The 72,089-nt window shown below is 48.6% G+C and overlaps 1 protein-coding gene across 1 annotated transcript; it reads right to left on the minus strand.

The window, feature by feature from the left end:
• Window positions 1-1,055: 1,055 nt before the first annotated feature.
• Window positions 1,056-29,715, minus strand: LOC144488210 (sorbin and SH3 domain-containing protein 1-like; the record flags this gene model as incomplete). The annotated part of the gene is made up of 4 exons (XM_078206237.1): window positions 29,537-29,715; window positions 15,879-15,934; window positions 10,389-10,457; window positions 1,056-1,176 (listed from the first exon to the last, which is right to left on the minus strand). Coding segments are annotated over exons 1-4 (278 nt in total), but the record flags the coding sequence as incomplete, so codon positions are not given.
• Between the last annotated feature and the right edge of the window lie 42,374 nt (window positions 29,716-72,089).

Consider the following 72,089-nt stretch of genomic DNA (forward strand, 5'->3'; position numbering starts at 1 on the left):
AAGATATCTTATACTGATTGGAGACACCAAGGTATCGCAGGATGTGGGATACTGAAATGTCTCAGTTTCATGCAGGGGTCTAAGGGTTGATGTGTGCTGGTCTGATCAGGTACAGCTCTACGATGGCACTAACCAAACATCACTAATCGCTGGGTTAGAGAGAGAGGGGAAATCAGCCAGGGTTCCTGATCTCTGTCACTGTCCAGTGGTCCCTGGGTTAGAGAGAGAGAGGGAGAGAGAGAGCGGGGGAGAGAGAGAGGGGAAATCAGCCAGGGTTCCTGCTCCTGATTACTGTCCAGTGATCCCTCGGTTAGAGAGAGGGGAAATCAGCCAGGGTTCCTGATTTCCGTCACTGTCCAGTGGTCCCTGGGTTAGAGAGAGAGGGGAAATCAGCCAGGGTTCCTGATCTCTGTCACTGTCCAGTGGTCCCTGGGTTAGAGAGAGAGAGGGAGAGAGAGAGCGGGGGAGAGAGAGAGGGGAAATCAGCCAGGTTTCCTGCTCCTGATTACTGTCCAGTGGTCCCTGGGTTAGAGAGAGAGGGGAAATCAGCCAGGGTTCCTGATCTCTGTCACTGTCCAGTGGTCCCTGGGTTAGGGAGGGAGAGGGAGAGGGAGAGAGGGAGAAAGAGAGGGAGAGAGAGAGGGAGAGGGGAAATCAGCCAGGGTTCCTGCTCCTGATCACTCTCCAGTGGTCCCTGGGTTAGACAGAGAGAGAGAGAGAGGGAGAGAGGGAGAGAGGGGGAGAGAGAGGGAGAGAGAGGGAGAGAGAGGGAGAGAGAGGGAGAGAGAGGGAGAGAGAGGGGAGAGAGAGGGAGGGGAAATCAGCCAGGGTTCCTGATCTCCGTCACTGTCCAGTGGTCTCTGGGTTAGAGAGAGAGAGTGAGAGAGAGTGAGGATCACAGTGCGCTAACCCCATTTGCCTGGTGTGATAAATAGCTCGCAACATTCACCATCAGCTAAGGGGGAGGGGGGGGGGGGGGGGGTGGGGGTGGAAGGCAATTGAGCCCGAGGGGGGAACGAAACTCCTGTTTTATATAAATAAAAGCAAATCCTTACTGGTTGACTGTTGGTGTAGCTGGTTTGGAGATGTGTCGGTGTCCTGAGGTTCCCACACTCCCCGCGGTTATCCGCATCGTCACCGAGCCCTTACCCACGCTGATCTTTGATGGATCGGTTTCTGGAAGGTCAGACAGGTGTAGGAATTAGAAACCGCTCACAATTCACTTCATTCGGATTTACTATCTCGCCAACGCGACGGCAGATTTACCACCAGGAACTCTGTTGGAAACGGGGGTTCTTTCACGACCCACCTTTCAGTCGTGGTGACTGAACCACCTTCTCCCAGAATGGTCCTCTGCTGGAAGGAGGGCTTACAGAGGTCGACGATAAACATTCCAGTGTCAAAGGTCAAATCTCCGAGGCCTGGGAATGAGTGAATGTATACTGCCTTGCATGTTAGCTGTTTGCCATTCCCACTTTCAATCCCGTCTTCCTTGCCCTCGCATACCAGGTGGGCATCACGCCCAGGAGAAGGCCACTCTTCTAGAATCCTTGCAGTGAACCTCAGAACCCAGCACCTGCCAATCCAGCATTCCTCCTCCTCCAGTAACACACAAATATTGTGACCCTCACTCCCTTCCCACGTGCTAACCCAGCTCCATCATGCAGCTGATCAAGTTAACATAGAAACATAGAATCCCTACAGTGCAGAAGGAGGCCATTCGGCCCATCGAGTCTGCACTGACCACAATCCCACCCAGGCCCTACCCCCACATATTTACCTGCTAATCCCTCTAACCTACGCATCTCAGGACTCTAAGGGTCAATTTTTAACCTGGCCAATCAACCTAACCCGCACATCTTTGGACTGTGGGAGGAAACCGGAGCACCCGGAGGAAACCCACGCAGACACAAGGAGAATGTGCAAACTCCACACAGACAGTGACCCGAGCCGGGAATCGAACCCAGGCCCCTGGAGCTGTGAAGCAGCAGTGCTAACCACTGTGCTCCCGTGCCGCCTAGAAGTTAGAATAGAATAGAATCCCCACGGTGCAGAAAGAGGCCATTTGGCCCATCGAGTCTGCACCAACTCTCCGAAAGAATACCTTACCAAGCCCACACCCTATCTCCACAACCCCTCACACTTGCATACAGAAACAGAGAGAATAGGAGGAGGCCATTCAGCCCTTTGAGCCTGCTCCACCATTCATGATGATCACAGCTGATCATCCAACTCAATGGCCTGTCCCCGTCTTCACTCCACATCCTTTGATTCTTTTTGCATCAAGTGCTATTTCTAACCGCTTTCTGAAAACATTCAGTGTTTTGGCCTCAATTACTTTCTGGGCTAAGCGAATTCCACAGACTCACCGCTCGCTGGGTGAAGAAATTAATCCTCACCGCTGTCCTGAACAGTGACCAATCCACCTAACCCGCACATCATTGGAGTGCGGGAGGAAACTGGAGTGTCCGGAGGAAACCCACGCAGACACAGGGAGAACTCCACACAGACAGGCATCCGAGGCCAGAATCGAACCCGGGTCCCTGGCGCTGTGAGGCAGCAGTGCTAACCACTGTGCCGCCGTGCTGTAACTTTTCACGGTCAGTGGCACAATGTGACCTCCTCGCATCACGCTGCCCCCTTTCCACTTCCAGCTGGCACTGTCTGTGCAGTCCTGGATAGTCAAGGAGCTGAGAGATTTGTCGGTTAACAGTTGGAGACCCCTCAGCTTCAGACAGGCGGCAACCACCGTCCCCTCACCAGCTGTACTGGAACCTGTTTTATACCCGTTTTAAACTCGGACCACAGAAAGCATTTTAGAAAGGCCTGGAACCCTCCTTGCTGGCTCAGAGAGTGATCCATTGGAAACCAGGTCCTACTGTCTATAATTAATCGCCCCGACCTCCACACACCTCACAATTAACCAACATCTAAAGGCAGTGGCTCGCACTGAGGGAGGCCTGGAGATTCTTCACACTTCTCCATGAGTTGAGTTTGAGAGGCAGCAAGGAACAGCGAGGTCACCAACAACAGGGCAATGAACAGTGGCACCCACAAACAACATATTGACCACATTACAAGCTTCAAAAAGTTAACTATATAGATGGTTAGTAAATGTGTCAAGTAGCCATGAATACAATGGAAATGAGGGCTAAGTTGCAGAAATGGAAGGCCAGCGGTGCATTTACTAACAGATGTGTCCATTGCTCAACCCGGTGTGTTCAGAACATATCAAGTCTGGCTCAGCCTCGTCGGTCACCCTAGACCGTTCTTCCTCCCCCAACAATCCCCAAATATCTGGGCAGCACAGTGGTTAGCGCTGCTGCCTCACAGCGTCAGGGACCCGGGTTCGATTCCCGGCTTGGGTCACTGGCTGTGCGGAGTTTGCACGTTCTCCCCGTGTCTGCGTGGGTTTCCTCCCACAATCCAAAGATGTGTAGGTTAGGTTGATTGGCCATGCTAAATTGAATTTAGTGTCAGCGGATTAGCAGGGTAAATAAGCGGGGTTACGGGAATAGGGCCTGGGTGGGATTGTGGTCAGGGCTGACTCGATGGGCCAAATGGCCTCCTTCTGCACTGTAGGGATTCTATCTGTGCTCAGCTTTTTCAGGGAGTGTCTCCCGTGAGGACATGAATCCAATGAGTGCTGGTGGGTTATGTGAGCACCAGGGCCAAGTGTAAACTGACACATTTCCATAAACTTGCCAGCGGATAGAGGATTAGGAGCAGGAGCCTCGGCTGATTGCCCCTGACCCTCTCGCCCACCTCCCCCGCCTCCCCCCCCCAAACCCTCTTACCCACCTCCCTCACTTCGCCTTCTCGCCCACCTTCCGCAACCCCCCACACCCCAGTCACACCCTTCTTAATGCCAACAGGACTGAGATCAAAGGCCAAACACCAACTCCCAGCAGCCCGTTCAGCTAGATAAGCACAGACGGACCCGAGCACCTCCCCAGCACGGGTGAGTAACCGACTTTTCTTTCTCCACCTATCTATCAAGATTGCAAAGCTTGACTGTGTTGTTTGAATCACCCCGAATCGGTTGGGCATGTACACATCACTTTCAATCTGATCCATTTTACCAGGCCGGATCAGGCAACTAAAAGCCAGGTTTTCAAACCAAAATGGGGCCCAAGAAAAAGGCTGCAAGGTCAAACTGAAAACCAGGAAAGCGGATGGCCTTAGGGATGAAATTCCGGCCCTTCCACGAAATGGAGGGATCGTTAAAGGAATGGGAAAGCACCCGGCTTCAAACGATGGAGGTGAGAAGCAGCCTCGGGAAGGAGAGGATTATTTCCGAGGGAGGCTGAGGTGCAGTCCCTCCGGTTAGTGTACCTGTTGCCAGCAATGTGTCGGGATAACTTTTCACTCTCTTCACGGGGTGAATTTTCACCGAGGAGACGGCACGCGGGGTGGGCGAGGCCGCCTTTGCTGCAAATACAAAAATGAACAACTTCTCGTCCACCAGGTCACGGCACCAAAGACATAACCCCCCCCCCCCCACTCCTCCCCCACTCCCCCTACCCTCTCCAACCTCCCCTCCACCCCACTCCCCCTACCCTCTCCAACCGCCCCCCCACTCCCCCTACCCTCTCCAACCTCCCCTCCCACCCCACTCCCCCTACCCTCTCCAACCTCCCCTCCCACCCACTCCCCCTACCCTCTCCAACCTCCCCTCCCACCCCAGCAGTGACATCAAACTGCAAAGTGTGGTCAAGCACAGATATAAAGAAAGGCAACGAGGAGGCAAAGTGGAAAAGAAAATAAGATGCAAGAGGCGTTCCAATCAAATCACAGGGGTGAAAGCTTTCCTCAGCCATTGCCCCAGAGGTAATCTAGATACTCGCATGGAGTGTGTTCACCAGGCGAGGTATTGGATCGTTGGCCCTCTTGAGCAAGGGTTATAGAATGAAATTAGTTGAGACACAGAAACCCTACAGTGCAGAAGCGGACCATTCAGCCAGTCATTTCTGCACCTACTCATCTTATCCACAGCCTTGCAGGAGGAGAGTAGAGGAGTCGGGGGAAGTGATGGCCAAGTGGCACTATCACTATCAATCGAGAAACTCAGCTAAACTCAATCCAAAAATGTGCGGGTTACGCTGATTGGCCATGCTAAATTGACCCTAGTGTCAGGGGGGTTAGCAGGGTGAATATGTCAGGTTACAGGAATAGGGCCTGGGTGGGATTGTGGTCAGTGCAGACTCGATGGGCCGAATGGCCTCCTTCTGCACTGTAGGGATTCTATGATAATATTCTGGGTGCTCGGGTTCAAATCCCGCAGATGGTGGAATTTGAATTCTATTTTAAAAATCTGGAATTAAGAATCTACTGATGACCATGAAACCATTGTCAGAAAAAGCTCATCCGGCTCACAAATGGAAATTTGTCGTCATTACCCGGTCTGGCCTACATGTAACACCAGAACCACAGCAATGCAGTTGACACTCAACTGCCCTCAGGCAATCAGGGATGGGCAATAAATGCTGGCCAGCCAGCGACGCCCATGTCCCCATGAATTATTTTTTTAAATGGTCACAATGGCATGAAGGCGGCCATTTAGTTCATCTGGGTCCATGCCAACTTTCTGTAGAGTAATTCAGTCTGTCCCATCCCCCTACTCTGCTCCCATTGTCCATAGAACTAGAATTGATGAAAATTACAGTCTGGAAATGAAGGGAATGAAATCCTGATGCACACAAACCCTAGCACACAAACTCCAGGTCAATCTCTAATCAAAGGACCGTCCAACTATCGCTCCAGCCGCCAAAAGTCCTCCAAGGTGATTCTTAGACCCCAACACCTGGGGGATTCAGGAGAGAAAGCTCAGGCACTCACTCAGCAGGACGTTCAAATCAAACCTTTACTCGGATTAGACCACAGACTAACAGGGATACACCACTTTGCTGCTGTGTCGCCGCCAGAAGATGTTCAGTAATTTAGTAGCAAGTTACACTGCCCAAATCGATATACACCCCACCGCGAGTTACATTCGCGGACAGCAGGGAGAATGAAGAACTGGCGCATATTAGACAGAACACGGAATTATCGCGCGTACTGCCTTGCTAAACAAACTAAGGGAAAATATCAGGAACACTGGCAACACGGTGGTTAGAACTGCTGCCTCACAGTGCCAGGGACCCGGTTCAATTCCCGGCTTGGGTCACTGTCCTTATGGAGTCTGCACACGCCCCCCCCCCCCCCCCCCCCCACCTCTGCGTGGGTTTCCTCTGGTTTCCTCCCGCAGTCCAAAAGACGTGCTGGTTAGGTGCACTGGCCATGCTAAATTCTCCCTCAGTGTACCCAAACAGGCAGTGTGGCGATTAGGGGGATGTTCACAGTAACTTCATTGAAGTGTTAATGTATGCCTACTCATGACACTAATAAACTTTTTTTAAAAACTGGTTAGTTGCATCAGCAAATAACATCTTGAAAGGGTTCAAACATTTTCTCAAAATTGGAATAATTTAGTTCCTTTAAATTGGCTGTAAATTGGGAGAGGGGAGTGTGCAGCGGGACCTGGGTGTCCTTGTGCACCAGTCACTGAAGGTAAGCATGCAGGTGCAGCAGGCGGTAAAGAAGGCAAATGGTATGTTGGCCTTCACTGCGAGAGGTTTCGAGTACAGGAGCAGGGATGTGTTGTTGCAATTATACAGGGCCTTGGTGAGGCCACACCGAGAGTATTGTGTGCAGTTTTGGTCTCCTTTTCTGAGGAAGGATGTTCTTGCTCTCGAGGGAGTGCAGCGAAGGTTTACCAGGCTGATTCCGGGGATGGCGGGACTGATGTATGAGGAGAGATTGACTAGGTTAGGATTGTTTTCACTAGAGTTCAGACGAATGATGAAGGATCTCATGGAGACTTATAAAATTCGAACAGGACTAGACAGGGTCGATGCAGGGAGGATGTTCCCGATGGTCGAGGGAGTCCAGAAGCAGGAGTCACAGTCTGAGGATTCAAGGTAGACCATTTAGGACGGAGGTGAGGAGACATTTCTTCACCCAAAGAATGGTGAGCCTGTGGAATTCATTACCACAGGAAGTAGTTGATGCCAAAACATTGAATGTATTCAAGAGGCGGCTGGATATAGCACTTGGGGTGAATGGGATTAAAGGTTATGGGGAAAAAGCAGGATTAGGTTATTGAGTTGGATGATCAGCCATGATCGTAATGAATGGCGGAGCAGGCTCGAAGGGCCGAATGGCCTCTTCCTGCTCCTATCTTCTATGTTTCTATGTTTAAAGGACTCAGACTGTGGGAGGGCAATGGCCTGCGAATCCTTCCTTTATATTTTAACGCATGGTGCCTTGGGTGCAACTGTACACAATTATCTTTAAAGCGACAATCTCTGAGCGAGCTGTGCACTACCTCACTGGCTCCTGTGCGTGCGCACACACTTTGGGGGATTGTAGGAAAGAGGTCAAATATGGTGACTGCAAGGCAACCACCAATTAGCACATAGTGAGGCCCCACACAACACCAATCAGATCAATGACAAGATAGTCTTCTTGAAAGAGGATTATGGAGGTGAATATCAGGAGGACACCCTTGCTCTTCTGCAGATGGTGCCATGGGATCTTCCACATCCACCAGGAAGACTAGATAAGGGCCTCAGTTTAACATTGAAAAGACGGCGCCGTCAGCAGTGTAGCACTCCCTCAGAGGTGCACCGGAGTTTTAGCGTGGATTGTACACGCAAGTCTTTGGGAGGATGGTTCGAATCCAGGAACTTGAACTCAGAAACTGAGGTGTAAGCACCCAGACACACTGGCTAACAGTCTCGGCCTGCTTTAAGTTCACAGCAGCAAGACGGGAATGAGGGGCTGGATAACAGACAAAACTCACCTCAATCAAAGTCAGCAGGCGACAGAAAAGATCAGGAGTAAAATAGCAACACTTCTTTACAAATGCTATCAAGGGATGTGGGCCAGCATTTACTGCTCATTCCTGGCTGCCCCTTGAGGAGGTGGTGGTGAGCCGCCATCTTGAACCACTGCAGTCCATGAGGTGTAGGTACACCCATGATGCAGTTAGAGGAGGAGGTTCAGGATTTTGGCCCAGCGACAGTGAAGGAAATGGCCGACATTTTTCCAAGTCAGGATGGTGAGAGGCTTGGAGGGGAACCTGCAGGTGGTGGGGGTTGTTCCCACATATCTGCTGCCCTTGTCCTTCTAGATGGAAGTGCTCATGGGTTTGGAAGGTGCTGTCTAAGGAACCTTGGTGAGTTGCTGCAGTGCATCTTGTAGATGGTACACACGGTTGCCACAGTATGTCGGTGGTGGAGGGATTGAATATTTAAGTTGATGGACAGGAACTGCTCAAGCAAAATCTGTGTCTTGGATGGGGTCAAGCTTCGATGGACTCGGGAGGTGCGTTACTCCCGTAGAAGGAGTGCCATTGCCTGACCCTCATCAACATGGCGAACTTCTGGAACATTGGAACAGGTGCCTTCAAACCAAATTCAACTCCACATTCCCTCACCCAAGTCTCACTTCTGCTCAGACGGATCAGCCTGGGACCATTAACCTACCTCACCTCTGAAGAAACAATCCAATGGACTTTTGATTCTGGGCTCATGTTAAAAACCATAACTTGCTTGTTTTTATCATGGCCTGGCCCTGTACTCCTTTCTTTCCTCTTCTATCGCACATGTGGACTTTCCCAAATCCCTATCCCGTGTTTTGTGGGTGTGAAAATAAAACAAACCCTTTAATTTTGTTTCATCTTGAGTTTGCTGTGCAGATTATTCACAGAGGATTGGATCAGTCCACATTTAAGGGTTGGGGAAAGTATGTTGCCACTTATAGAAAGAGGAAAATTAAAAATCACCTTCTGTTTATGGACAGGCAGTGAAGGGATGGAATTATTGCTGTTTAATATCATCCCCTCACAACGGGAACATCAGGATCCGGAGTTTGGAATTGGAAGCAAGCAAGGAGAACAAGTTTCTTTTCTTTTCATTCCCTCATGGGTGAAGAGGGGCAGGAACGCTGCTCTAGGCCCCAGAAGGAAATCTCGAGCCTCTCCCGTCCCGACTAATCCCTCTCCCAAGCACTGACCACAGTGAGGAGGCATGCGACATTCCAATTAGGAGGAGGAGGCCACTCGGCCCCTCGAGCCTGCTCTGCTGTTCAATACGATCGTGGCTGATCTGATTGTAACCTCAACCCCACATTCCTGCCGACCCCCCGATAACCTTTCACCTCTTTGTTAATCAAGTATCTATCCAGCTCTGCCTTAAAAATATTCAAAGACTCTGCTTCCACTGCCTTTTGAGGAAGAGGGTTCCAGGGACTCATCATCCTCTGAGAGAAAACAATTCTCCTCAGCTCTCTGTCTTAATTGAGCGAACCCTTACTTTTAAACTGTGACTCCCCTCCACACACAGTGCTAGATTTTCCCAGAAGAGGAAACATCTTCTCCACATCCGCCCTGTTATAGAACATAGAAAAACTACAGCACAAACAGGCCCTTCGGCCCACAAGTTGCGCCGGTCATGTCCCTACCTACCTAGGCCTATATATAGGCTTACCTATAACCCTCAATCCTATTAAGTCCCATGTACTCATCCAGAAGTCTCTTAAAAGACCCCATCGAGTTTGCCTCCACCACCACTGACGGCAGCCGATTCCACTCACCCACCACCCCTCAGGATCCTATGGGCAGAATTTTCCAGCCTCGCTCACCCTGAAACCGGAAAATCCCGCCCGAGGTCAACTGACCTTTCCATGGTCCACCCCTCGCCAGCTCCGAATCCCGTGACGGGCGGAACGGGAAAATTCATCCCTTTGAGTTTCAATCAAGTTGCCTCGAGTGGATACAAAGACAACTCACCCATTTCAGGTATTAGTCAGGTAAACCTTCTCTGAGCTGTTTCCAATGCATTTACATCCTTCCTTAAATAAGGAGACCAATACTGTACACAATACTCCAGATGTGGTCTCAGCAATGCCCTGTGCAACTGAAGCATAACCTCCCTACTTTTGTACTCAATTCCCCTCACAGTAAACAGTAGCATTCTATTAGCTTTGCTAATTACTCGCTGCATCTATATACCAGCCTTCTGGTCAGGAACTGGCATTTGCAACCCCATTCCTACACAGGGATTTGTATTGCGAGGGATGTCCCCTCTCCATCCACCTTTGTCCCCGCTTTCACCCAAGCTCAAAGCTGCTCGTGAAGGTGCCAGACTGGCACCAAGGGTGCCGATTGCCAGCCAGAGCTGACAGAGAGAACATCTGGCGATGGGTCAAGAGAGAGAAACAGAAACTTTTGAACGACAGGCAATAACGTGAGTGAGATACAAGGGCTTGAGGGGTGAAGTGTGTCCGGCCCGTCGCTGCCAGGAATGTGTCTTTCGAAAAGGAGGAAATCTAGAAACAGCCAATACCTCGATCGTGCTGCTCCTGGTTTGCTGGAAGCCCGTTCACGACCGTCGGCGAGACGGTGACTTCAGCCTCTGAAAGGAAGGGCAAAATGAAACAGCAACAGTTAGATTGATAAGCAGCGTCGGGACATGACATTACTCAGACTGAACACAGAGCAATAAGTGGGAAAGTAGACCTTGGGAGCAGTGAACTATAGCAAGCAGCACTAAATCAGTTTCCTCCAATCATTCGGCCAATTAACTATTCCTTTTCTGTTTCTCTTCCCTCTTATTCTTGGTGCATTGCAACTTCAATGGCAGCACGGTGGCACAGTGATTAGCACTGCTGCCTCACAGCGCCAGGGACCCGATTCCGGGTTTGATTCCAGCCTTGGGGTGACTGTCTATGCGGAGTTTGCACATTCTCCCTGTGTCTGTGTGGGTTTCCTCTGGATGCTCCGGTTTCCTCCCACAGTGCAAAGATGTGTAGTTTTGGTGAATTGGCCATGCTAAATTGCCCATTAGTCTCCAAAGATGTGTAGGTTAGTTGGATCAGCCATGATAAATATGCAGTGATACAGGGATAGGGCGTGGGAGGGGGCCTGAGTAAAATACTCTTGTCAGAGAGTCAGTACAGATACGATGGGCTGAATGGTCTCCTTCTGCACTGTAAGGATTCTATGATTCACTGCTTCCTGATCAACTGAACCCAATATTCTTCATGTAGTGAGCTAGCTATTCGATTGTCGAGTCACAATGCAATGGCACTCTGTCCATTGGGGTCAGTGGCAAAGGAACCAGACGGGGAGATGAGTCACAGACACGTCGGGTCATTATTGCAGAGGAGACGGCCATTCGGCACACCAACCTCCAGACCGGCTCTCTGTAGAACTCCCTACACGATTCCTGTAGCCCGGCAAGTTGATTTCCCTTCAATGCTCATCCAATTGCTTTTTAAAGTCATTGCCCATCTCCGCTCTCTGTGTCAGCGAGTTCCCAGGTCAATACAACATCACTGCATACAATGGAATTCCTCACAAGCCCATCGATCCCAACCCACAACCGTAAACCCGTGTCCCCTAGTCCCCTTTACACAGTACGCTGCTACAACCTGTCACCCGAGTGTGTGATGGAGGCAGATTCCACAGTAACTTTCAAAAAGATGATCAGATATAGACTTTCACCTACTCTCAGAACCTTCACAGTGGAGGAGGCCGCCAATCGACCCATTACGAAGTAACATTGGTGCAGCCAATGGTCCAAAGATGTGTGGGTTAGGTTGATTGGCCAGGTTTAAAAAAATTGCCCGAGATGCATAGGTTAGAGGGATTAGCAGGTAAATATGTGGGGGTAGGGCCTGGGTGGGATCGTGGTCGGTGCAGACTCGATGGGCCGAATGGCCTCCTTCTGCACTGTAGGGTTTCTATGATGAGCACTATGGAGAAAGGGCAAGGGAGTTGACTTAACTGGATAGCTCAAAAGGGCTGGCAGAGGCACAATGGGCCTAATGGCCTCCCTTGATGTTGCATCATTCCTTTAAATTGAAACCAACAGGAATTGTGGGATCTGACAATAAAGGTAACACAACTGAACTAATAATCCATGATCTCTTTGAATGGTGTAGCAGGCTCAAAGGGCCAAGTGGCCTACTCCTGTTCCTGGATATGTTTGCGAAAGGACAGGAACCCAGAGGGTGAAAGCATCAGCATTCAACAGGAAACATAAAGCTATCCAACAATTCCAAATGGATCGATTCTCATCGTTATTGGAGTAGATGCCAGCACTGGGCACCCCAACCACACATTGACCAATTGCCCAACTCCTGATATGGATGATCTCGGATTACGGTCCCTGTGAAAATATACCACATCGGACCACTGCATAAATGGAAGCACCGCCAAGGCCAAAAGACCCCTTTCACGAGTTGCACTGTGCTCCTTGTGTCCTCTAGTACACGAAAGCAGACTATCCTCACGCGCTGGGGAGGGAGAGTCAGTCAAGGAGGGGGTCAGTCTTGGAGGGAGTCCGGGGGTTCACAAGAATGATTCCAGGAATGAAGGGTTTGTCACATGAAGAGTGGTTGAGGAGTCTGGGTCTATTCTCAATGATATTTAGAAGGATGAGGGGAGATCTAATTGAAACTTACAGAATACTGAGAGGCCTGGATAGAGTGGACGTGGGGAGGATGTTTCCACTAGTGGGAGAGACTAGAACTTGAGGGCACAACCTCGGAGTGAAGGGGCACTCCTTTAAAACTGAGATGAGGAGGAATTTCTTCAGCCAGAGGGTGGTGAATCTGTGAAACTTATTGTCATAGAAGGCTGTGGAGGGCAGATCATCGAGTGTCTTTAAGAGAGATAGATAGGTTCTTGATTAATAAGGGGATCAGGGGTTATGGGGAAAAGGCAGGAGAATGGGGTTGAGAAAAATATCAGCTATGATTGAATGGCGGAGCAGACCCGATGGGCCAAATGGCCTCATTCTGCTCCTATATCATATGGTCGAAGCAAATTAGTCAATATGGTAATGTCAAAAGTGGATTTAAATTGGACGCACTGGGGCACCAATGTGGGCCAGTGAGCAAAAGAACCCTGGGCAAGTGCAGATCGAATACAGGGTTGGATACGGGCAACAGAACAATGAAGGGAAGATGGGCGGGTAGGAAGGTATGGAGTCTGCGGCAAGAACGGAAATGGCAACTTCAATCCTTCAAGTCCGCTCTCGTTTTCCAATATGGGAGTGCGAATCATGGAATCAACTGGAACATTCTAGTCCCGTCTCTGAACCACACTCAAGCCCAGTGCAGCGAAATCCTGGCAAACTTGTGAGCAAAACAATAAAAGTACGAGTTTTAAATTGATTCCGATTCACAAGGGCTGCCTCTGTCCTCAAACAAGTTGCTTCACATAAATCTTCTGTCATCACCTGTTCCAAGTGGGAGGAGAGGGGAAGGGGGCAGGGGCTGGAGGGGTGAGGTATGTTATGTAACACTAGCTGAAGCAGGGGCTGAGTGCACAGCAAGTTCACATCTGCTTGAACCAACTGTGACCTCCCCTCACGTAGCACAGGCATTCGCAACTGACACAGACAAGTTATTGCCATCAGTCATTCAATCCGTCTCTTACACCCCATTTTCAATTACAGGACTTGTTGAGTTCTCTTTAGCCCTGTCCTTCCTGAACCTTGTCATAATTAAGTGCCTTGTGTCAGATCAATCTGCAATTTTGTCAGCCGGCCAAACATATACTGAGAGAAAGGACTTTAAGATTAGATGGCTACCACAAATCACCAGACCTCTGGTGTCGTCAGTGACCAGATTCTGGAAGGTTCCGATGTGGACTTCCAAATCAAATTTTCATAAAATCCCTACAGCTACACAAGGAGGCCATTCAGCCCATTGAGCCAGTACTGACAACAATCCCTACCCTATCCCCGTAACCCCATGTATTTACCCTGCTAATCCCCTTGATACCAAGGTGGAAATTTAGCATAGCCAATCCACCTAACCTGCACATACTTGGGCTGTTGGAGGACAGTAAGAAGTCTCACAACACCAGGTTAAAGTCCAACAGGTTTATTTGGTAGCAAATACCATAAGCTTTCGGAGCAATGCTCCTTCGTCAGATGGAGTGGTCTCTGTTCTCAAACAGGGCACAGACACAGAAATCAAATTACAGAATACTGATTAGAATGCAAATCTCTACAGCCAGCCAGGTCTTAAATGCACAGACAATGTGGGTGGAGGGAGCATTCAACACAGGTTAAAGAGATGTGTATTGTCTCCAGACAGAACAGCTAGTGAAATTGTGCAAGTCCAGGAGTCAAGCTGTGGGGGTTACTGATAATGTGACATAAATCCAACATCCCGGTTTAGACCGTCCTCGGAGCCAGAGCACCCGGAGGAAACCCACGCAGATATGAGGAGAACGTCTGTGTGGTGTTTGCACAGTCCCCAAGGCCGGAATTGAACCTGGGTCCCTAGCGCTGTGAGGCAGCAGTGCTAACCACTGTGCCACCATGCTGCCTGCAATTTGAACTGAGAGAGAGCCAACTGGCTAAAAATGGAAGGCCACATTCCAGGTTGAAGGTGAGAAACAAACTAATCACATCAGGGGGAAGCAGAAAGAGAGGGGAATTTCCTATAATTCAGAAACCCATCAAAACCCGTCACTGTCTAAGAAAGAGACGATAAAATGCAAAGTGTTGGATGTTGAAGCAATGGCTGCCACAGACAGACCCACTCAAAAACCCTCGGGAATACACAATGGGTGAAGTATTTCAAGCCAAGATGCAGCCACTGCAGGGGAGATTGCAAGAATATTTTCAGCTAAGGAATTTGGCTAAAGGTTGGGCTCCCTCTTTTTGGAATAAACGTTACCCGTTACCGGTTCAAAATCCAACCTTACTAGAAATCTCCGAGCGAACCGAGATTTTGTTAAAATTGGAACAAAACTAGTAAACCCAAATTGGCTGCAGTGTTTGAAAATCTACACCTCCAGGACAGTCAGAGGGCAGGCAACCACATATTCTTTCAACTTATTTTAGTGGGCGGAGATTCTGCCTCTGCTCTTGAGAGACAACTCATTTATGTTACACCCGTGATCCTGGATTACGTTGAGGAATTGACGGGATTGGAGGGCAGATGACCAATCACTGATGAATAATAGGTGTGGCATTGGGGGAGGTGTGCGCCAGTGCCCCTGGTGCCACGGCAGGTCACTGAGACACACCATCCCACACAGTGGGATCCCTGCTCAGTGCTACATTCAGAGCCACTTCAGCAGGTCAGTACTCGGTCAGACTGGTCCCAGCTTTCCTGGACTGTAAAGGTGGGGAGAGATTGGCCTGCTCACTAACCCCATGACTGCCGCTGCTCAGTGTATCTGAGCAGATAGTGGACAAAGAGATGGAGATTGATGCCTTCCAAAGTTCAATAGGCTGCCGCACCCAGCATGACTTCTAACAACACATTTTGGCTTGCATTACACAAAACATTTGCCAAATAAAAAACCTGTGTCTGGTGAAAGATCTCAAATGTCAACTTTCGAAGCGGCCCGGTGGTTAGCTGCCATCACAGCGCCAGGGACCCAGGTTCGATTCCCGACTTGGGTGACCGTCTGTGTGGAGTTTGCACATTTTCCCTGTGTCTGTGTGGGTTTCCTTTGAGTGCTCCGGTTTCCCCTCTCAGCCCGAAAGACGTGCTGGTTAGGGTGCATTGGCCATGCCAAATTCTCCCTCAGTGTATCCAAACAGGTGTGGCGACTCGGGTTATTTTCACAGTAACTTCATTGCAGTGTTAATGTCAGCCGACTTGTGACTAATAAATAAAACTTTAAACCTTCAATCTCCACTGAAGCTGCCCGAAAACTTTCAGCACCTCCTGATTTTAATTTCACAAAAGGTGGCATCTCCAGCTTGTGTGCGGGGGGGGGGGGGGGGGGGGGGAAGGAAGAGAGAGAGAGAGAGAGAGATTGGGGCAGCAATTCCCATCCATGAACTGAACTGTGCGCTTACCTGAACTCATGGTGATATTGGAACTTGTCTTGTGCACTTCAAGACCTTCCATGTCTCTGCAATGTAAAGAAAGCAGCCATCAGCCCAATCTGCCCAGCGTCCAACATGACCTCCAACACTCTAAAAATCCTCCAGAGACCGCTCAGAGGTGATGCCTGGCACTCTGCGTGCTTCAATCTTATCAGGCCCCAAACAAAGTTCTATTTATGCATTCACGTGCTCCAGATCTCTTTAACTCTTTCACAGCCAATGGAACATTGCTGAAGCTAAGTCACTATCGCTTAACACAGGGAAACAAATCTGTAACCAGCAATATCACAGCAATGGGTTAAATGACCATAAGACACGGGAGCAGAATTAGGCCACTCGGCCCATCGAGTCTGCTCCGCCATTCAATCATGGCTGATATTTTTCTCATCCCCATTCTCCTGCCTTTTCCCCATAACCCCTTATTAATCAAGAACCTATCTATCTCTGTCTTAAAGACACTCAATGACCCGGCCTCCACAGCCTTCTGCAGCAAAAAGAGTTACACAGATTCACCACTCTCTGGCTTAAAGAAATTCCTTCTCATCTCAGTTTTAAAGGATCGTCCCTTTAGCCTGAGGTTGTGCCCTCTGGTTCTAGTTTTTCCCACTAGTGGAAACATCCTCTCCACGTCCACTCTATCCAGGCCTCGCAGTATCCTGTAAGTTTCAATAAGATCCCCCCTCTTCCTTTTAAACTCCAACAAGTACAGACCCAGAGTCCTCAACCATTCCTCATAGGACAAGCTCTTCATTCCAGGGATCATTCTTGTGAACCTCCTCTGGATCCTTTCCAAGGCATATCCTGACCACTGCTTTGACGAACATTGACCAAGACATTGGAAAAAAAAGATCCCCCCCACTTCTCATCTTGTCTCAAATTGGGTCTTTTACCTATATCTTATTTATGATTCTTAATGATTCCTTTACACATATATTTTACACATAAAGCAGACACATATTACATCTCATACCCTCCTGCTCCCTAACTACACACAAAAGCCAGACTAAAGTGTGAGCTCAAGTCTGGAACCCACAACTTTCAACTCAGCGTGCAGCCCACTGAAGGATCGCAGCAGGGTGACACCAAAACCCAGAATCTGCAGAAGACCATTCAGCCCATCGGGTCTACACTGAAAGAGCACTCTACAATCCCACTCCCCGACCTTATCCCCGTAACCTTGCACATTCTCTTTTCTCAGCTAGCAATCCAAATCCCTTTTGAACACCTCGATCAAACCCGCCTCTACCACCCTCTCGGGAAGCTCATTCCAGACTCCAGCCACCCACAGGGGAAAAAACTATTTCCTCACATCACTTTCATAGAATCCCTACAATGCAGAAGGAGGCCATTTGGCCCATCGAGCCTGCACCGACCACAATCCCACCCGGGTTCTATCCCCATAACCCCACGTATTAATAAATGCTGGCCAGCCAGCAACACCCATGTCCCAAGAATGATTTTTTTTTTAAATTACCCTGATAATCCCCCTGACACTAAGAGGCAATTGAGCATGCCCAATCAACCTGGGAGGAAACCGGAGCACCCAGAGGAAACCCACGCAGACATGAGGAGAATGTGCAACTCCACGCAGACAGTGACCCAAGCTGGGGAATGAACCTGGGACCCTGGTGCTGCTAGTGAGCAGTGCTAACCACTGTGCCACCCACTTTCTACTCCTTTTGCCCATTACTTGGAATCTGTGCCCTCTACGTCTTGAAGCTCTCTTGAGAGGGAACAGTTCTTTGCTATTTAACCTGTCCACACCCCTCGGGATCTTAAATACCTCTATCCAATCTTCCATCAGCCTTCTTCACAGTGGCACTGCTGCTTCACAGCGCCAGGGACCCGGGCTCGATTCCCAGCTTGGGTCATTGTCTGCACGTTCCCCCCGTATCTGCATGGGTTTTCTCCGGGTGCTCTGGTTTCCTCCCACAGTCCAAAAGACATGCTGATTAGGTGCATTGGCCATGCTAAATTCTCCCTCAGTGTACCTGAACAAGCGCCACAGAGTGTGGCGACTAGGGGATTTCCACAGTAACTTCATTGCAGTGTTAATGTAAGCCTACTTGTGACACTAGTAAATAAGTAAATGACTTCTCTCCAAGGAAAACAGTCCCAACCTCTCCAATCCTATATTTCTTCATCCCTCGAGTTGGGGACAAGAGGGAGACATTCTTTAGAAACAGAGGGATCTTGCCCAGAAACAGCGACAGGAGCAGAAACCACAGCAGCTTTTTAACGAGATGGTGTTAGGAACTCTCAGGATTTGGGAAAAGGCCAGTTGGGTGATGGGGAGAGAGGGGAAGACGGCTCTGTCCGAGATCGGCACAGTATTGAGCAAATCCTCTGCTGAGCCATCAAATTGTACAATTCTGGAAACTATTTAGACTCTGCTACTGTATCTGCATGCAGCAGATGGAATACACAATAAAATTCAGGCTCTGCTTCAATAAGCGATATTTGCCAAAACTGACAGGAGCTCCTGCATTTAATACTTTATGATGTGGAGTCTTTATACTTTATCCCAGCACTGAAATACATAACAGGTGTCCCTTCACTTCTCTCTCTCTCTCTCTCACACACACACAGAGAGCATTGAGCTCTCAAAACAGACCTCCCAGCCTCTACGCCGGGAGGCTCAGGTGTCACTTGGGAGAATATTTTTAAAGCCAAACAGCAAATCTAATTGGCTCCAAGGGGTCTGCAGGTTGACATGTTTTTGGCTGCAGCCCCAGCCTCTGTTTATCACTCAATTAAGGCAGAGATTGAGTGGGCCATACACACAGGTCACAGTGAATAACTTCCCGCAGCAGCCAATGGAAGGAAAACACTATCAAACGTTGCAGCAACAACACAAGGGGGGGGGGGGGGGGCATTCAGCCCCTCCCGCTCCATTTTCAAGTTTGCTGATGACACCACCGTAGTGGGTCGGATCTCAAACAATGCCGAGACAGAGTACAGGAAAGAGGCAGAGAATCTGGTGAACTGGTGTGACAACAATAATCACTCCCTCAAGTTCAATAAGACGAAGGAGATTGTCATCGACTTCAGGAAGTGTAGTGGAGAACATGCCCCTGTCTACATCAATGGGGACAAAGTAGAAGTGGTCGAGAGCTTCAAGTTTTTAGGTGTCCAGATCACCAACAACCTGTCCTGGTCCCCCCCGCCCATTCCGACACTATAGTTAAGAAAGCCCCACCAACGCCTCTACTTTCTCAGGAGACTAAGGAAATTTGGCACGTCAGCTACAACTCTCACCAACTTTTACAGATGCACCATAGAAAGCATTCTTTCTGGTTGCATCACAGCATGGTGTGGCTCCTGCTCTGCCCAAGACTGCATGAATGAAGCCCAATCCATCACGCAAACCAGCCTTCCATCCATTGACTCTGTCTACACTTCCCGCTGCCTCGACAAAGCAGCCAGCATAATTAAGGACCCCATGCACCCCGGACATTCTCTCTTCCACCTTCTTCCATCGGGAAAAAGATATAAAAGTCTGAGGTCACGTACCGACCGACTCAAAAACAGCTTCTTCCCTGCTGCTGTCAGACTTTTGAATGACCTAGCTCGTATTAAGCTGATCTTTCTCTACACCCTAGCTATGACTGTAACACTACATTCTACACCCTCTCCTTTCCTGCTCTATGTACGGTATGCTTTGTATAGCGTACAAGAAACAATGCTTTTCACTGTATCTTTATACATGTGACAAGAATAAATCAAATCAAGTCTCCGCAGCCGGTCCGTATCTGAACTCCCATTTGCCAGCCATTGATCCATAACCCTTGCTACCTTTATGTAACCTATATCAATCTTACTTGTCACCTAGGCACCCAGCCTCAACAGCTTTTCCAAGGAGAGATTTCCAGATTTCCATTTTCTTGTGTGTGCGAAGAGGTGCTTCCTCACATTACTCCAGAATAGTCTAAGTTTAAGGTCTTGTCCCTTCGCCCCTGGGTTCCTTGAAACCGAAGAAAGTCTTTCTGTCTCTGACTACCCTGCCCGATCTTTTAAACACCTCAATTAGATCACCATAATCAAGGGATTGGAAACCTAATCTATGCAATTTGTAGAGTCATAGAGATATACAGCACGGAAACAGACCATTCGGCCCAACTCATCCATGCTGACCAGGTTTCCTAAACTGAACTAGTCCCATTTGCCTGTGTTTAGCCCATATCCCTCTAAACCTTTCCCATCCATGAACCTGTCCAAATCCCTTTTTAATGTTGTAATTGTAGCCGCCTCTACCACCTCTTCTGGCAGCTCATTCCATACACGCACCACCCCGTGTGTGAAAAAGTTGCCCCTCAGGTCCCTTTTAAACCTTTCCCCTCTCACCTTAAACCTATGCCCTCTAGTTTTGGACTCCCCCTACCCTGGGGAAAAGACCTTGGCTATTCACCTTATCTATGTCCCTCAGGATTTTATAAACCTGTACTGATATTTTAACCCTTTCAGCCAGTATCATTCGCGTGAATCCTTGCTGCAACCCCTCCGCCGTCAATGCATCCTTCCCAAGGTGCAGTGCCCGGAACTGAAATCAGAATTCCAGAGCTCTGTCCAACTGGAGCATAAACTTCCATTTGTGTGTGTTCCAGCCCTCTTCACACACAGGAATCATTCCATTATTATTTGCAAATGCTTTTTGGACTGAGTTGCCACCTCGTAATGATTCCTGTACAGGGACGCTGGGACAAGAACAGAGGATGCTGGAAAAAGTCAGCAGACCTGCCAACAGCCATCAGGAGAGAAACAGAGTTAACATTCCGGGTCTATAGACTCTTTGTCAAAACATATTTAAAGGCAATTGGCAAAAGGATCAGTGCAGAGACGGGAAGAAAGTTTCACACCTCAAGGTGTTATTTATTATCTAGGATGTTCTACATTAAACGAGGGTGGAAGCAGATTTATACAATTCATAGAATCGAATCCCTACAGTGCAGAAGGAGGCCATTCAGCCCATCGAGTCTGCACTGACTCTCCAACGGAATGTCTTACCCATGACCTCTCCCCGTAACCCCACGTATTTACCCTGCTAATTCCCCTAACCTACACATCTTTGGACACTAAGGAGCAATTTAGCATGGCCAATCCCCCAACCGACACATTTTTGGAGTGAGGGGGGAAACCGGAGCATCCGGAAGGAACCTATGCAGACACGGGAAGACCTCAACAGAGACAGTCACCCAAGGCCGGAATTGAATTTCTTCTTGAAATCACACAACATTTTGGCCTCAACTACTTTCTGTGGGAGTGAATTTCACACATTCACCACCCTCTGGGTGAAGAAATTTCTCCTCACCTCAGTTCTAAAAGGTTTATCCCTTATCCTCAAACTATGACCCCTAGTTCTGGACACCCCCCACCATCGGGAACATTCTTTCTGAATCTACCCTGTCTAACCCTATTAGAATTTTATTAATTTCCATGAGATTCTCTCTCACTCTTCTAAACTCCAGTGAATATAATCCTAACTGACTTAGTTTCTCCTCATTTGACAGACCTGCCATCTCAGGAATCAGCCTGGTAAACCTTCACTGTACTCCCTCTATAGCAAGGACATCCTTCCTCAGATAAGGACACCAAAACTGCACACAATACTCTAGGTGTGGCCTCACCAACACCCTATACAATTGCAGTAAAGCATATTTAATCCAGCACTCAAATCCTCTCGCTATGAAGGCCAACATACCATTTGCCTTCTTTACTGCCTGCTGTACCTGCGCGCTTACTTTCAGCGACTGGTGCACGAGGACATCAAGGTGTCGTTGAGTATCCACCTCTCTCAATTTACACCCATCAAGTAATTATCTCTCTTCCTATTATTGCTACCAAAGTGGATAACCTCACATTTATCCACATTATACTGGATATACTTCTCCAATCTATCTGAAGTCCCTCAGCCCCGAAACCATTCTCACGGATCTTTTCTGTATCCTCTCTAAAACCGTCACCATCTTCCCAGTCAATATCTTCTCAATTACAACTGTTAATAACATTGTTAAGGTTCAGAGAAACAGCCATTGGGTGTTTGAGCACTTAACTAGGGGATAGCTGGGACACTGGGTATGGGAGGAAACTGAACAAGTCAATAAACTCTCTCAATAAAGGAAAGCTTTGTGTCTTGGACCAGCTTAGATCCTGTTAACACTTCCAAAGGTGCAGTGCCCACAACTGGACACAAAACTCTCTCTTTTCCTCTTCCGACTCAACATCATATACCAACCCACCCAACCTGTCAGATACAAGTTTCTTTATTCCTCTATCCAGGTGCTTTATAAATACAATGGAAAGCTCTAGTTGTATGACAGATCCCTGGTTGATATCTAAGAAAACAAATGAGCTTAAATAAAGCAGGATTCCAGGTATCACTAAATATTTCACACTCAAAGGGTCATCACTGCTGTAAGATGCAGCAGCCAGTATTGTGTATGATGTAGCAATTCCCCCACGAACAGCAATGTAATAATGATCAGATATTGTGCCCATTGAGCAATACTCATTGGTTGGGACACCAAGTAGAACTTGTGCTTTTCTGCAAATAGTGGCTGTGGGGTCTGTTACATCCCTCTGAGATAATGTTTCATCCAAAACCAACTTCCAACATCGCAGGACAACCTCGAGCGGCTGCAAGGAGAGTTACCATCTCCAACAATACAGGGCTCCCTCGACAGGCTACACAGAGAGTATTCCCATATCCAACAGTGCAGAGGGATTGCACTGAGAATGTTAGCACAGATTATGCGCCCTCGTCTGAGAGTGGGAGACTGAATCCATGACTTTCTGACTCAAGCTGAGAGTGCACTCTGGGCAGTGACCCACACTCAATAGTCATTGACTACGAAGCAATTTGCCATAAATGGAATTACATTCCGAACCAAGACTGGTGCTGTAGGATTACTGTATCAATTCAAGCTGAAACATAACCAATACATAATCTACTGGTAGTGTCAAATCACCATTAACAGAGTAGCTACAATGGAGTCCCTGAAAATCAAGAGCCTGTTAATTGCCACAATTTAGCACCATGCAGAGAGAATAGGTACGATATCGAAGACCATCCACGACCTGTTGAAACGCTAACCCATTGAGTGTGGATCTGAACCCCAGTGAGAGTCAGTGTGTGTGGAACTCATAACCCAGTGAGAGTCAGTGTGTATGGGACCCATACCCCAGTGAGAGTCAGTGTGTTTGGGACCCCGTACCCCAGTGAGAGTCAGAATGTGTGGGACCCGTGCCCCAGTGAGAGTCAGTGTGTGTGTGGGACCCGTGCCCCAGTGAGAGTCAGTGTGTGTGGAACCCGTACCCCAGTGAGAGTCAGTGTGTGTGGAACCCGTACCCCAGTGAGAGTCAGTGTGTGTGGGACCCGTACCCCAGTGAGAGTCACTGTGTGTGGGACCCGTGCCCCAGTGAGAGTCAGTGTGTGTGTGGGACCCGTGCCCCAGTGAGAGTCAGTGTGTGTGGAACCCGTACCCCAGTGAGAGTCAGTGTGTGTGGAACCCGTACCCCAGTGAGAGTCAGTGTGTGTGGGACCCGCACCCCAGTGAGAGTCAGAGTGGTCCATTACACTTGAGCTTCTGTTAAAATGTGGGAGCTCACGTGCAGCACACTTGACCGGCAGTTCTCCCAGTGCATCATGCTCTTATGACAACTCCTTAAAAGGTGTGGAAAAATAGTTGCAGATTTAAACTCCAAGAGCAAACCATGATTCTGTGAAGAATGTAGATAAGTTGGCTTTGCGCACTGCCGGACTGAGCCGTGAGAGATAGTCCAAGTGTTCAAAGATTCTCTGGAATGGAGATGTGTCACATGTGACGTCATGTCATCAATATAATCCCCAAACTAATCCAGCCCTCATTGCTCCATTTGGTCATAGAATATTCCAGAAACATGATGGGGAGGGGGGAATAAAAAGTTAGGAGAGAATTACTTCAGAGGCGAATGAAAGGAAATTGTAAACAGTCCCAAAAATGTTTCTCAAACTGAGGTAAAGAACAACTCTCCAAGTACAAATCAGGCAGAGTCACAGAATCCCTGGCTGGTTACTGTCACACACAGAACCACTCCATTTAGTTCAGTGTTAATCTGAATGTGATCTTCTGTCCCTGTTCAGTGAGGGAGCAGAGTGCCGCAATGTACAACGAGGGATTGCTTCAAAGGAAAGCTCACAATTCAAACAGAGTATGTATTTAAACTGATAGGAGCACAAGCCAATTAAACACTAAACGCTTCCATCTCAGGCGGCACAGTGGTTAGCACTGCTGCCTCACAGCACCAGGGATCGGAGTTCGATTCCCGGCTTGGGTCACCGTCTGTGTGGATTCGGCACATTCTCCCCGTGTCTGCGTGGGTTTCCTCCCAAAGTCTGAAAGATGTGCTAAATTCTCCCTCGGTGTACCCAAACAGGCACTGGAGTGTGGCCACGAGGAGATTTTCATTGCAGTGTTAATGTAAGCCTACTTGTGACTAATTAATAAACTAAAACCTTGAAACAGGATTGTGGCAAATATATATATTCTCGCAATGATGCAGTGAGTGCAGACTCTCTCCCCGATACAGATCCTTAAATTATTTTGGTGTTCTTTTACGCTGTTGTCATTGAGATCAAAAGCCGCCACAGCTCAGGGGGAGCCCAACTCCCCCCCTCCCCACCCAGAGTTCACGGAGACCCCTTTCTGCTCACAGTTCATGCCCACACCCTCTGGTGGCTCTTCCCCTCGCATCTCACTGGACCCCTGGACTCTCTCTGCTCTCCCCCCAGCCCGCGTGGGTTGTCCTGGGAGCTGTTTCTGACTGGACGCCTTTGAGTGACAGTAAACAGTTTGAGACGGGAATAGTAATAATTTCCCAATAACGAGCTAAGTGTCACCACCAGGCTCGTCAGCAGACGAGCAGAGGGCAATCGGCACGTCCAGAAATAGCCTGCCCGCTGCTCACACCGACATCAAGACTCACATTCCCCGCATTCCATGCCGAAGGAATGAAAACAAGCATTCTAAATTATCCCAGAGAGGCTCCTCATGAACCCTTCACTCGGCCGAGGGTAAACCGTGGAACGAGAGAGGAAAAACAAACTCATAACATCCCACTACTCCACCATGGGCTCACTGATCTCCCAACAGGACATTCCGTATAAATGTTCCTCGATCCTCGAATGGCAACAAGGAATGAATCATAGAATCCCTACAGTGCAGATGGAGGCCATTCGACCCATCGAGTCTGCACCGACCACAATCCATCCAGGCCCTATTCCCGTAACCCCACATATGTACCCTGCTGATCCCGCGGACACGAAGGACATTTTAGCACGGCCAATCAACCTAACCCTCACATCTTTGGACTGTGAGAGGAAACCGGAGCACCCGGAGGAAACCCACGCAGACACGGGGAGAATGTGCAAACTCCACACAGACAGTGACCCAAGCCGGGAATCGAACCCGGGGTCCCTGGCGCTGTGAGGCAGCAGTGCTAACCACTGTGCTACCCCAGGAAGAGGCCAGATCCTTTCGTTCCTCCCAATCTCTTAACCAGAGGCTTGTGCACTCCACAAGAAGTACTCTCCCACCCTATCCTTCAGCCCTATGTAGAGTGGAGAGGATGCAAGCTTCTCCACTCTTGTGGGGGGTGGGGGCAGGGATTAACGTTGGGGAACTGGCTCTGCATTTCCCCACCCCTCACTATTGGCTATTCCACACAGGAACCTAAACAGAGAGCAACAGAGAGCTTATAGCCCTGCTCAATACAGCGAACCTGGTTACCCTCTTTCGGACAGCCACAGACAAGTATTTTTCAGCAGGATGGGGGGGTAGAAGAACACACCAGCTTGTTCCTGAGCTCTGCCTTGCATTACTCTAGAGGATTTCTTCACAGTCTCCTCCCCCCCGCAAAGCAGCTTCCAACCACAAGAAGTGTCATCACTGCTTTCAATGCAGGAAATTCAGGAGGCACATTGCACACAGCAAGATCCCACAGGCAGCCCAGTCACAGTCATAGAGCCAAACAGCACAGAAAGAGGCCCTTTGGCCCATCGTGCCTGTGACGGCCATCGAACACCTATCTATTCTAATCCCATTTTCCAGCACTTGGTCCGTAGCCTTGTATGCTATGGCCTTTCAAGTGCTCATCGAAACGTGCCCAGGAGCGCACTCTCCTGGCGATATTGGGATACTGCAGGGGGAAGCAGTGGCATTTTCACTGGACTAGTAATTCAGAGACCCAGGGTAATGTTCTGGGGACCCGGGTTCGAATCCCACCACAGCAGATGGTGAAATTTGAATTCAATGAAAGAAAATCAGGATTTATCTAAAGATTGACGTTAAAAACCCATCTGATTCACTAACCACCTGGTAAGGATCATAGAGTCCCTACAGTGCAGAAGGAGGCCATTTGGCCCATTGAATCTGCACCAACAACAATCCCATCCAGGCCCGATCCCCATAACGCTATATATTTACCCTTCTAGTCCCCCTGACACTAAGGGGCAATTGGGCATGGCCAATCCACCTAACCTGCACATCTTTGGAGTGTGGGGGAAAACCGGAGCACCCGTAGGAAACTCATGCAGATGTGGGGAGAACGTACAGACTCCGCACAGACGGACAGTCACTGGAGGCTGGAATTGAACCCGGATCCCTGGCGCTGTGCGGCAGCAGTGCTAACCACTGTGCTGCCCCATGCCCTCAGAAGGAAATCTGCGATCCTTACCTGGTCTGGCCTACATGTGACTCCAGACACACAGCAGTGTGGCTGATTCTTAAGTGCCTTTTCCAGGGCAATTAAGGATGGGCAATAAATGTAGCCAGCAGCACTCCCATATCGTAAACGAATTAAAAATAAACCTGAGGGTGGACATCATCACAGAACAAATACCAATGACGCAACTCAGACTCACAAACCTGACCAACTCGGTCATTCTTTACCCTCCCTGGAGATTTCTCCAACTCCTTATCCTGGTTTATCGTCTCAAGTGTTTCAACAATTGCGTAAAGTCAACAATGAGTCAGTGGTGCTCATGACCACCGCCAAGGTACTGCATCAACAATCAGAGGCCACAAAATGGCAGATACCAGGGTTGGGATGTCGATTAATCCTTCCCCCAACTTTGGTCTTGTTTTTCTATCCCATTCCCTCGCAACATCAACGCTTAAAACTTTAAAGTTTATTTATTAGTGTCACAAGTAGGCTTACATGAACACTGCAATGAAGTTACTGTGAAAATCCCCTAGTTGCCACACTCCGGCACCTGTTCGGGTACACTGAGGGTCAATTTAGCACGGCCAATCCACCTAACCCGCATGTCTTTCGGACTGTGGGAGGAAACCGGAGCACCCGGAGGAAACCCACGCAGACACGGGGAGAACGTGCAGACTCCACACAGACAGTGACCCAAGCCGGGAATCGGACCCGAGTCCCTGGCGCTGTGAGGCAGCAGTGCAAACCCACTGTGCCGCCCTCATTCACTCCGCTTCCCAATTCCTCGGCCCTTATACGTCCTTTGCTCGTTAGAAACACAGCAATTTGTGAGCTGGGATCACCGTCCAGGTATGCACCCTAACACCCTTCCAAAAGTGAGCAGCTTAGGATTGCGATTAGATGTATTCCTGGAGGTTTAGTCAGCCCAATCTATCCATCTATGTAGTGCCGAGCTCCCTTTGCCAATTGGAGAGCAAAAGGACTTTTATATTTTATTTCAATATTTTTATATCTCAATAAGAGAAATGTCAAAAGAAATTTTTTTTTTAGGTATTTCTTTTAAAATGATTTTCCTCCAGGGTTGCAAACCGCAGGGCTTTGGAGACCCAGCTTCAACTCAGACCAATCTAGGTGCATTGCAGATATTTTCCCTAGGCCATGCAGGCCGCACTGGTGTGATTCTGCTCTCTTACTCTGGTCTGAAGGACTGTGCCATCCACCCCCCACGAGGCAAGAGTGGGCAACGATGGCCCATCAAGGGAGACACGTTTGAACAGGTTGATTGAGGCTGGGATTTATATCTGGGCCTACAGGTAGGCCGCACTCCCCAAGCCTAGCTGAACCATGGCAGTGGCCAGTCTGTTAGCCAGTGACAACGCCTTTCATTCCCAATCAATTACTCCCCCCTGACCTTAGCCTTAGTGATTGGTCAATGCTTGACACACCAGTCTAATGTTCACACTTTCAAAAATACTTTGATTAGTTATCCTGCTTCCTGCCCCACTCCGTGCCTTTCTACGGCCAATGCCTGTACCTCCCGTACCTCACGCAACTGGTCATTCTTCAAATGTCAGCAGCCAAACGTCAGCAAACTATTCAACTGTGGAAGCATCATGGTGAATGCTGGCGGGCTATTCGACTGCAGCGACATCACAGCCAAACCATTCCTTGACCTGAGCCAACTTTCAGATGGTCAGAAACAAGATTGTGGAGCACCAACATATCCAGCGATGGACCTTAGTTGATTTACACCTCGGCCTCCAGTTAAGCCACAGCAAAGCTCTAGGATCAAGCTTGCGATTGCGTAGGGCTCAGTAAAGCACCAAGGCAGCACCCCCCCGCACATTAGGTTAATGGCAAGACACTTACTTGACTGTTAATTTGAAAGGAGTTCCAAACGGACAAGACTGGAGACTCAATACATGTGGGACGCGCAGCGTTAGTAAACATGTCACACTGTGGGACATTGCAGCAAAACTCTGCACCCGCGCCCCCCCATTTATTTTAATACTTCAAAGGCACAATGACATTATCCAACCAGACCGAAGGAATGTAAACTAACTCTCTGATCCACAGCATGACGCCACCAATTGCAAAGCGTCTGCCAAATTTGGAAAGACATTAAGTCAAGCTAGCAGGAGCATTGTTCCCCATTCAAGGCAGGCTGCGGGGTGACGGGCAAGCTTCGACCATCAGCTCCCAGTCCATATAATCTACCCCATCAAATTGCAAATTAACCCCATCGCTCTAGACTTTGGTTCAAAAAAGCCCCACCACAAAGCAGCAGCTGTCACGTAAGCAGTTCAAACTTTAACACAAGCCACTTAGTTTAAACCATCCCCACTGACACATACTTAAAATAGCACAGAACTTCGCAAGAATATAGCTTAAGCTGCATCTTAGGTGATGCCAAAACCCTTTAAATTGGTATTTTTCAGTGCATGGAGTTTAAAGTTTATTTATTAGTGTCACAAGTAGGCTTACGTTAACACTACAATGAAGTTACTGTGAAACTCCACACTCCAGCACCTGCTCGGGTACACTAAGGGTCAATTTAGCACGGCCAACGCACCTAATCAGCGCATCTTTCAGACTGTGGGAGGAAACAGGAGCACCTGGAGGAAACCCACGCAGACACTGGGAGAACGTGCAGACTCCGCGCGGACAGTGACCCAAGCCGGGAATCGAAGCCGGGTCCCTGGCACTGTGAGGCAGCAGTGCTAAACCACTGTGCCTCCCAAAGTGATACATCCAACATAGAATCATTGACGTGTATCACCTGCGCCTTGCAATCAAACCAAAGACACCGCTCTCCTCCCCAAAAGCGAGATGGCCAAACCTTTTCCATGAAGTTGTTGCACCTTTTCTCTTTGAGACACAAGAAACAAATGCATGTTTCATCTAAACGGGAAGGGAGACCCGTTCCATACCTGGGGGCTGCTTTGCCAGTTAAAGGAGGCATTTCCTTTCCTCGTTGCAATTCTTCACTGCTTTTTAACGCGCTGTGACTTTAAATTGTCCCTGGATGCAATTAGCAGTCTCCACAGGGAGGTGTTCCACGTTCTGCCACCGCTCACTTGAATCACAGGCGATGGGATCGGAAAGATCCTGGCTGTCAGCTTTAAGTACCTCCGCTTGTCCCACCCACTGTGCTTTAATTAGCTCCATAATTCACTCCGACTCGCCGCCTCCTCACAGCGTTCCGAAGGACAGATCCCCTCAAGTATCTGAAGTGTCAAATGGCATTGTAGCCCCGTGGAGCCAAATGGGAAACGTGATCTCATGTTTTGACACAACTTCCGCACAGGGTTGAGGCTCTGATCCAGAAAGGTCTGTATGTGAATAGATTCCCAGACGTTTACAGCACTGGAGGCGGCCATTCGGCCCATCGCACCCAGGCTGGTCAACAAAGATCTGACTGCACTAATCCCACGTTCCAGCGCTTGGCCCATAACCCTGGAGGTTACAGCGGCGCAAGCGAATATCCAAATACTTCTTAAATGTTACAAGAGTTTCCTGATCGGATTGTAACCTCAACCTCACATTCCTGCCTTCCCCTGATAACCTTTCACCTCCCCTTGCTCATCAAGAATCTATGTAGCTCTCTCTCAAATTCCTGTCGACCTGTCCTGGTCCCCCCATGCCAACGCTATAGTTAAGAAAGCCCACCAATGCCTCTACTCTCTCCGAAGACGAAGGAAATTTGGCATGTCAGCTAGGACTCTCACCAACTTTTACAGATGCACCATAGAAAGCATTGGTGCAAGTAATTGGTACCAAATAAACCTGTTGGACTTTAACCTGGTGTTGTTAGACTTCTTACTGTGTTTACACCATTGGTGGTACAGCCTTCTCCCATCATGCCCTGCGCTCTGGAACTTACCACAAAATTCGCCCTCCACCCCCATTGCCCATCCCCCACAACAAATGATATCTCCCCCAAATCTCTCTCCAGTTCAAACCCCTTTGATCCCATAAGATTCACCTATCCCAAACTCTGGCCCAATTCTGTGCGGGCATCTATATTCCTCTCCCACTCCCCAAGACAGTTTGAGCCCGGTGTTACGATACAGTTATCAATGGACTTTGCTCCATCGTATCTGGGTCACAAGGGGTGGGAGGGTGGAGGGGGCACATATTGTCTGGACTCAGGGTTGGTTTGTAAATGGAAGTTATTGCGTTGCACAATCAGGGCCACAGTGCTGGAGATAGACAGACGGGCACCTCTAAAATATCTTTAATGGCCCCAAGGGAGGTAGTGGTGTTGCTGCTGGACCAGTAACCCAGAGACCCAGGGTAATGGACCCGGGTTCAAATCCCACCATGGCAGATGGTGAAGTTTCGAGTTCAATAAAAATGTGGAATTAAAAGTCGACTGATGACCATGAAACCATTGTCGATTGTCGGAAAAACCCTTCTGGTTCACTAATGTCCTTTAGGGAAGGAAATCTGCCGTCCTTACCCGGTCTGGCCTACATGTGACTCCAGAGCCACAGCAATGTGGTTGACTCTTAAATGCTCTCAGGAATGGGCAATAAATGCTGACCCAGTCAGCGATGCCTACATTCCCTGAATGAATCCATTGACTCTACACTTCCCACTGCCTCGGAAAAGCAGCCAGCATAATCAAAGACCCCACGCACCCCGGACATTCTCTCTTCCACGTTCTTCCGTCGGGAAAAAGGTACAAAAGTCTGAAATCATGTACAATCGACTCAAGCACAGCTTCTTCCCTGATGTCATGAGATTTTTGAATGGTCCTATCATACATTAAACTGATCTTTCTCGACACCCTAGCTATGACTGTAACACTACATTCTGCACCCGCTCCTTTCCTTAAGACCACAAGATATAGGAGAAAAACTAGGCCATTCGGCCCATTGAGTCTGCTCCGCCATTCGATCATGGCTAATAGGTTTCCCAATCCCATTCTCCCACTTATTTCCCCATATCCCTTGATCCTTTGCCCCTATGTACTCTATGAATGGTATGTTTTGTCTATTTGGCGCGCAAGAACAATACTTTTCACTATGTTAATACATGTGACAATAATAAAATCAAATCAAATTTTAAAAAAGGATGTCCCAAACCATTTTACAATTAACACCGTGCTACGTAAAATCAAACACAATCCACTCACAGTGAGGTCCCATCAACATGAGATAAGGAGCAGTTAATGTGTTTCCCTGATGTTGATCGTGAGGTTAAAACTGGCCTGCACAGCAAGGTCTTCTTCAGTAAAGTGCCGAGGAAAGTTCCTTTAAGAGGGTCGCCCAAAAGCCAACACCTCCGAGAGTGTTGCACCCCCCTCATTACTGCGCTGGGATAATGGTCTGGATTACACCTCTGAGTCATACAGCATTACAGCACAGAAACAGGCCATTCGGCCCAACTAGTCCATGCCAGCCATGGTGTCCTCCCAGCCAATCCCAATTGCCCACGTTTGACCCATATCCCTCTAACCCTTTCCCACCCATCTACTTATCCAAATGCATTTTAAATGTTGCTATTGTAACTGCCTCAACCACTTTCTCTGGCAGCTCATTCCATATCCGCACCACCCTCTGTGTGAAGTTGCCCCTCAGGTCCCTTTTAAATCTTTCCCCTCTCACCTTAAACCTGTGCCCTCTAGTTTTCAACTCCCCTTCCCTGGGAAAAAGACTATGTGCGTTCATCCTATCGATGCCCCTCATGATTTTAGCACCTCAATAAGGTCACCTCTCATTCTCCTACATTCAAAGGAACAAATTCTTGGGAGAGTTTAAAGTTTATTTATTGGTGTCACAAGTAAGCTTACATTAACACTGCAATGAAGTTACTGTGAAAATCCCCTAGTCGCCACACTCCTGTTCGGGTACACTGAGGGAGAATTTAGCATGGCCAATGCACCCTAACCAGCACGTCTTTCGGACTGTGGGTGGAAATCGGAGCACCCGGAGGAAACCCACGCAGACACGGGGAGAATGTGCAGACTCCACACAGTGACCCAAGCCGGGAATTGAACCCAAGTCCCTGGATCTGTGAGGCAGCAGCGCTAACCACTGTGCCACCGCACTGCCCCAAGTGAATCGAAGCAACAACCCTCTGACACAAAGCGAGTGGCACTGTGGAATGCCACTACTGATTAATGACTTTGATACTCACACTTCAGGGAGATATCAAGAGAGGGAAAATAAAAAGCTAGCCAAGGCAAGTAGCTGCACTGAGCACACACTCCATTCACTACATGACATCTAATCCTGTGGCATTTCGACAAGAGTAAACACACTACATATAGAACATTCTGGAAGAGAACATCTAAAGGGCACCATCTTCTGTGGAAAAACTATTTGCCAAACATTTCTTCCGTGTGAGGAGGGAGATAAGGGAGGGGGAAAAATAAATCGGGTGTCCCCTTTCCGAGCAGTGAGCTCACACGATAACAAAACACACACACAGCTTTCCGAGGATTGGTCCAAGATTCCGGACCAAGGTGGGGCACAATCTCCAAATTTAGACCCAGGCCGTTGAGAAGCGAGATCAGGAAGTGAATTCCCTCTTCAGGGAAAGAGGGACGCAGACACTCGGAATTCTCCCCCCTCACAACCCCGACCCACCCCCCCCCCCAAAAAAAATATATTGTGCACAACTGGGACTGTTAATTCAAGGAGGTTGACAGATTTTTAGAATCATAGAATCCCCATCATGTACAATGAGGCCATTCAGCCCATCAGGTCTGCACCATCTCCCCAACAGAGCATTTTACCCAGGCCCTATACCCTACGTATTTACCCAACTAATCCCCTGAACCTACACATCTTGAGACACTAAGGGGAAATTTAGCATGGCCAGTCCACCTAACCTGCACATCTTTGGAGTGTGGGAGGAAATGGGAGTATCCGGAGGAAACCCACGCAGAACAAGCAATGTCCGCACGGATACCCAAGGCCGGAATTGAACCTGGGTCCCTGGCACTGCGAGACATCTGCGCTAACCACTGTGCCACCCATATAAAAAAATGAAGCAAAGTGAATGGAGTTGAGGTACAGGTCACTAATTAAACAGATTTGATGGGCTGAATGGCCTACTCTTATTCCTATAATCTGTGCCTTTAAAAAAAAATACATCAAAGGCTTTGGGTAGGCTCTCACTCATAAAGCAAACACACCAGGTCCAGGATTAAGCACAGGATCTTTGTGCCGGATCATCTATCAACTCCAAGCCCATCACCACTCTCTTGTGTCAGCTGTAAACACCTCAAATGCCCGACGCAGCGAGCATTCATCACAACTAGTTGGGGAGGGATGTCGAAACGCTCGAAAGAAGCCACCTCGGAAAAGTACCACTAAACTGACCCAGCTGCTTCGAGGCAGAATTGCCCCCATTCTCAACAGTGTACTGCAGCTCAAACGTAACCTTGAAACATACTTGCAGCAGAGGGGTTCCACCAAAATCCCAGCACGTCCCAGCCTGTGCTGAAGACAGACCCAGCATTCAACATTTATTTATTAGTGTCACAAGCAGGCTTACATTAACACTGCAATGAAGTTTTACTGTGAAAATCCCCTAGTCGTCACACTACGGTGCCTGTTCGGGTACACTGAGGGAGAATTTGGCATGGCCAATGCACCTAAACAGCACGTCTTTTGGACTGTGGGAGGAAACCGGAGCACCCGGAGGAAACCCACACAGACACGGGGAGAACGTGCAGACTCCGCACAGACCCAAGCTGGGAATCGAACCCGGGTCCCTGGCGCTGTGAGGCAGCAGTGCTAACCACTGTGCCACTTTGCAATTTAACACACCCAAAAATGCAATTTGCAGCCGTGTTACTGAAGGGAGAGGAAAGTGCGTGCATTGAAGCTACAACATCTATTTTCGGACATGGATTTAGATTCTTTAGTCTTCATTTATTGCATTTTCCAACATTCTAATTGTCTCTTTCAGGCCAAATGTATTCTCTCCTGGGTAGGTTACAAATAAAAGTAGCCCTAGCGATTTTAAATACAACTTTACAAGGTCTGCACCCTTTCATTGGAAATCCAACCCCAGATAAAGCACATTATCTGAACCTGCAGTAACCTCGGCTGGTACCACAGTCTACATGTTACGATCCGGAATGCAGAAAAGATTTACTAGGATGCTACCGGGACTTGATGGCTTGGGTTATAAGGAGAGGCTGGATAGACTGGGACTTTTTTCTCTGGAGCGTAGGAGGCTGAGGGATGATCTTACAAGAAGTCTATAAAATAATGAGAGGTATAGATCAGCTGGATAATCAATATCTTTTCCCAAAGGTAGGGGAGTCTAAAACTAGAGGGCATAGGATTAAGGTGAGAGGGGAGAGATACAAAAAGGTTCAGAGGGGCAATGTTTACACACACAGGGTGGTGAGTGTCTGGAACAAGCTGCAGGTACAATTATGTCTTTTAAAAAGCATTTTAGACAGTTACATGAGTAAGATGGGTATAGAGGGATATGGGCCAAATGCGGGCAATTGGCACTAGCTTAGTGGTTAAAAAAAAAATAGGCGGCATGGACAAGTTGGGCCGAAGGGCTTGTTTCCATGCTGTAAACCTCAATGACTTATGGTGGAAGCAGATACAACAGTTACTTTCAAAAAGGGGTTTGGTCAATAATTTAAGTCGAAAAAAAACTTGCCAGGCTAAACAGCAGGAGCATGGAACTAACTGGACAGTCCTTTCAAAGAGCCAGCACAGACAAATAGAATACCTACAGTGCACGAGGTGGCCATTCAGCCCATCGAGTCTGCACCAACCACAATCCCACCCAGGCCCTATCCCCATAATCCTTGCTAATCCCCCTGACACTGAGGGAGAATTTAGCATGGCCAATACACCTAACCTGCACATCTTTGGACTGTGGGAGGAAACTGGAGCACCCGGAGGAAACCCACATGGACACGGGGAGAACATGCAGACTCCACACAGTCATCTAAAGCCAGAATCAAACCGAGGACCCTGGTGCTGTGTGAGGCAGCAGTGCTAATCACTGTCCCACCCAAGACAATGAGCTGAACGCCTCCTTCTGGCACATCATTCTAAAGATTAATAAAATGTATCTGTGCTTGTCCCAAACCTGCAGCTGTTGTGGTATTGAGGGTATGGCGATTTAATTATTTTTAAACAGATTCGGAATAGATAAGGGAATGTTGATATTGGGTGAAAGGAGAACTGGTGGAGTTTTTTGAGGAAGTGACAAAAACGGTTGATGAAGGAAGGGCCGTGGATGTCGTCTATATGGATTTCAGTAAGGCATTTGACAAAGTCCCACATGGCAGGTTGATTAAGAAGGTTAAGGCTCATGGGATACAAGGAGAAGTGGCTAGATGGATGGAGAACTGGCTTGGCCATAGGAGACAGAGGGTAGTGGTCAAAGGATCTTTTTCCGGCTGGAGGTCTGTGACCAGTGGTGTTCCGCAGGGCTCTGTACTGGGACCTCTGCTATTTGTGATATATATAAATGATTTGGAAGAAGGTGTAACTGGTGTAATCAGCAAGTTTGCGGATGACACGAAGATGGCTGGACTTGCGGATAGCGAAGAGCATTGTCAGGCAATACAGCAGGATATAGATAGGCTGGAAAATTGGGCGGAGAGGTGGCAGATGGAGTTTAATCTGTATAAATGCGAAGTGATGCATTTTGGAAGAAATAATGTAGGGAGGAGTTATACAATAAATGGCAGAGTCATCAGGAGTATAGAAACACAGAGGGACCTAGGTGTGCAAGTCCACAAATCCTTGAAGGTGGCAACACAGGTGGAGAAGGTGGTGAAGAAGGCATATGGTATGCTTGCCTTTATAGTACGGGGTATAGAGTATAAAAGCCGGAGTCTGATGATGCAGCTGTATAGAACGCTGGTTAGGCCACATTTGGAGCACCTCATCCAGTTCTGGTCGCCGCACTACCAGAAGGACGTGGAGGCGTTAGAGAGAGTGCAGAGAAGGTTTACCAGGATGTTGCCTGGTATGGAGGGTCTTAGCTATGAGGAGAGATTGGGTAAACTGGGGTTGTTCTCCCTGGAAAGACGGAGAATGAGGGGAGATCTAATAGAGGTGTACAAGATTATGAAGGGGATAGATAGGGTGAACGGTGGGAAGCTTTTTCCCAGATCAGAAGTGACGTTCACGAGGGGTCACGGGCTCAAGGTGAGAGGGGCGAAGTATAACTCAGATATTAGAGGAATGTTTTTTACACAGAGGGTGGTGGGGGCCTGGAATGCGCTGCCAAGTAGGGTGGTGGAGGCAGGCACGCTGACATCGTTTAAGACTTACCTGGATAGTCACATGAGCAGTCTGGGAATGGAGGGATACAAACGATTGGTCTAGTTGGACCAAGGAGCGGCACAGGCTTGGAGGGCCGAAGGGCCTGTTTCCTGTGCTGTACTGTTCTTTGTTAGAACCATAGAACCATTGAAAATTACAGCTCAGAAACAGGCCTTTTGGCCCCTCTTGTCTGTGCCGAACCATTTTATGCCTAGTCACACTGACCTGCACTTGGACCATATCCCTCCACACCCCTCTCATCCATGATCCCGTCCAAGTTTTTCTTAAATATTAAAAGTGACCCCGCATTTACCACTTTTATCCGGCAGCTCATTCCACACTCCCACCACTCTCTGCGTGAAGAAGCCCCCCCCTAATATTCCCTTTAAACTTTTCTCCTTTCACCCTTAACCCATGCCCTCTGGTTTTTTTCTCCCCTAGCCTCAGCGGAAAAAGCCTGCTTGCATTCACTCTATCTATACCCATCAAAATCTTATACACCTCTATCAAATCTCCCCTCAATCTTCTACGCTCCAGGGAATAAAGTCCCAACCTATTCAATCTCTCTCTGTAACTCAGCTTCTCAAGTCCCGGCAACATCCTTGTGAACCTTCTCTGCACTCTTTCAATCTTATTTACATCCTTCCTGTAACTAGGTGACCAAAACTGTACACAATACTCCAAATTCGGCCTCATCAATGCCTTATATAACCTTACCATAACACTCCAACTTTTCTACTCGATACTCCGATTTATAAAGGCCAATGTACCAAAGGCACTCTTTACGACCCTATCCACCTGTGACGTCACTTTTAGGGAACTCTGTACCTGTATTCCCAGATCCCTCTGTTCAACTGCACTCTTCAGAGTCCTACCATTTACCCTGTACGTTCTTCTTTGGTTTGTCCTTCCAAAGTGCAATATCTCACACTTGTCTGCGTTAAATTCCATTTGCCATTTTTCAGCCCATTTTTCTAGTTGGTCCAAATCCCTCTGCAAGCTTTGAAAACCTTCCTCACTGTCCACTACACCTCCAATCTTTGTATCATCAGCAAACTTGCTGATCCAATTTACCACATTATCATCCAGATCATTGATATAGATGACAAACAACAATGGACCCAACACCGATCCCTGCGGCACACCACTAGTCACAGGCCTCCACTCAGAGAAGCAATCCTCCACAACCACTCTCTGGCTTCTTCCATTGAGCCAGTGTCTTATCCAATTTACTACCTCCCCATGTATACCCAGCGACTGAACCTTCCTAACTAACCTCCCATGAGGGACCTTGTCAAAGGCCTTGCTGAAATCCAGGTAGACAACATCCACCACCTTCCCTTCATCCACTTTCCTGGTAACCTCCTCGAAAAACTCTAATAGATTGGTCAAACATGACCTACCACCCACAAAGCCATGTTGACTCTCCCTAATAAGTCCCTGTCTATCCAAATATTTGTAGATCCTATCCCTTATCACACCTTCCAATAACTTGCCCACCACCGACGTCAAACTTACTGGCCGATAATTTCCCGGATTTCTTTTGGAACCTTTTTTAAACAACGGAACAACATGAGCCACCCTCCAATCATCCGGCACCTCCCCCGTGAATACTGACATTTTAAATATGTCTGCCAGGGCCCCTGCAAGTTCAACACTAGCTTCCCTCAAGGTCCGTGGGAATACCCTGTCCGGTCCTGGGGATTTATCCACTCTGATTTGCCTCAAGACAGCGAGCACCTCCTCCCCTTTAATCTGTAAAGGTTCCATGGCCTCCCTACCAGTTTGCCCTATTTCCGTAGACTCTATGCCCGTTTCCTCAGTAAATACGGATGCGAAAAAACCATTTAGTATCTCCCCCATCTCTTTTGGTTCCATACACAGTGTACCACTCTGGTCTTCAAGAGGACCAATTTTATCCCTCACTATCCTTTTGCTCCGAACATACCTATAGAAGCTCTTTGGATTTTCCTTCGCTCTGTCTGCCAAAGCAACCTCATGTCTTCTTTTAGCCCTCCTGATTTCCCTCTTAAGTAGCTTCTTGCACTTTTTATACTCCTCGAGCATCTGATCTGTTCCTTGCTGCCTGTACATTTCATACAACTCTCTCTTCCTCTTAATCAGTGTGACAATCTCCCTCGAGAACCAAGGTTCCTTATTCCTATTTACTTTGCCTTTAATCCTGACAGGAACATACAAACTCTGCACTCTCAAAATTTCTCCTTTGAAGTCCTCCCACTTTCCATTTACATCCTTCCCAGAGAACAGCCTGTGCCAATCCACACTTCCCAGGTCCCTTCTCATTTCATCAAATTTGGCCTTTTTCCAGTTCAGAACTTCAACCCGAGGACCAGATCTATCCTTATCCACGATCAGGTTGAAACTAATGGCATTATGATCACTGGATCCAAAGTGTTCCCTCACACTCACATCCATCACCTGCCCTAACTCATTTCCCAATAGGAGATCCAATATCGCATCCTCTCTAGTTGGCACCTCTATATACTGTTGTAGAAAATTCTCCTGAACACATTTTACAAACTCTACCCCGTCTAAACCTTTAACAGTATGCGAGTCCCAATCTATATGTGGAAAATTAAAATCCCCTACTATCACAACTTTGTGTTTCTTGCAGTTGTCAGCTATCTGTCCGCTGATTTGCTCCTCCAGTTCTTGCTGACTATTGGGTGGTCTATAATACAAGCCCATTAATGTGGTCATACCTTTCCTGTTTCTCAGCTCCACCCATAGGGCCTCTGTAGACAAGCTCCCTAATCTATCCTGCCTGAGTACCGCTGTAACTTGTTCTTGTTCTTTGTATTTGGTTTCTCAAGTGCCATGTCCTCTTTAGATACTGAACAAGTTATTCCTGTCCAGACGACCTTAAATCACAAAATGAAATACTACACAAGATGCAGGAGGCACAGTGGGTAATGTCCCTGCCCCCGACCTAGAAGCTTTGGGTTTGAGTCCCACCCCAGGACTTAATGGCCAAGTTTATAACTCGGGCAAACAGGTCGAGTGCCAACTTGTAAATCCTTCCAACACACGCCAATAGCAGGTGGTAAGAATTGGAGCTTCGAATATCACTATTCATAGCTCCAGATTACAATAACATGCCTGAAGAAGTGTCAGGTGTCACAGCAATTCAGACTTCTTTCTTGGAGAGCCGGTCGGTTGGATGGTCTGTCCGGATCAGACTGGTGCCTCCATCCTGGGTGGGGTTCAATCCCCATTTTGGCTGGGTTGGTTTAAGGACCAGCTGTCTCCTTGCCCTATCCATGGTGATGTGGGTTAGACCCGACTTCCGACGGACAGTTGAAGACGATGGCAATGAACTAGGTACGTGGCACAGTTTGATCCCACTCGTCTGGGTTTGTTTTCCATCTTCCTCATCTCACACTATCCCTGGAGCCCTCCATTCACTTCTCCACCTCCCCTGAAACGGATCCATGCTGTTCACTTCAAACGCTCCCCATGGGAGTGAGGTCCACATTCTCACCACTCTCTGGGTAAAGAGGTATAGGAAATAGGGGCAGGAGAAGGCCATTTCGCCCTTCGAGCCTACTCTACCATTCAATATCATGGTGGCACAGCGGGTCAGCACTGTTGCCTCACTGTGCCAGGGACCCGAGTTCGATTCCTGGCTTGGGTCACTGTCTCTGCAGAGTTTGCATGTTCTTCCCATGTCTGCGTGGGTTTCCTCCAGGTGCTCCGGTTTCCTCCCACAGTCCATAGATGTGCAAGTTAAGTGGATTGGCCATGCTAAATTGCCCCTTAGTGTCCAAAGATGTATAGGTTAGTTGAATTAGCCACAGTAAATTGCCCCTTAGTGTCCCAAGATGTGTAGGTTGTTTGGGGGGGGGGGGGGAATTAGTGGAGTAAATAAGTGGGGTTACAGGGATAGGGCCTGCTTTAGATGCTCTGTCAGAGAGCTGGTGCAGACTCGATGGGCCGAATGGCCTCTTTCTGCACTGTAGGGCTTCTATGATGCTGGGGCTGATCCTCCATCTCAATGCCACATTCCCGCTTTCTTCCCCTGTCCCTTGATGCAATTAAAATCTAAAAATCCTTCCGAATTCCCGACCGGATTTCTCAGTGACGGTCTTATGTTGACGACCTCTAGTTATGCTCTTCCCCACACGAGGAAATATTCTCTCCGTGTCCACTCCATCAAAACCATTCATCATTTTAAAGACCTCAATCAGGCTACCTTTCAGCTTTTTCCTAGAGAATAGATGCAGCCTTTACATTCTTTCCCAATATGTGTTACCCATATCTTCCTCACACCACCCGTAAAGTCCCTGCACCCTCTCCAGTGCCCCCATATCCTTGTTATAATATGGTGATCAGAACAGCACAAAGTGCATTCTAACCAAGATCCGATACAGGTTTAGCAATGACAGGTTTACAATGACGTCCCTATTTTTCTATCTTATCCCTCCAGCAATAAAACTCGGTGATTAATTTGTTTTACTGGAGATAACTGGTAATGGCTGGAGATAATTTCCGATGAATTTTTTTTTTAAAGTTTCATTCAGCATCCATCTGTTCCGGATTCTGATTCCTACTTCTGGTAAAAACGGGAGAACAATGTACAAACACATTAAACGTCTGCCTATTTTCGCCGCCATTGTTCTCGCTGCGTCTATTAAATGCTCGCTTGCTTGGAGTGGAAATAAAAACGCTGCTTGTTCGAGAGCAGAATGAATGAGCAGAATTTTCTACCAATCAAACATGGCAAAGGCCGAAGCCACACCAGAGCCCACCATCCCCCCCCCTCCCCCCCCTCAACCCAACTCCCTCCCCCTCAGTGTCCCGGGATGAATCACTGTTGACAAAACTTTGGCCTTCTTTTTGGCCCTGGGTGGAGTTGGAGTTGCCTACCCCATCCACCCCCCCTGCCCCACATCCCCCCCCCAATCCCCCCTGCCCCACATCTCCCCCCCCCCTCACATCTCCTCCCCCCCCCCCCCCCCCCCTCAATCACCAAGACTTTCACCTCCGTGGCTGTGCCTTCAGCCGCCTCGGCCCGAGGCTTCATGATTCTCACCTTCCTGTAAGGCGCTCCCTTAAAACCTTCCACTTTGACTTGAGGATTTTGGTTACTGTCCCCGATACCTCCCGTTAGGTTGTGGTGGTAAATCCTGTTCGATAAAACTCCTATGAAATGCTTTGGTGGGTTTTACTACCTTCGAGGTGCTGTAAAATTATATCATGAAGGCCTCACCTTCTCAACCTTGCCCCTTGCCTGAGGTGTGGTGACCCTCAGTTTAAATTGCCACTAATCAGCTCTCTCCCTCAAAGGAGAAAGCATCCTATGGTCATCTGGGACTATGGCGACTTTATCTTTTATATAAATATACAGAAGTCAGAGTGATAACAGCACACAAAAGGCCCTTTGGCTCATCGAGTCTGCACTGATAATAACGACCACTAAAGTCGCGCTAATCCCATTTTCCTGCACTTGTCCCATATCCTTGAATGTTATGATATTCCAAGTGCTCATCCAAATATTTTTTTAATGTTTCCGGTCTCCACTATCTTCCCAGGCAGTGCATTCCAGATTCCCACCACCCATGGAATATAAAAGTCTTTTCTCAAATCCCCTCTAAATCTCCTGCCCCTCACCCTAAAACTGTGCCCCCTTGTGACTGACCCCCTCAACCAAGGAGAACAGCTGCTTCCTGTTCACTCTGTCCATAGCCCTCATAATCCGACTCCCCCCCCCCTCAGCCTTCTCGGCTCTAGAGAAAACAATCCAAGCCTATCCCATCTCTCCTTATAGCTCAAATGCTCCGTCCCAGGCAACATCCTGGTGAACCTCCTCTGAACCCATTCTAGTGCTATCACATCCTTCCTACAGTGAGGTGAGCAGAACTGCACACAGTACTCCAGCTGCGGCAGGTCAGTTTAGCTCAGTTGGCTGGATGGCTGGTTTGAGATGCAGAGCAACACCGACAGCGCAGGTTCAATCCCCGCACTAGCCGAGGTTATTCATGCTCCTCAGTGAACCGGAGGTTAAATCACCACCAAGTACTCTCCCCCTCAAAGGGTGTGGTCATTAGGGACTTTACCTTCATATCAATGCAACTAACTGTTGTAACAAGCATAGACAACTAAAGTGGATGCAAATCGCAGGGGCTGTGGGAGCTAAATATTATGATTAAGCTATAAAATTATTATAGTGACTAATTGTTACCCTGCATTTCCCTGTAGAGTTTACCTATTAATATGGATGATGTGGACTCTCCCACAGACACTGCACAATAACTAAAGGGACCTCAGCCACTAGGTGATATACAACCCTGTGCCGCTTGGATAATCTCCCAGATCGGGGATCTCACTGTCATTTTTCACATGAAGTAAAAGTTCTTGTCACTGCAGTCCTTCACTCCACCCTTCTGATTACTCAACCATCATTGAGTGCAAGGGACAGAATAATGAATTAACAGCAGGGTTTACCTCCCTGTTTTCACTGCCCTGAATATCTCTGTGAAAAAAGCTGTGAGTGCAGTGCTGCTATGCATCATTAACAAACACGGCAGCGCTGTATAGTGACTCTTTGCTTCCCCACTGAGCTACGCCAACATGACCTTCAGGTAGCAAGGCAGTTACCGGACAACAGGTCAGAGGGGGAGCTACGAGGGATAGTGGCTTCGAACAGAAAACAATGACCAAAATCGCTCTGTACTTAATACTGGATTATTCTCCCCAGTAAACGACAACAAGTCTCCACTCAACTCAGAAATAAACCTTTACCATCCAACAATAGTTTCCTGCTCCTGCTTTTTAAAAAAATACAGATGTAAATAACAAAAGTACGAGTACATTATTTGAATTATTGGTGAAAAGTACATCAGCCTTTGGGCGGCACAGTGGCACTGCTGCCTCACAGCGCCAGGGACCTGGGTTCGATTCCGGCCTCAGGTGTGTGTGTGAAGTTTGCATGTTCTCTCCATGTCTGCATGGGTTTCCTTCGGGTGCTCTGGCTTCTGTTGTTAAAACTCTTACTGTGTTCCTCCCACAGTCCAGGTTAGGTGGATTGGCCATGCTGAATTGCCCCTTGGGTGTCCCACGATGTGCAGGTTTGGTGGATTACTGAGGATAGAGCAGGGGGTGTGGGCCTAGGTAAGATGCTCCGTCAGAGAGTTGGTGCAGACTCGATGGGCCAAAGGGCCTCCTTCTGCACTGTAGGGATCCTGAGTTGGCACTGAGCCACATGAGGTGCAAGCGAAGATAGCTAAAGGGTTTGCTGAAGAGGTTAGACTTTCAGATGGATCGGTGGGGGGTTGGGGGGGGGGGGGGGGGGGGGAATGCTGGAGCTTGGGATCTCATCTCACAAAGATGTGTAGGTTGTTTGGGGGGGGTGCGGATTAGTGGAGTAAATAAGTGGGGTTACATCAGACATCTCACCAACTGAAGGTGTGGTGTCCAATGGTGCAGCCATTAAAAATCAGGGATACTCAAGAGACCAATATTCAATGAGTGCTGATATCATGTTGAGTTGCAAAGCTGGAGGAGATTACAGACACAGCGAGAGGCAAGGCCTTGGAGAGGTTTGAGAACAAGGATGTTGATTCTAAAACTAAAACATACCTTAACTGGAGCCAATCTAGGTCTGTAGGCATAGGTCAGCTCCTGACCTCATTACAGCCTTGGTTTGAATGTGGACAAAGGAGCTGAACTCCAGAGGTGAGAGTGACAGCCCTTGACATCAAGGCCGCATTCAACCAAGTGTGGCATCAATGAGTCCTCGCAAAACTGCGGTCAATGGGAATCAAGTGAAAGCCCTCGGCTGGTTAGAGTCATACCTGGCACAAAGGAAGGTAGCTGTGCTGGTTAGAAACCAATCATCTCAGCTCCAGGACATCTCTGCAGTTCCTCAGGGTAGTGTCCAAGGCCCATTTCAGCTGCTTCATCAATGACCTGCCTTCCATCATAACATTAATCGAGTCTGTACCGACTCTCCGACAGAGCACCTTACCCAGGCCCACCCCTGCCCTATCCCCGCTAATCAACCAAACCCGCACATCTTTGGACTGTGGGCGGAAACTGGAGCACCCGGAGGAAACCCCCACGCAGACACAGGGAGAACGTGCAGACTCTGCACAGACAGTGACCCAGGCCGGGAATCGAACCCAGGTCCCTGGAGCTGAGGCAGCAGCGCTAACCACTGTGCCACCCCAAAGGCCGATGTACTTCTCACCAGTAATTCCGCCCACTTTGTTTGCTAATGCTCCCAGTGAAGCGCTCCGGGATGTTTTTTTTAACTCCACTGAAAGGTGCTACAGAAATGCAAGTTGTTGTTGTAGAGATACCCAGCTGCCGAGGAAGAAAAGCTTTCAGCAAACACAGAGACTGGATATGAAAACAGAGAGAATTTTAACCACAGCTGCTCACTCACACAAAACTGATCCATCACCACACACAAAGTGAAGAGAATGGGTGACAAAGACTCATCGCTCAGACACAACATCTATTTTACATTCACAAACTAACCAAATAGTTTGATTGATGGAACATTGTGTGGGCTGCTTACCTCAGAATGATTAGGGGAGGTGTGATGAGTAACAAAATCCCTACACTGTAGAATGAGGCCATTCAGCCCATCGAGTCTGCATCAACAACAATCCCACCCAGGCCCTATCTGCCTGACCCCACAAATGTTCCCGCCAATCCCCCTGGCACTAAGGGGCAATTTCACATGGCCAATCCACCCAACCCACACATCTTTGGCACTGGCACACACACACACACACACTGACACACACACACATACTGACACACACACACACACTGACACACACACACTGACACACACACACTGACACACACACACTGACACACACACAGAGGGCTAAAACTGGGGCATTGTTTTGTTGGTTGGGAATGTGAAAATCGGCCAAGAATCTTACTCCAAAGTCACTAAAATGGCTGCCATTGGGAATTGCATGCAGGTGGGCAATAGAACAGGAACACCAAACGGTGAGTCTACCAAGCCTGTGGCCCTCAGTTCACTCCTCTCTGGTCTGGAGACCTGAGCAAAAAGGCCTGGCTGAACAGTTTTGGTCTTTGCTGTCTCAAGGCGGACACTCGACATGCAGGGCAAGGTCACCAACTGAGAGTCGGCTAATTCAGTCAGCATACACCTTTCGCCAAGCCAATGATGTCTGTGCTGGCACAGGCACACACATCACACGGATGATGTCCATATAGCCAAAGAACTTCTGCACGGCGACTGGGCCACTGTGCCACAACCGTCCGGACAACCATACCTCCATTAGAACACTGCATGTCAAATATGAAGATGGTGGACACCGACACAGACAACCAAAAGATAATGTCAATGGCCGTGACCTCTGGAAGTTGACTGAATGGAAGGGCAAGAGGTGAACAGAAATGGAAGGTTCAGCTGGCCAAGAAGAGGTCCATCATTTCTCAGTCTTTTGGCCAAGATCAAGCGTCAGATTAAGCCCAAGATGGGTGCAATGTTTTACATTGTCAGCTTGGATCTTGTTTGTCTCTCTTGCGGGGACCATGAATTGAATTTAACTGGAATTTGGGTTTGGATTTTGGAGCAGGCGAGGAATGGACTTGGGTTTGCTCGGTCCAGTCTGAGCATTGGCTTTTTAACTTTAAAAATGGAGTAAAAATTCAAGAAGAGGTCCCACAAGAAAACAAGGGGCCAGCAAATGGTGCATCCGCGCCGCTCACCGTCTCCCACTGCAGCAAGTGTGGCAGAGTGCCAGGCCAGAGCCTCCTGAGCCGCACTGGGTGAACCACCAGGGCACAAACCATTGTGTCTCAAGATGGCAGGCTGCGAATGGGAAGCAGAATACCGGGCATCAAAATGATGCTGGATCCCTCAGTGCCACATACCCATCAATACTTGCTCTACGCGGTGGTCTCCTGGCACCGGTCAGCATCAACTAAGGACGGAGAGGGAGTCAGCGTGGACCGAGGGACTGAGGGAGACGGAGTCAGCATGGACCGAGGGACTGAGGGAGAGGGAGTAGCATGGACCGAGGGACTGAGGGAGAGGGAATCAGCATGGACCGAGGGACAGAGGAGGGAGAGGGAGTCAGCATGGACCGAGGGACTGAGGGAGAGGGAGTCAGCGTGGACCGAGGGACTGAGGGAGAGGGAGTCAGCGTGGACCGAGGGACTGAGGGTGAAGGAGTCAGCATGGACCGAGGGAAGAGGGAGAGGGTCAGCATGGACCGAGAGACTGAGGGAGAGGGTCAGCATGGACCGAGAGACTGAGGGAGAGGGAGTCAGCATGGACCGAGGGACTGAGGGAGAGGGAGTCAGCATGGACCGAGGGAAGAGGGAGAGGGAGTCAGCATGGACCGAGGGACTGAGGGAGAGGGAGTCAGCATGGACCGAGGGACTGAGGGAGAGGGAGTCAGCATGGACCGAGGGACTGAGGGAGAGGGAGTCAGCATGGACCGAGGGACAGAGGAGGGAGAGGGAGTCAGCATGGACCGAGGGACTGAGGGAGAGGGAGTCAGCATGGACCGAGGGAAGAGGGAGAGGGAGTCAGCATGGACCGAGGGACTGAGGGAGAGGGAGTCAGCATGGACCGAGGGACAGAGGAGGGAGAGGGAGTCAGCGTGGACCGAGGGACTGAGGGAGAGGGAGTCAGCATGGACCGAGGGACTGAGGGAGAGGGAGTCAGCATGGACCGAGGGACTGAGGGAGAGGGAGTCAGCATGGACCGAGGGACTGAGGGAGAGGGAGTCAGCGTGGACCGAGGGACTGAGGAGGGAGAGGGTGCACATGGACCGAGGGACTGAGGGAGAGGGTGCACATGGACTGAGGGAGAGAATCAGCATGGACCGAGGTACTGAGGGAGAGGGTGCACATGGACCGAGGGACTGAGGGAGAGGGTCAGCATGGACCGAGGGGCTGAGGGTCAGCATGGACCGAGGGGCTGAGGGTCAGCATGGACCGAGGGACTGAGGGTCAGCATGGACCGAGGGACTGAGGGTCAGCATGGACCGAGGGACTGAGGGTCAGCATGGACCGAGGGACTGAGGGTCAGCATGGACCGAGGGACTGAGGGTCAGCATGGACCGAGGGACTGAGGGTCAGCATGGACCGAGGGACTGAGGGTCAGCATGGACCGAGGGACTGAGGGTCAGCATGGACCGAGGGACTGAGGGTCAGCATGGACCGAGGGACTGAGGGTCAGCATGGACCGAGGGACTGAGGGTCAGCATGGACCGAGGGACTGAGGGTCAGCATGGACCGAGGGACTGAGGGTCAGCATGGACCGAGGGACTGAGGGTCAGCATGGACCGAGGGACTGAGGGTCAGCATGGACCGAGGGACTGAGGGTCAGCATGGACCGAGGGACTGAGGGTCAGCATGGACCGAGGGACTGAGGGTCAGCATGGACCGAGGGACTGAGGGTCAGCATGGACCGAGGGACTGAGGGTCAGTATGGACCGAGGGACTGAGGGTCAGCATGGACCGAGGGACTGAGGGTCAGCATGGACCGAGGGACTGTGGGTCAGCATGGACCGAGGGACTGTGGGTCAGCATGGACCGAGGGACTGTGGGTCAGCATGGACCGAGGGACTGAGGGAGAGGAGGGACTGAGGGAGAGGGTCAGCATGGACTGAGGGACTGAGGGTCAGCATGGACTGAGGGTCAGCATGGACCGAGGGACTGAGGGAGAGGGTCAGCATGGACTGAGGGACTGAGGGTCAGCATGGACTGAGGGACTGAGGGAGAGGGTCAGCATGGACCGAGGGACTGAGGGAGAAGGTCAGCATGGACCGAGGGACTGAGGGTCAGCATGGACTGAGGGACTGAGGGAGAGGGTCAGCAAGGACCGAGGAACTGAGGGAGAGGGTCAGCATGGACTGAGGGACTGAGGGTCAGCATGGACTGAGGGTCAGCATGGACCGAGGGACTGAGGGAGAGGGTCAGCATGGACTGAGGGACTGAGGGTCAGCATGGACCGAGGGACTGAAGGAGAGGGTCAGCATGGACCGAGGGACTGAAGGAGAGGGTCAGCATCGACCGAGGGGCTGAGGGAGAAGGTCAGCATGGACCGAGGGATTGAGGGAGAGGGTCAGCATGGACCGAGGGACTGAGGGTCAGCATGGACTGAGGGACAGAGGGAGGGAGTCAGCATGGACTGAGGGAGGGAGTCAGCATGGACCGAGGGACTGAGGGAGGGAGTCAGCATGGACCGAGGGACAGAGGGAGGGAGTCAGCATGGACCGAGGGACTGAGGGAGGGAGTCAGCATGGACCGAGGGACTGAGGGTCATTATTTTGAAATGTGCAAACTGAGATTCCCCGTTCAGTCCACAAATATCTCCAACTTCAAGCATCAACGTTTGAGGTCCCCTTTCTCATTCTCTAATGCCAGTGGAATGTTGTGTACAGCAGTTGTTTAAATTACAACACTCAGGTTAACGACCGAGTTCAACACATCATATATTCAATCTGCGTGAGAGGCACCACATTCGGGAGGCTATGATAGCTTCTTTAAGCAGCTGGTTCAGCCTGCCCTAATTTTCCAGCAGATTTTTATTTTTGCGTAGTTTGCTTTGGGGAAAATGATGGAGTGGAATTCCTCTACATGGCGCCAATCAGAGGGGTCCTGGGCACAATGGACAATTTCTATCCAATCCCCCGTTGGCTGAGAAGTGGCATTCTCTCTCAGGCCAGGGCTAAATGGTGTGGGAAATGGGAAAACCCTACAATATAGATGGTCATTCGAGTTGGAGTTCGGTTGATGGGACACCGTTCCTCTGCCTCAGACTCTGTCAGGTATTAACCTAGTAAACCTTCTCTGAACTACTTCCAACATCTTTACATCTTTTCTTAAACAAGGAGACCAATACTGTACACAATACTCCAGATGTGGCCTCACCAATGCCTGAAGCATAACCTTCCTTTTGGCATCAATTCCTCTCGAAATAAATGACAATATTCTATTAGTTTTCCTAATTGCTTGCTGTACCTGGATTCTTTTGTGATTCATGCGTACGGTCATGCAATCGGGTGGCACAGTGGGTTAGCACTGCTGCCTCACAGCGCCAGGGACCCGGGTTCGATTCCCGGCTTGGGTCACTGTCTGTGCAGAGTTTGCACGTTCTCCCCGTGTCTGCGTGGGTTTCCTCCGGTTTCCTCCCACAGTGCAAAGATGTGCGGCTTAGGTGGATTGGCCATGCTAAATTGCCCCTTAGTGTCAGGGGGGGACTAGCTAGGGTAAATGTATGGGGCTATGGGGATAGAGCCTGGGTGCGAATGTGGTCAGTGGAGACTCGATGGGCCGAATGGCTCCTTCTACACTGCAGGGATTCCATTCTATGCACTAGGGTTCTTAGATCCCTTGAACAACACAGAGCTCTGCAATCTCTCACCATTTAGATATGCTTTTTTCCCTGCCAAAATTCCTTCTCCTGAATATTTCCGATCTCATACTTTCAATTGCTCTCATGATTAAGTTTAAACACCGGGAATAACTAGAGAGGCCTTAACAGAAGCTGAAGCGCCCGACAACACCTTGCTTTAGAATGCGTGACTCGCCTGTTGAGCGATCAAGGCAGCTCGACGCCCGAAGGAATTGGAATGTAGGGACAGGCGGGTGGGAGAGTCAGAGTCTGGCCGGGAGCGACTGGGAATGTCAGTCACTGGCACCCAACAGCAGACACAGGCCTGTCAATCAGAACCCGGTGACTCACACACACATGCCTGATGCGTGACACTCGTGTGTCTCACCATGATGTAAACATTTAAAAGTGTAAATCAAGGCTGGTGAGAGGTCACAGTTACACCGTGCTGCTGCTGGGCTGCTCGAGTCCTCCATTGAACATTTGGTTTCAAAGCCAGATTTTAAATTTTACTCATTCTTCCCAAGACGCTCGCATTTCTTTCTTCCCTTTTTGCTGCTGCGATTCTTTCCAAAGGTTAAACTGGGGAGTTGGTGCTTTTTATTTTTAAAAAACATTGGCATTCTGATATTCTTGTGGGACAGTGGCGTGGTGGTAACCCTGGTGGAATGTTAATGTTATTGGACTATAACACTTTGGCGACACAAGTTCCAATCCCACCAAGGCAGCTGGGGCAATTCAAATGGAGTTCATTAATCAGGAATAAAATGCCACCCTCACTCATAATTATCGCAAAACTATCAGATTGTTGTCAAAACCCATCTGGCTCACTAACGTCCTTAAGGGAAGGAAACATAGAAGATAGAAGCAGGAGGAGGCCATTTGGCCCATCGAGCCTGCTCCGCCATTCATTACAATCATGGCTGATCATCCAACTCAATAGCCTAATCCTGCTTTCTCCCCATAACCTTTGATCCCATTCGCCCCAAGTGCTATATCCAGCCGCCTCTTGAATACATTCAATGTTTTGGCATCAACTACTTCCTGTGGTAATGAATTCCACAGGCTCACCACTCTTTGGGTGAAGAAATGTCTCCTCACCTCCGGCCTAAATGGCCTACCATGAAATCTGCCATAAATGAGATAAGGAGCAGTTCATGCTTAAATGCCTGACCTTAAATGACAAAAATCTTCACAATCCCAAGATGCAAACCGATTGTGGCTGAATGGACTTTTAATATGCTGAAAGATCTTCACCTGATTTTTTGGGTTGAGCTGTTTTTTCACTGTGCTGGATTTTCCTTGTGGCCAGTGGCCTGGAATTTGGCAAAGGACAGAGGGTGTCATATTCAACAGCTTGTCCTTGGCAGGGACAAGTTGTGAACAGACTCTTGGGAGCCGGTGTTTCTTAGCTGGGCATTGGAATGTAAACAACATGTGCTTAAGGGGTCTGGAGATGAGGAGGTCTGGAGAGACCGATGATACTATTCTGGCTGTATCTGGTTAGCCTAATCGAATGATGCAATTGGGGTTTCTGATCAATTCATTGGCCGATTACCAAGGAACCTTTGGGGTTTTAACTCTGCTAACACAAAGAGCTTGTTCAGTGTGTAGAACCCGGGAACCAGGCTCACAAGAGGAGACAATATCTGGAAGGAGAAGAGAACAAAGAACTGATTCCATGTGACAACAAAATCCTGGCCAGGTTTTAATTGCAAGTGGAAATCATCCTTAAGTAAAGTAACAGATAGTGAGTATTTGGTTGATGCATTGCAAGTATTTACTGCTGTTTAAGTAGCTACAGAATAAAGGAAATTGTGTTTAAGTATTCAAAGTCGAATTTGTGTCTTTATTCGCGACAGAGGTTATAAAACACAGGTTTGGACAACAATCTATAGAAAAATATCAAGCACTTGGGTGGCATGGTACACAGTGGTTAGCACTGCTGCCTCACAGTGCCAAGGATCCAGGTTCAAATCCGGCCTCGAGTGACTGTCTGTGTGGGGTTTGTACGTTCTTCTCATGTCTGTGTGGGTTTCCTCTGGGTGCCCCGGTTTCCTCCCACAGTCCAAAGGTTAGGTTGATTGGCCATGCTAAATTGCCCCTTAGTGTGGAGAATTAGTAGGGTTAATATGTGGGCCTACAGGGATAGGATCTGGATGGGATTGTCGGTGGTGCAGGTTCGATGGGCCAAATGGCCTCTTTCTGCACTGTAGGGATTCTATGAAACAATAGTTGCCAACCCTCCAGGTTGGCTTGGTACTCCATCCCTCGCGAGAGGGATGGAGTATAAAAGCAGGGAGGTCTTGCTGCAACTGTACAGGGTACTGGTGAGGCCGCACCTAGAGTACTGTGTACAATTTTGGTCCCCTTATTTAAGAAAGGATATATTAGCTTTGGAGGGGGTACTGAGAAGGTTCACCAGGTTGATTCCGGAGATGAGGGGGTTAGCTTATGAGGAGAGATTGAGTAGACTGGGCCTGTACTCACTGGAGTTTAGAAGGTTGAGGGGAGATCTTATAGAGACATATAAGATAATGAAGGGGCTAGACAGGGTAGAAGCAGCGAGGTTATTTCCACTTACAATGGAAACAAGAACTAGGGGGCATAGCCTCAAAATACGGGGGAGTCAATTTAGAACAGAGTTGAGGAGGAACTTCTTCTCCCAGAGGGTAGTAAATCTTTGGAATTCTCTGCCCAATGAAGCAGTAGAGGCTACCTCGTTAAATGTGTTTAAGTCACAGATAGATAGATTTTTAACCATTAAGAGAATTAAGGGTTATGGGGAGCAGGCGGGTAAGTGGAACTGAACCCACTATCAGATCAGCCATGATCTTATTGAATGGCGGAGCAGGCTTGAGGGGCTAGATGGCCTACTCCTGCTCCTATTTCTTATGTTCTTATGTTTGTCCTGGAGTCTCCAGGAATTTTAAAAAAGCCATGGGTGAGTTAAAAACAAAGTCTGCTTCCCCCACAACTGGCTTTGAGCACTTTTGTTAGTTTGCTATGACAATACCAGAATGGGGAAAATGGCAGGTTGACCAGTAAGGTCACTTGGAGGCAGGAAAATTCAAGGAATACATTCAACCAGAGTTGGCAACCCAACTGAAGCCCATTTGTGGTGGGGTTTACCATCTCTGGGTCAAAACTCGTGTGAGACAAGTTGCAGAGTGGACCATGCGCTACCCAGGTGGGAACCTATCAGCAGACATTTTGGGATCCACATATATCATTTAATTATAAGTGACTCCCAGAAAATGGTCGCTTGGCTTCCCGGTGAGGTGTGAAGTCTTCTGGCTTCCCATTTGCGATTGAAAGGGAAAATAATGATGTTGGCTTAGAGTCAGAGTCCTACAGAAAAGGCCCTTCGGCCCATCGAGTCTGCACGGCAATAACTACCACTAAAGGCGCACTAATCCCATATTCCAACACTTGTCCCATATCCTTGAATGTTATGATACATCAAGTGCTCATCCAAATACCTTCCCAGGCAGCGCATTCCAGATTCCCACCACTCTCTGAGTGAAAAAGGTTTTTTCTCAAATACCCTCTGAATCTCCTGCCCCTCACCCTAAAACTGTGCCCCCTCGTGATTGACCCCTCAACCAAGGGGAACAGCTGCTCCCTGCTCACCCTGTCCAAACCCCTCAGAATCTTATACACCTCAATCATGTTCCCCCTCAGCCTTCTCTGCTCTAGAGAAAACAATCCAAGCCTATCCAGTCTCTCCTCAAAGCTCAAATGCTCCGTCCCAGGCAACATCCCGGTGAATCTCCTCCGTACCCCCCTAGTGCAATTGTGGAAGTTGGAACCAGGCGTGAGCAGGTGAAGGGTCTGACTCTGTTTTGTGGCATGAGTGGATCCTTGAGAAACCACAGAATGTTCCGAGTGCTGATTGTGATTAAAGGAAATCAGGATGTCTACTGAACATTGCCTGCTAAAGATGTCAAGGATTCTGCACCACTGCAGGTGATAAGGATGCAAATGAAGGATTGAAATGATGCTAAATTTTATTGGTTGAAAGTACACATCAAACTGTAAGGCGATTGGTGTTTTAACTGTCGTGTTCTCTCTCATTGGCTAAAAGGTGGTAGAACTGACACTGTTTTGTGGAACTTTGTTAGACCGTAGTGACATTCACTGTGTATGTTTTCCTTGCTAGCAAGTAATTAAACTTGGAAGATTGAGTACTCGCCGTGCATTGTCTGGGCAACACAATCACATCTTTCCTATGGTGAGGTGACCAGAACTGCACGCAGGAGGAAGAATCTCCCAGGTTGCAGGGTGTCACTGGTTTCGAATTTAGGGATTCACGGACAGAGGACTGACCAGCTGATTGTAACAAAATTCTAACAGCAACAATGAGAACTTAGCCTTCCCCAAAGGATTTCTAGCGAGATTCTGTGGTGCGGTTCCCGTGAATCCCGTTAGGTTTGGGTGGACCGTGTCAGAAATCAAAGTCCAGGGAGATTTATTGAGTAACAAACTCAAGTAAATCACACAATGAACCTACAAAGTAAGACATAGAAACAAGAAGGTGGAGGCCATTCAGCCCTTCGAGCCTGTTCCACCATTCGTTTTGATCATGGCTGATCATCAAATATATCCTGATTTCCCCCCCTTCCTCCTTGATCCCTTTAGCCCCTAGAGCTATATTTAATTTCTTCTTGAAATCACACGTTTTAGCCTCAACTACATTCTGTGGGAGTGAACTCCACACATTCACCACCCTCTGGGTGAAGAAGATTCTCCTCACCTCAGTTCTAAAAGGTTTACCCCTTATCCTCAAACTATGACCCCCTAGTTCTGGACTCCCCCACCATCGGGAACATTCTTTCTGAATCTACCCTGTCTAACCCTATTAGAATTTTATACGTTTCTATGAGATCCCCTCTCACTCTTCTAAACTCCAGTGAATATAATCCTAACCGACTTAGTCTCTCCTCATATGACAGAGCTGCCATCCTAGGAATCAGCCGGGTAAATCCTCGCTGCACTCCCTCTATAGCAAGGACACCAGTCCAAAGATGCGCGGGGTTGGATAGATTGGCCATGCTAAGTTGCACCGTAATGTCAGGGGGACAAGCTAGGATAAATGCATGGGTCAATAGGGATAGGGTCTGGGTGGGATTATGGTCGGTGCAGACACAATGGGCTGAATGGTCTCCTTCTGCACTGTAGGATTCTATGATTCCTCAGGCAAAAACGCAGAGCTCATAAGATGAATAAGCACAGACATCTAATTCACCGACAATCTCCAACTCAATTCAGGCAATTAGCACTAATGGAAATTTAATTTTGTTTCAATATCTAACATCGCCTTTGTCTGGGTGTAATTTTTCCAACTCTAATGTGAATTTAAACATGTTTTCATAGCTCAATCTACCCATAAAATATCTGCAAAGAAAACCTTATCGTTGCCTCAATGCAGCTCTGGTGCAAGCTACACCATAGTTGTTTAAATTCTGGACGGCACAGTTTGTATACAGACAGGATAACTAATGTTCAGTGTGCAGCACAGAACTCAGCATTTTAATCGGCATTCTGGGCGCCATCCATTACACATTGCCCTGCCACAACCCCTCAACCCGGCACTAAGCACAGCATAGGTAATATTCAAATCAAAACCTGCTGAGCTATCCGGCCTGAATTAAAGTCATAGAGCCATAGAGGTTTACAGCATGGAAACAGGCCCTTCGGCCCAGCTTGTCCATGCTGCCCCTTTTTTAAAACCCCAACCTATCCCAATTGCCCCCAATCCCTCCATACCTATCTTACCCATGTAATTGTCTAAACGCTTTTTAAAAGGCAAAATTGTACCCACCTCTATTACTACCTCTTGTTCCAGACACTCACCACCCTCAGTGAAAAAACTGCCCCTCTGGACCCTTTTGTATCCCTCCCCTCTCACCTTAAACCTATGCCCTCTAGTTTTAGACTCCCCTATCTTTGGGAAAAGATACTGTCTATCTAGCTGATCTGTGCCCCTCATTTTTTTATAGATCTCTATAAGATCACCCCTCAGCCTTCTACGCTCCAGAGAAAAAAGTGCCAGTCTATCCAGCCTCTCCTTATAACTCAATCCATCAAGTCCCGGTAGCATCCTAGTAAATCTCTTCTGCACTCTTTCTAGTTTAATAATATCCTTTCTATAATAGGGTGAGCAGAACTGTACACAGTATTCCAAGTGTGGCCGTACCAATGTCTTGTACAACTTCAACAAGATGTCCCAATCTTGTATTCAATGTTCTGACCAATAAAACCAAGAATGCCGAATGCCTTCTTCACCACTCTGTCCACAAGTGACTCCACTTTCAAGGAGCTATGAACATGTACCCCTGGATCTTTTTGATCTGTAATTCTCCCCAACATCCTACCATTAACTGAGTAAGTCCTGCCCTAGTTCAATCCACCAAAATGCATCACCTCGCATTTGTCTAAATTAAACTCCATCTGCCATTCATCAGCCCACTGGCCCAATTGATCAGATCCTGTTACAGTCCGAGATAACCTTCTTCACCGTCCACTATGCCACCAATCTTTGTGTCGTCTCTATAGCATTAAGATATTGCCAGCACAGAGAACTGCTTTATTTTTAGGGTTAAAAATTCAATCTGGGCAGCGCCACATGATAGAGGGTAGTGAATGGACCTCCTGTTTATAAGCCCCACCCAACAGTCAGGCCCGATGATTTCAATTCGATAGAAAGCAAGATCACTATACACTCAAGCTATCTACGAATGGCCACATGTTAAGCCATCTCCATTTTGACACTGAACTGGCAATCTCAGTCTGTTTAAGTTTATTTATTAGTGTCACAAGTAGGTTTACATTAACACTGCAATGAGATTACTGTGAAAATCCCCTAGTCGCCACACTCCGGCACCTGTTCGGGTACACTGAGGGAGAATTTAGCACTGCCAATGCATCTAACCAGCACGTCTTTCAGACTGTAGAAGGAAACCAGAGCACCCGGAGGAAACCCACGCAGACACGGGGAGAACGTGAAAATTCCACACAGACAGTAACCCAAGCCGGGAATCGAACCTGGGTCCTTGGCGCTGTGAGGCAGCAGTGCGAACCACTGTGCCATCCATCTGGGAGTATAGATACAGAAAAGGGGATATGTACGATCTTGGTTAGGAGCTATATTATTGAATAAAACACAAGGAGTTTACTTCATATCTATCCGTACTGTACCTGGCCTGTGAGTGTTTGATGGGGACAGTGTCGAGGGAGCTTTACTCTGTGTCTAACCCCATGCTGTACCTGTCCTGGGAGTGTTTGATGGGGACAGTGTAGAGGGAGCTTTACTCTGTGTCTAACCCCATGCTGTACCTGTCCTGGGAGTGATTGATGGGAACAGTGTCGAGGAAGCTTTACTCTGTGTCTAACCCCATGCTGTACCTGTCCTGGGAGTGTTTGATGGGGACAGTGTAGAGGGAGCTTTACTCTGTGTCTAACCCCATGCTATACCTGTCATAGGATCATAGAATCCCTACAGTGCAGAAGGAGGCTGTTTGGCCCATCAAGCCTGCACCGACAACAATCCCATCCAGGCCCTATCCCCGTGACTCCATGTATTTACTTTGCCAATCCCCCTGACACTAAGGGGCAATTTAGCATGGCCAGTCTACCTAACCCGCACATCTTTGGACCGTGGGAGGAAACTGGAGCACTCGGAGGAAACCCCCGCAGACACGGGGAAAACGTGCAAACTCCACACAGACAGTGACCCAAGCCGGGAATCGAACCCAGGTCCCTGGAGCTGTGAGGCAGCAGTGCTAACCACTGTGCTACCGTGTCACCCCCTTTCTCTTTATAACTTAAATGCTCCATCCCAGGCAGCATCCTGGTGAATCCCCTCTGCACCCCCTCCAGTGCAATCACATCCTTCCGATAATATGGTGACCAGAACTGCACACAGCATTCCAGCTGTGGCCTCACCAAAAGTTCTATACAACTCAACATGACTTCCCTACTTTTGTAATCAGTGCCGCGACTGATAAAGGCAAGTGTCCCATTTGCCTTTTTCACCACCCTACTAACATGCCCTTCCGCTTTCAGAGATTTATGGACAAACATGCCAAGATCCCTTTGTTCCACAGAACTTCCTAGTGTCATAGAAGTCATAGAAACCCTACAGTGCAGAAGGAGGCCATTCGGCCCATCGAGTCTGCACCGACCACAATCCCACCCAGGCCCTACCCCCACATATTTACCCACTAATCCCGCATCTTAGGACTCCAAGGGGCAATTTTTAACCTGGCCAATCAACCTAACCCGCACATCTTTGGACTGTGGGAGGAAACCGGAGCACCCGGAGGAAACCCACGCAGACACGAGGAGAATGTGCAAACTCCACACAGACAGTGACCCGAGCCGGGAATCGAACCCGGGACCCTGGAGCTGAGAAGCAGCAGTGCTAACCACTGTGCTACCGTGTCGTGTCCTTCATTGAATACTTCCTTGTCAAATTACATAATGACACAAGCCTGGCTTTAACAGATCATCCAAAAGGCAGCACCTCACACAGGGCAGCACTCCCTCAGGACCGCACTGAAGGGTTAGCCTGGATTAGATGGTTAGTCTCTGGAGTGGGGTTTGGAAGGCAACTATTCAAATTCAGAGGCACCGAGCCAAGCCTCAGCACTCCATAACCAGGGATGAGGCTTTCCCGAGGACAGAAGGAGCACTTTGAATTATTGTATTCCAATTCGACACAGAGATCATTTACAGACACGGAGCATTATCGCCAACTGACTGGCTCCTACATCCTTCAGCACCAGCCCAACATCTAAAACCAAATCAGCCAATCCGTTCAGTCAGAGACCCGAGTGGGACAAGATGGGAGAGCTGGAAAATCTGCTTAACCCCGGAGGAGAAAACAGGAAGCCAAATGCGCGGAAGCAAAAAGATTGTGCCATTATTTCACACTCAGCCTCGGAATGCAGCCGTTGTTGACGAAGCCAACACTTTCAGTCCCTTGAAATGAGGGCTGATGCCCACCAGGCACCACGACTTGTACAACTTCAGCTGACTCCGAGGGCCAACCCCAAACCACAGTCTTTGGGCAGAGAGGGTAAGGGTCACCAGGAGGAAAGGGGGGGGGGTGTTCTCGAGCTTGTGTTCTGTACCCTTTCCTTCCACTTTCCTTGCTTCCCCGCAGCAGAGTTCATGCAGGGAGTTGCCAATTGCATGGGAATGATGCCACATAGCACCAGGGTGGCACAGTGGTTAGCACTGCTGCCTCTCAGCGCCAGGGGTCCGGGTTCGATTCCTGGCTTGGGTCACTGTCTGTGTGGAGTTTGCACGTTCTCCCCGTGTCTGCGTGAATTTCCTTTGGGTGCTCCGGTTTCCTCCCACAGTCCAAAAGATGTGCGGGTTAGGTTGATTGGCCATGCTAAATTGACCCTAGTGTCTGGGGGATTAGCAGGGTAAATGTGTGGGGTTACGGGAATGGGGCCTGGGTGGGACTGTGGTTGGTACAAACTCAATGGGCCGAATGGCCTCCTTCTGTACCGTAGGGATTCTATGTTCATTTATGGCAGGTTCCTCTCAGGCACCAATATCAATCTGTTCTTTTTTCAGTAAGGAGTATTCTGGGTACATTTTCTCCATCCTCCTCGAGCTCAGACACCATCCTTTCGGGTGTAAAGAGAGGATGTGTTTTGAAATTTGATTATTGGGTGTGTGGTTTCAGTATCCAGAGCCGAGCTGATTTTGCAGAGTCACGTTGTGCTGCAGCAGGTGTTGGCTTCAGTCTCTCCCCACTTGACTTTAGGGATACTATGATGTTTACAGTGCAGAGTTGGGCATTCAGCCCATCAAGTCTACACCGACTCTCCGACAGAGTATCTTAACCAGGCCTTCTCCCCTGCCCTATCCCCGTAACCCCATACATTTCCCATGGCCAGTCCATCTAAGCTATACGTTTTGGAACACTGAGGGTCAATTTAGCACGGCCAATCAACCTAACACGCACATTTTTGGACTGTGGGAGGAAAGCGGAGCACTTGGAGGAAACCCACACAGACGTGGGGAGAACATGCAAATTCCAGTCACCCAAGGCCGGAATTGAACCCGGGTCCCTGGCGCTGTGAGGCAGCAGTGTTAACCCACTGTGCCAGTCGAGGAAAGATGAACAGGTTCGGTGGATTGGCCATGCTAAAAAAAACCTCAGTGTCCCAAGATGTGTAGATTAGGTGGATTGGCCATTGTAAACGTGGGGGACTATGGAGATAGGACGCAGGAGAGGGCCTGGGTAAGATACTCTGTCAGAGAGACAGTACAGACTCAATGGGCCAAATGGCCTCCTCTTCACTCTCGGAATTTTATGATTCTCTGATCCCAGGCTTGGATACTTGCTATAGTCCAGGAGATGCCAATGCTTGGATTGGAGATGTTTCCACATGATCTTGTGTTGATCTTCCTCTGACAAATGTGCTTGTGATACCAAGCCCATGTTCAGTGCACTTGGTGAGGAGGCGGAGGACACTGGCATTTGATTTCCCCACTCCTGCATTGCCAATGCAACCTTCCAGATGGGAAGTTGTGTTCCAGTAGGAGACTGGTGTGAGATAGCTGAGAGTACAGGATCTTTGCTTTAATCACTGGAGTCGAGTGTTGGAGCTCAAGTGCTGATGATCGCAGCTCATTGGTTGCCATGAAGCTGAAGGTGCACAGTGGCACAGTGGCTAGCACTGCTGCCTCACAGCGCCAGGGACCCCGGTTCAATTCTGGCCTCAAGTGACTGTGTGGAGTTTGCACGTTCTCCCCATGTCTGCGTGGGTTTCCTCCGGGTGCTCCGGTTTCCTCCCACAGTCCAAAAATGTGTGGGTTAGGTTGATTGGCCGTGCTAAAGTGAGCCTAGTGTCAGGGGGATTAGCAGGATAAATACGGGAATAGGGCCTGGGTGGATTATGATTGGTACAGACTCAAATGGGCCGAATGGCCTCTTTCTGCACTGGAGGGATTCCATGAGGAGTAGGATTGTGAGCTGCTCGTTGGTACCACTTGGAAATTCTGTATATCTGCACTTCCCTTCTTGATGGTGAATCAACTCCGTGGATAGGCCAATCTTCCTGTGGTTTCCCCTTCCAGCAGGGAGATTATCTTCCTCCCTCTGCGAGCTGACCTCCCAGGGAGTTGGGTTTCCACAGAGAGCAGCAGCACTGCTACATCCCCTCAACTCCCCAATAAATGACGCTAGTTCTTTCACAACACTTGCCATTTTAGTTGTCCATAGGATATGCACATTCCAGCTACAGAAATGTGTGCCTGTTATTGCTTGTGAGGGTATTTGACTGAAAGGGTGATGATCCCACTGGGTCTGCTTCCCGATCAAGACAGTTAGGGACAATCTATATTTGGGGCTCTTTATCTTGCCCCTTCCTCAAGTGAGATGAGCAGACCCTAAAATGGCCTGCCCCGTCTCCGGTGCTGCTGTCCCAAATCCAAGAGTGATCATCAGGCACCCTCTGCAACACCAACACGCAGATCTGTGACCAGGGACTTCCCTGCTCCATCTCTGACGCTATTCGTTCATCGCCCGTTGGGCCTTTTGCCCAACATTTATTGCTCAACACTAGTTTACCTTGAGAAGGTGTTGGCGAGGCAGTCCGTATGATGAAGGAACTCTCAAAGTGATGTTGGGAGGAAGCCCTAGGTTATTGCCAGTGACGGTGAAGGAGTGGTGTTATTGTTCAAAATCAGGATGGATTGGGACTTGCAAATGCTGCTTGACAATGTGTTGTATACGCTTATCCCTTGGATTTAGGAGGTGATATCATAGCAACCCTAGTACAACACCATGGTGCATCCTGCACCAGAATAACCCAAAGTGCTTCAAAGACCTGATGTACTTGCAAATTGCAACGCTCCACAAGCACCTCCGATATGAAAAGGACTAAATCACATGATTCTGGTGTTCGGATGGGGATGAATGCTGGCCAGGTCACCTCCTGGCCTCTTTAAAAAGTGAGATGGGGCTTTTCGGATTCACTGGAGAGGGTCTCAGCTGAAAGGGGGCACCACGGCCCTGGACATTCTCTCTTCCACCTTCTTCCGTTGGGAAAAAGATATTGAGGTCACGTCCCAACCAACTCAAGAACAGCTTCTTCCCTGCTGCCATCAAACTTTTGGATGGACCTACCTCGCATTAAGTTGACCTTTCTCTACACCCTAGCTATGACTGTAACACTACATTCTGCACTCTCTCCTTTCCTTCTCTATGAACGGTATGCTTTGTCTGTATAGCGCGCAAGAAACAATACATTTCGCTGTATCCTAAAACATTATGTGACAATAATAAATCAAATCAAATCACAGACAATGCACCATTCTCTTTCTAATGCACAGAAGCAGCAACCCCGATTCAGAGCTCAAGTCCACCTGGTACAACTTTCGTGCTGGTTCCACAAATGGTTGAGTTGCCAACACTCTAGGATTGCCTTGGAGTCTCCGTGAATTAAATATTAACCTCTCGGACACTGTTCCGAGGAACACCCAGAAGAAACATCACAGGGGCATTGAAATAGCTATCATTTTATCACTCGCTTTCAACATGTAACCCATTCATTACCAAAAAAAACATTTATTTGACTCAGTGAAGAATCATCCATAAAGTGGTTGTCCAGTTAACAAGTAGGAAGGCTCCAGGGTACACGGGTCAGGTGATGCATGGCAGCGAGTGAGTGGGTGGTGGTGGGGGAGGGGAGGGGAGGGGAGGGGGTCGACAGTGATGAAACCTTCAGGTGTGTCAGTCTAACCACGATCGACAACTCTCTGTCCCTCTCGTTTAGCTACTGAAGGGGCAACTTACCATGGCCGACCCACCTAACCTGCACATCTTTGGATTGTGGGAGGAAACTCAACATGCACGGTGGCACAGTGGTTAGCATGTTGCCTCACAGCACCAGGGACCAAGGTTCGATTCCGGGCTTGGGTCACTGTCTGTGTGGAGTTGGCACGTTCTCCCCGTGTCTGCATGGGTTTCCTCCGGGTGCTCCGGTTTCCTCCCACACTCCAAAGATGTGTGGGTTAGGTGGATTGGCCGTGCTAAATTGCCCCTTAGTGTCAGGGGGACGAGTAAGAGTAAATGCATGGGGTTATGGGGATAGGACCTGGGTGGGATTGTGGTCGGTGCAGACGCGATGGGTCGAACGGCCTCCTTCTGCACCGTAGGATTCTCTGATTCGATGAGACAGGGAGAACGTTCAAAGTCCACACAGACAGTCACTCGAGGCCGGACTTGAACTTGAGCACTGTGAGGCAGCAGTGCTAACCATGGTGCCACTGTACCAGTCAATGAGACCAGCACCATCTGCTTCTGAGGAGAGTCAGGACCAGCAGTAAGGGTGACTCGGGATGGGTAATAAAAGCTTGCCAGCCAGTGACACCCATGTCCCACAAACAAATAATACAAAAGCTCCGACCAAACATTGACATTGTGTACATACCTCGACCAGGGAGGGATGAACATTATTCAGACAGGGGAATACTGCTGGAAGTTACGCCATTCCAATTCCAATTCATCTCCTAAACTCAAATCTGCTGCATTCCACTAATTCTATTTGTACCTGGAACATAGTACATTCCGACGTAGCTCATGGGAGCATTATCAGACAAAGCTTGACACAATTTAAAGTCCCAAACCTTACTGGTCATGTTGCTGTCCAAATAAATTTAGAAGGAATACTGAAGTGTGCAAAGTCTATTTATTTTACACCTCCCAGTTGGTGCCTCACGTCGATTAATTAAATCCATTTCAGCATTTTTCAATTCCCATTTCCACTCTTTTTCTACGTCTAAATGTCCTTGAGCAAGGCAAAGTAAATTGAACTTAATTATTCAATGGGAATCATGTAGACGTTCCCAGTGAAAGAGCGACAGGTGGTACACATTAGAGGATGGAGCAGGGCCCCCGTGTTCAAAGCACACAATTATTTCCTGAAATCTCCAGTTGCCTCAGTTCCACACAGGAGAGTGCGTCGCGCAGAACTATAGAACCACCGGCAGTCAGAACAGGGCCAGAGTGAAGAACTTGTTCAATGAGGGCCAGGCCAGTTCTTCATATCACAGGACAGCCTTTCCTAACAACTGGCTAGGAAGCAGTTGGGCTGAAGAGAATGCGTATTTATGGGCAAAATAGATAGATAGTAGGAATAGGGCGGCACGGTGGCACAGTGATTAGCACTGCTGCCTCTCAGCGCCAGGGATCCAGGTTCAATTCCAGCCTTAGGATGACTGTCTGATCTCCCCGTGTCTGCGTGGGTTTCCTCCGGTTTCCTCCCGCACTCCTAAGATGTACAAGATAAATCGACCCCGAGTGTCCAAACATGTGCAGGTTAGGTCGACTGGCCATGCGAAATTGCCCAGTCGTGTTCAAACATATGCTGGTTAGGTGGATTGGCCATGCTAAATTGCCCATCACTGTCCAAACATGTGCAGGTTATGTACATGAGACATGGTAAATGTGTGGGGTTACAGGGATAGAGCAGCAGAGGGGGCCTGGGCAAGTTATCGGTCAGACATGATACAGACTCGATGGGCCGAATGGCCTCATTCTGCCCCGTTGGGATTCTATGACTGGATGTAATGCAGATACAGATTGAAATGACAAGGTCGAGGGAGCCCATGTGGCACTGGTACAGGTCCGTTAGCCTGTTTCAATGCTGTAAGCTCAATGGAATTCTATATCAGTGGCGGCAGAACTCTTGGGCTAGGAGGGAATTGGTGAAGGAACGGCCAGGCATGGTTAGCACTTTGATCGTGACCCCTTTTTCCCTGGTGGTTATTTCATGCATGGGATGATTTGGTGAGGATCAGATTGTGATTGAATCTGGATTGCCTTCCCACCCGCCCTTGGTGGACTCACACTCACCATCCAATCGGGGGGTGGTTACAAACGATGGCCACTTGGCGGGAATACCAAGTGGTTCAGTTACACCAATAGCTTCCGCAGGGAGGGGGATTTGTTTGCGCTGGACAACAGGTGCTCCTGCCACCGGGACTCTGATTAGTGACGCTCACACTGGCGCCACGTTTAGCTCACTGGCTCCCAGCCTGACCCATAATTAGCGAGAGATGTCTCGAATTCTGATCTTGGTCATCACCGACATGTGCAGCCTAACTCGTGACACTGCAGGAACTTACATCGTTCACTGGCTCTTCCACACTCTGACACACAGGGTGAGTATCGCATGTTGACTATCAAATGCACGGGTTGAGAGTTCATGCAGCTCTCTGTATGGAGAACTCTTCTGCCTTTTCAGAAACTACCCACTGGTAGCTGTGTCTTACATCCCTCCACAAGATCAGAAACTTCCTCCACCCCCCATCACAAGACCAGAATCCATTGACTCTGTCTACACTTCCCACTGCCTCGGAAAAGCAGCCAGCATAAGGACCCCACGCACCCCGGACATTCTCTCTTCCACCTTCTTCCGTCGGGAAAAAGATACAAAAGTCTGAGGTCACGCACCAACCGACTCAAGAACAGCTTCTTCCCTGCTGCTGTCAGACTTCAGAATGGACTTACCTTGCATTAAGTTGATCTTTTTCTACACCCTAGCTATGACTGTAACACTACATTCTGCACTCTCTCCTTTCCTTCTCTATGAACGGTATGCTTTGTCTGTATAGCGTGCAAGAAACAATACTTTTCACTGTATCCCAATACACGTGACAATAATAAATCAAAATCAAATCACCCTCCTGAAACCCATCGCCTCTCTACCTCCCCTTCTTTCTTTAAGACACTCACTATTATCTTTCCACTATAATCTCTTCTTTTATGGCCCCGTGTCAAATACTGTTTTACAAGGTTCCTGTGAATCACCTTGGGGATGTTTCATTACTTTCAAAGGTGCTGTAGAAATCGAGGTTGTTAATCCTGTCCTCAGCACGGTTGAGCGTGTGCTGGGAATGGAAGACCTTTCGCTGCAGGATGTAAGTGTCGCCATCACAGGACAACACGCACGCACGCGCACACACGGTACATTATCCTCTAACCCCAGAATTGTTGTTAGACCCCCACTCACACCATTTACCCACTAGTGCAGCATTAACAAGTACATCTTTTACAAAAAAGGTACAGGTATGATGGTTTGAAAGGTCTCTTTCTGCGCTGTATCGTTCTATGATTCAAGCTTCAGAGTAATTCATAGCATAAGGGAGGCAATGGCATAGTGGGTATTGTCGCTGTACAAGTAAACCAGAAACCCAGGGCAATGCTCGTCAATTGTTGTCAAACCCCATCTGGGTCACTAATGTCCTTTAGGGAAGGAAATCTGCCATCCTTACCCAGTCTGGCCCATTTACTTTTTTCCATATTCGTTCTGGCATCCGTCGCTGGTATTTTAGAGCATTTATTGCCCTTAAAACCCATGGCTCGCTGCACCATAACGGGGGGCAGTTGAGAGTCAACCACATTGCTGTGACTCTGGAGTCACAAGTAGGCCAGACCGGGTAAGGACAGCAGATTTCCTTCCCTAAAGGAACATTAGTGAACCAGATGGGTTTTTCCAACAATCGACAATGGATTCATGGTAGATTCTTAAATCCCACCATTAGCCTTGCTGGGAGTCGAACCCGGGTCCCCAGAGCATTACCCAGGGTCTCAGAAATACAAGTCCAGTGGCAATATCATTGCACCACTGCCTCCACATGACTCCAGAGCCACAACAATGTGGTTGACTCTAAGCTGCCCTCTGAAATAGTCAAGCAAAGCACTCAGTTCAAGGGCAATTAGGGATGGGCAATAAATGCCAGCAACGCCCACATCCCATGAACGAACTAAAAAAAGACACAGATCAAAGTAAATCTAGTTCGCTTGCTGCCATTCTGGATGTCACATGACGCAATAACAACGGAGTTATCGATTAATTAAAGCAGTCAATCTCTATCAATGATTCTACGACAGCCTCAGACCCGAGGCGAGGAAGACCCCAGTGGTGGGAGGTTTTGGGTACCATAGGTCCACAAACTGGTACCTCCCAGGTGTGGCACACTCACCACCTCATGCACCAGGACTGGCACAGACCACCGGCCTTTCACACGCTGACCATCAAGATTTTAAGCAGGTGGCGCGGTGAGAGGGCACAGGTCGAGTTGGTGGGGCACCCCCGGCATGGGAATGCGAGTAACACCCGGCCAAATTCGCCATGAGACTGGCTGCAGTTCCTTTCTTAACTCCTCAGGTGCAGACATTGTTGGCATTTATCACTGAAGAGATGGTGACGGGACTGCATTGTGAACTTCTATAGCGCACTGTTTTGATGGAGTGGCTTGCCCAGCCACCTCGGAGGGCAGTTCCAAATGAACCACAATAGTCTGGGACTGGAGTCACAAATTGACTGGATCATAGAATCATGATGTGGAGATGCCGGCGTTGGACTGGGGTAAACACAGTAAGAGTTTTAACAACACCAGGTTAAAGTCCAACAGGTTTATTTGGTAGCAAATGCCATTAGCTTTCGGAGCCCTGCTCCTTCGGCACGGTAGCACAGTGGTTAGCACTGCTGCTTCACAGCTCCAGGGTCCCGGGTTCGATTCCCGGCTCGGGTCACTGTCTGTGTGGAGTTTGCACATTCTCCTCGTGTCTGCGTGGGTTTCCTCCGGGTGCTCCGGTTTCCTCCCACAGTCCAAAGATGTGCGGGTTAGGTTGATTGGCCAGGTTAAAAAATTGCCCCTTAGAGTCCTGGGATGTGTAGGTTAGAGGGATTAGCGGGTAAAATATGTGGGGGTAGGGCCTGGGTGGGATTGTGGTCGGTGCAGACTCGATGGGCCGAATGGCCTCCTTCTGCACTGTAGGGTTTCTATGATCTATGATTCTATGATCTATGACTTTAACCTGGTGTTCATAGAATCCTTCCAGTGCAGAAGGAAGCCATTTGGTTCATCAGGTCTGCACCTACTCTCCAATAGAGAATCTTATCCAGGCCCTATCCCCGTAACCCCATGTATTTACCCTGCTAATGTCCCAATACTACTTGGGTCACTAAGGAGCAATTTAGCATGGCCAATCCCCTTAACCTGCACATCTTTGGACACTAAGGGGCAGTCTAGCATGGCCAATCCATCTAACCTGCACATCTTTGGACATTAAGGGGCAATTTAGCACGGCCAATCCACCTAACCCGCACATCTTTGGACTGTAGGAGGAAACCAGAGCACAGAGAGGAAACCCACGCAGACACGGGGAGAATGTGCAGACTCCACACAATGACCCGAGACCGGATAGAACCCGGGTCCCTGGTGCTGTGAGGCTGCAGTGCTAACAACTGTGCCACCAGGTGAGGATTAATGAAGAGGTTGGGTTCTAACCAGCTTTTTACTTTCAAGATTACAGCAATCAGAGCAACCCCTGTTCCTCTTCTATAGATGCCAGTAGACAGTGTGAAGCCAACCATCCAACTGCTTTCTGAACAAGGTGGAGAACCCTGAACAGGAATAGCTATAGAAAATGACAGTGCAAGAAAAACAAATTTGACAATATTTGCAGCAATGCAAGGGTTAATTACCAAAGATCAGGGCTTCAGGAGAAAAACAGTCCCTTTTTCCCTTCCTGCTCGCTCCCGGGAATCTAAACATTCTGCATCAATAATTCTGCAGATAATTATTTGAAATAAGACTGCATGTTCCCATTGATTTTCTTTTTAAATCTTCATTCGGAACTGCTCAGTGGATAATGTGGTGCGATCGGAAATGGCCCCACAATCAATCTCCGGCCTGTGCGGTTTCCTTTGCCCCGGAGCCTCAGCCGCGGGTGGACGTCAGCATCTGCTGAGGAGGAAATCAGCCAGGGTTTCCCCTTCTCCTCGGCACCATTGAAAGACTCCTGCTAGAACGCACGCCTCAATAAATGGAGGCTGGCATCCCACAGTCAGGGGATATGGGCTGAAGGCAGGGATCAGGCTACTGGATGATCAGCCATGATCGTATTGAATGGCAGAGCAGGCTTAGAGGGGCCGAATGGCCTCCTTCTGCTTCTATTTTCTATGTTTCTAATTAACCTGCCAACTCCCATCATCTAGGTCCTCCCATGAATAATGACCATGATTAATAACAGAAGCTCCAGACACTGTGGGAAAGGAGGGAAGAAAAAGGGGGATAAAGAAATAAGACGACTAAACAAATGCTCAGATCGCATCAGATATTATTTCCAGTTAAAACATGTGTGGGACCTCACAGGCAGGTCTTCTAATGTATTGTACAGGCTGACATTTTAGAATGGAGTTATTGAAGATGTCAATGCTAATTATCACAGAATCCCTACAGTGCAGAGGAGGCCATTCAGCCCATCGAGTCTGCACCAACAACAATCCCACCCACGCCCTATCCCCGCAACCCCACATATTTACCCTGCTAATCTCCCCGATACTAAGGGTCAATTTACAATGGCTAATCAACCTAACTCGTACATCTTTGCACTGTGGGAGGAAACCGGAGCACCCGGAGGAAACCCAGGCAGACACGGGGAGAATGTGCAGACTCCACACAGACAGACACCCAAGGTTGGAATCGAATCAGAGTCCCTGGTGCAGTGAGGCAGCAGTGCTAACCACTGCGCCACCGTGCTGCCCATAATATTAAGTTGCCCCCAAGTGTCAGGGGATTTGGAGGGTAAATACTTGGGGTTACAGGGATAGGGCCAGAGTGGGATTGTTGTCAGTGCAGGCTCGCTAGTTTAAGATGGTCTCTGATTCTATCTGTGGCAATGTGTCTTTAAGGGATATTAACAAGACATCATAGAAGGGAAGGGAATGTGATCCAGTCTTGGTTGTACTTTGACAAAGCAGAGGAGGAGGAGAGAGAAATTGCATTCCCAGGCTCTCTGACCTCAATGTAGTAAATATACAGAAAAGAATAAAGAGAAATCTCCACTTCTGTGGCACAGTATTTATATGGGGCTGGTTCAGTTGAGTTTTTTGTCAATGGTAACCACCAGGATGTTGACAGTGGGAGATTCAATGGTGGTAATGCCCTTTGAATGTCAAGAGGCGATGGTTAAGTCCTCTCTTGTTGGAGATGGTCATTGTCTGACACTTGTGTGACATGAGCATTATCCAGGTTATGCTGCACATGGACAGGCACGGTGGCACAGTGGTTAGCACTGCTGCCTCACAGCGCTAGGGTCCCCGGTTCAATTCCGGCTTTGGATGACTGCCTGCATGGAGTTTGCATGTTCTCCCCGTGTCTGCGTGGGTTTCCTCCGGGGGTTCCGGTTTCCTCCCACAGTCCAAAGGTGAGCAGGTTAGGTGGATTGGCCATGTTAATGATGTGTAGGTTGGGGGATTAGTGGGGTAAAAGCGTGGGACACCGGGGTTAGGACAGGAGGTGGGCCTGGGTAAAATGCTCTTTCACAGAATCACAGATTACTACAGTACAGAAGAGGCCTTTCGGCCCATCGCGTCTGCACCCATGCATGAAATGCCCTGACCTGCCCACTCTAATCCCACTTACCAGCACTTGGCCCATAGTCTTGAATGTTATGGCGTGCCAAGTACTCATCCAGGTACTTTTTAAAGGATGTGAGGCTTCTAACACCCTCCCAGGCAATGCATTCCAGACCTTTTGGAGAGTTAGTGTAGACTTGATGGGCCAAATGGCCTCCTTCTGCACTGCAGGAATTCTGTGGTGAATGCGGAAACAGGAGCAACTAAAATCTGACAAATCGCCAGGGGTAGATGGCCTGCACTTTAGGGTTGTAAAAGGACAAGCTGCAAAGATAATGGATGTGCGGCTATGATTTTGCAAAATTCCCTGGATTTTGTAGTGTCATTAGCAAAACATAACATTGCTGTACAGAGAGGAGGGAGAGAGAAACCAGGGAACTACAGGCCAATTAGCCGGACAGTTCTTAGGAAGGTGCTTGAATCTGTTATTAAGCAAGTCTTAGTAATACAAAGTAAAAAGCATAGCATGATCAAAGTCAACATGGTATTGCAAAAGTGAAATCATGTTGGACAGATTTACTAAAGTTTTTTGAACGTGTGACGAACAAGACTAGATAACAGGGAACCAGTAGATGGAGTATACTTGGGTTTCCAAAAGTCTTTCAATATGGCGTCACACAACAGGTTAACAGACATGATGTAACTAACAAGAAAGGGGACTCAGTAGATGTAGTATACTTAGCCTCATAGAATTAGGAGTGATATATTAGTACTGCTGGAGGAGGATTGGCTAATGGACAGGAAGTGAAGAGTGGGTATAAATCGGACATTTTCAAAAAGGTAGGCTGTGATTGGTGGTGTTCTGCAGCCTCAGCTATTTGCAATATATATTTGATGACTCAGACAAGTGTGCACTTTATCCAAGTCTGTTGATGATAAAGCTTGGTGAGAGTGTAAACTGTGAGGTGCCAAGAGATATAAACAGGCTAAGAGAATAGGCCTAATGATGGCAAATGGAGTCTTAGATGGAGGAATGAGACCATAAGATATAGGAGCAGAATTAGGCCATTCGGCCCATCGAGTCTGCTCTGCTATTCAATCATGGCTGATATGATTCTCATCCCCATTCTCCTGCCTTTTTCCCTGATCCTCTTATTGATCAAGGACCTATCTATCTCTGTCTTAAAGACACTCAATGACCTGGCCTTTACAGCTCTCTGTGGCAATGAGTTCCACAGATTCACCACCTTCTGGCTGAAGAAATTCCTCCTCGTCTCAGGTTTAAAGGAGTGTCCCTTCACTCTGAGGTTGTGCCCTTGAATTCTAGTCTCTCCCACTAGTGGAAACATCCTCTCCACGTCCTCTCTATCCAGGCCTCTCAGTATTCTGTAAGTTTCAATTAGATCTCCCCTCATCCTTCTAAACTCCATCGAGTACAGACCCAGAGTTCTCATATGATTAA

The sequence above is a fragment of the Mustelus asterias genome, unplaced genomic scaffold, assembly GCF_964213995.1.
Source record: "Mustelus asterias unplaced genomic scaffold, sMusAst1.hap1.1 HAP1_SCAFFOLD_1375, whole genome shotgun sequence".
In the NCBI taxonomy this organism is placed as follows: domain Eukaryota; kingdom Metazoa; phylum Chordata; class Chondrichthyes; order Carcharhiniformes; family Triakidae; genus Mustelus; species Mustelus asterias.